The following is a 72,089-nucleotide window of genomic DNA, read 5'->3' as shown; positions in this document are numbered from 1 at the left end:
GGGTTTGGTTTGTGGTTTTTTGGGGTTATTGTGTTTGCTTGTTTGTGGTTTTGTGGGGAAGGGTGGTGTTTCTTTGTGGAAAATTTGTACAGCTTAATGGGAACAAATCCTTCCAGAGTGCTGATGTTCCAGTCAGCAAGAAGCAACTGTTTACAGGCAGATGAACATTTGCTGTGCCCTAAGTACCTCAGTGGGTGCATGGGAACCACCTCTGTGCACGTTCATACCCAAGCAAGGAGGCTCTGTGTTTTCCATGGGCTGCACAGGCACAAACACACAGCCAGAGCACTGCTGCAGGGGGTCTGACACACTGTGAGCCCACCGCCTGCCTTACCTCACTGCAATGTGCTCGTCTGCCCCTGCCTTGCCACGAGATTTTGCTCAAATAGCACAAAGTGTGGGAAGCAGCTTGCTCCAGCTCCGTCAGGGACACTGGGGAACCTGTTCTGTAGAGACACTGAGTTTCTTGATTGTGCTGTCAGCACACACCCAAGATTTCAGGAGAGAGAATTAGTGATTTGTGGATATATCTGATTGAAATCATGCTGATTTAGGTTTAGGTCAGCTTTCATGATGGGAAATAAGAGTGCTTTAAATAAAAAAGGACATTGTCTACTGGGGGGGACTGCAGAAGGGTAACTACCGCAGACCCAAATCACACATGGAGGCTTGTTTAACTGAGTGAAACTGAGCTGTAAAGCCAGTGCTGGGCTGTGATTCACACTTCTTCTATCAAAAAAAAAAAAAAAAAGCCTTTTTTTTGATACTTCAGTTTTCTTTTCTTCCTGTTTGTTTCTTCCATCTTCCTATTTTTCCTTCCTTTGCACCATTTTCCCCACAGTGGCTCACTGATGGGAGAAGTGCTGTGCCAATTATCTAATAAAAATCTGGCAGAAAGTCAATCACACTCAGAGTATGACATTTAGAAAAAAATCTGAATTGTGATTGAAAAGTCAGGAATCTGGTTATCCCAATAACAATAAAATAGCAGACTTCTTTTGTTAACACTCTCCTCTTCAGGAGAGAGTGGGAAAGGACATGAGGGTGATTTGAGTAACTGCAATTATCCAAATATATTTATAAAAGACAGATCTTTTTTTCCCTACCACCCACCTGTAAGACAGCATATCTTGAGCTCAGCTTGTCAGTACCCAAAGAATCACTGCTGACAGTGCAGATTACACCTGTGGAACCCAGAACTGTCTTAAAGAATTCAGCTCAAAGAACTAAAATCACTGGTGTAACCCACTTCTAGGTGCCTGGCATACACTGGTGAGTAGGAGACAGCCCCGTGTTTCCAGGTAGCTTCTGTGCCACGATGGGCACCAGGGGGAAGGTGGGGCTTGTTCCAGAAAACATTGCACACTCAGGTATTCCATCACAGGTTGTTATTTGTACTTGCACAATACTTCAAGCACAAACACAGCTCAAACAGGCCCAAAGGATGTGCTCAAATGAGCCACCACAGCTTCCTGGTGCTAAACAGGTCTTCTGTTCCCATTCAGCTCCAGGTGAACCTGAGAGCAGGGCTTCCCCAAAAGAACCCTGTTTGGATTCCAGCCAGGGAAGTGTGAACCCTCTGAAACACTTACCCCACCACACCTGGCAAAACATGGCCCCAGACAACAAGAAGGCAGTTTTGCAGTCAGTGGAAACACATGTGATGCTCATGGATGCTGATGGTCCACCCAGTGCAGTGGAGGGGCTCTCCCCTTTGCTTATGGCACAGCTCTAGCACTGGAACTGACAGAAAACTTCTCTTCAAAGTGTAGAGCTGTTAAGAAAATGTCAGAAAAAGACAGCTTAGTGACCACATTTTTCAATCTTAACTTGCAAGTGAAAAGAAACATTAATTGTCTGTTTATGTCATCTCCTCCCACAGCTGACTGATGCAGAATACAGCTTAAGGTGGCATTAAAATGTAAGGTGGGTGTTATAATTTGCCTGAAGTACTTTGGCAGTTTTTAGGTTTTGTTCCAGAAATTATCTGAAGATTGTCATTCTATCAATGTCCTTGTAAGTCACCCACACCCTCTGGCATTCAGTATGGGAGCGTACAGGCCCGTGATTTACAAGCATTTCCAGCAATGCCAATGCTTAGTACATGATGTTCATTGTTTTGCATCAAAAGCATACCAGAGGTGTGTAAGTATCAGTCTGGCACTCTGCAAACTTCAGAGCCAAATTCTGGCTCAGGTTCACCATTGCCTTCCACCCCCAACCCAGTTTCTTCTCTGTTGGGAGTTGTGCATAAGCAGGGATGCTCAGGATGCATAGGCTGGTGCCCTCCACGCCTTTCTGGAAGTAGATTTCCAAAGTCCTATTTAAAAACACAGAAACTTGCTTGATATTCCTTAAACACTCATGTTTCTGTTTTCATGGCTTAACCTGATTGGTGGCAACACAGCATCTCACTGTTCTTTTTGCCCAGCACTGATGTGTACTTTGCAGCCTCAGAAGAGCTATTTGAAAGCCCAGGCATGACCCTGCCTCTCCTGCAGCACTCAGATGCTCTGATGAGTGCCCCAAAGCTGCCCATGCCCATGCCCATGCCAGTGAGAGAGGAAGGTACAAAAGAGCAGCTTGCAGCAAACCAAATGCAAGAGTGATCTTTTCCCGCCCATGAATCACCAGTCCTGCCAGTGCTCTCACAAAGGAAACAGCTGCAGCCACAAATCAGGCAACTTAATAGGTCATTGCACTCTCCAAGCATTTCCCTTTGAGCTTTCTCTGAACAATGCAGAAAAAATGTCTGATCACATTCTCTTCATTAAGGAGCAAGTGGGTAAATCTGCCAAAATATGCCATCCACTCCCTGGTTGGTGAGGTGTAACATCCAGATCCTGTTAACATCTCTTACAGTAATATCCCCACCAAAAATGTTCAGTTTTGTGAACTGGCTGTTTTTCACAGGCTGACAACAAGTAATGAGGAGGCTGCAAAAATCCTACTTCATGCAAGCATAGAAACTATTCGATCTAATTATCTCAGTGGCAATAGATACACCACAGTGTACCCAGAAAGGGGGGGAGTGTTTTGCCCTGAGAATCACCTGGGTGGCCCAGAGCAGCACTGACTGGTGGTGCTGTGCCAGCTGAACTGGCACTGATGGGCTGCATCTATTGTACCTACCCTGAAGCTGTGTAAAATTTACTTTTGGCTCCCTGCTAGGCTGCCTTTCTCCATTTCACTGCTGGGCTGGGAGCCATACTGGCTTTGACAGTTCCCTGGCAAGCAAGCCGCAGGACTGTGGTCTATCTTCAAGCAATTCCCACTCCAGGAAATGTCACTGTCTCCTTGTTTAATAGGATCATTGAATGTTTTGGGTTGAAAGGGACTTTAAAGGTAATCTACTTCCAACTCCCCCTGCCATGGGCTGGGATACCTTCCATTGGATCAGGTAGCTCCAAGCCCCCATCCAGCCCAGCCTTGAATACTCCACAGCATCTCTGGGCAACCTGTTCCAGTGCCTCACCCCTCTCATGGTGAAGAATTTCTTCCTTATATCTAATCCAAATCCAAATTCAGTGTAAAGCCATTCCCCCTTGTTGTCCCATCTCTATGTGCCCTTGTAAAAAGTCCCTTTCCAGCTCTGACATAAGCCCCTGTTCAGTGGTGGAAGGTGCTCTGTGGTCTCCCCAAAGCCTTCTCTTCCCCTCTCAGCCTGTCTTCATAGCTCCAGCCCACTGCTCATCCTCATGGGCTCCTCTGGACTTGCTTCAGCAGATCCATGTCTTTCTTGTGCTGGGGCCCCCAGAGCAGTACACAACATTCCATGGGGTTTCATGAGAATGGAGCAGAGGGGCAGAATCACCTCCCAAGCCCAGCTGGTCACACTGCTTTTGATGCAGCCCAGGACACATCTGGCTCCCTGGGCTTCCAGTGCACATCACTGGCTCCTGTTGAGCTTCTTGTCCACCAAGAGACCCAAGTCATTTTCCTCAGAGCTGATCTTAATCCATTCTCTACCCAGACTGTACCTGTGCTTGGGATTTCCCCAGCATAGGTGCAGAACCTATTACTTGGTCTTGTTGGATTTTATGAGGTTTGTTTTGCATAGGCCCAACTCCCAAACCTGTCCAGGTCTCTCTGTATGCCATCTCTTCCCTTCAGAGAGCTGACTGCTCTACGCAGCTCAGTGTCATCGGCAAACTTGCTGCAGGTACCCTCAAACTCACTGTCCCTGTTGCTGACAAAGATCTTGAACAGTGACGGTCCCTGAGGACCCATCACCATGCTCCTCTGAAACCCCCTTCTCTGCAGCACCTGGGGGACCAGGCCAACCGGGGACTGAGGAGTGAAACAGAAATTTCCATCCCTACCCATACACACTCTCCTCTGCCTGCTTGTGCCCCTCATGCTCCCATTTGTGCTCAGGACTCCACAGGGCAGAGGAGCTCTTTCCTCCACTGAGCAAGGAGCAGTTTTGGGGCACTGAGCAGAGCAGGGCCAGCCTTTGGTCAAAGCAAAAGTGTGTTCAGGTGCCATAGTAAAAGTATAAAAGAAGAAAACATCAATGTGTAAGTAAAATTCAAGTCCATAATTTCTAAGACTGGGATTCCAAACAGGTCATTCCCAAGAAAACCTAAATCCACTACATGTCAGGGAGAACTTTTTAACACAAGTCTCAGGTATCCTGTTATTGAAACCTTTAGGTTGCAAAGGACATCTCCACAGCATGCAGTGCTGTTTCATACCCATCATGGTCCAGCAGAAGGCTGAATATTTGAGGGCATGTAAAGTCATTATAAAGTGGCTTTTATATGTTATTATGCCTGTCTTTCTTCATCATGAAAATATTCCCTGTGCCATTTATATTATAACCTGAACAGAGGTCAGTTTTATGCTTTATATTATTCTCCTCAGCTGTACTTGTAAAATCAGAAGTTATTATAGCAGATATGGAAAGAAAGCCAGACTTTTTATACACAGAATACACAGTATTAATGAAACTGCTCACCTAGACAGAGACAGAAATTGCCACAATGACACCTACAAATGGTCAGCTGGCTTTAGTTCTGTGTCTTTCATAGCAGTCTATGTTGGATGGATTAAGAAAACGGCATAAAAACCCTGAGATGTGCCAATGTATTTTCCTCTAGTCTATTTACTGAAAGATCCTACCAGAGGGTTTTTTGGTTTTTGGTTTTGTTTTTTTGGTTTTTTTGGTTTTTTTGGTTTTTTTTTTTTTTTTTTTTTTTTTTGGTTTTTTTTTTTTTTTTTTTTTTTTTTTTTTTTTTTGGGTTTTTTTTTTGGTTGTTTTTTTTTTTTTTTTTTTTTTTTTTTTTTTTTGGGTTTTTTTTTTGGTTTTTTTTTTTTTTTTTTTTGTTCAGAATTATTTTAGTAAGCAAACAGTAACATAACAACCAACAACAACAACAAAAAAAAAAAAAAAAGCACAAAAATCCCATTATTTTGCATGACATCTTAGCACACAGCCCAGCCCTATGGGACCCACAGAAGAAAGTAATGCTCTTTTCTGAGGACACCTCCTGATTATCTGGGGTGCTGTGGTGCTTTCCAGTACAGCTTTTCTGGTGATATTTACATCTGCCCTGTGGGTGAAGATAATCCAAAAAAATCCAGGGACCCAAGATGTGAGAACAGTTGAACAAGATGTGAGCAATTGGTATTACCATTACTGACAAACCACTGGGATTCAGCAGCAGTCCCAGTTTGGATGCTGAATGTCTGGGCTTGGCCAGCTGAGCCATTCTGGTGAGCTAAAAACTGTGTGCAGCTTTGTCTCATGTGCTCTCATGGATTTGAGAAAGAAAAAATTCTGGGGTCCTTTCCTTACACCTGAGCAAACCCATACACAGGGAAGGGAGAAAGGAGAATAGAAACATCTACCAACCCTGACTTCCAACTTCAACCATAAATCGCCTCCCTTTTCCCTCTTTCCCTATTCACTGTGTAGAATTAAAACCCAAGAGATTTCAGCAAGTAGCAGAACAGGTCTTTTTGCAAACCTATCCTGCCTGAGCATCTAGGCATGCTGCTGTTTCCTTCACACTGAGCTAGAAATATCCCTGCTGAGGAAGGAAAATGAAACAACCTGGTGATGTTCGTCCGTTCCCATGATTTTCATAAATCCAGATGAACATAGATGCAGGTGTTATGTGGGCACTGGTGCCCCAATCAAAGTTCAGGGAAGGACAAAGAAGAAGAGAGAAAAGGGCAGGGAAGGGGGCTGATACCTGTTGCTGTCCCTGCCAGTGACTTAGCACCACTTGAGGATGAAACCCAAGCTCACATTTAGTCTCACTTCATCTTTGATAATTGCTGGCTCTCTTTCAGTGAAATATTCCCCCTTCGAGTTTACACAGCCAAAAAGATGTGTGTTCCCCAAAAATCACAGGACCTAATAATTTCCTAGAATAATTTTTTATCTGCCTCTAATCTCCAGTAGGGTTCTGCTCACGAGGTTTCCACGGTCAGCACAGCTGCTGGCAGAGATGGGCCATGTGTTGTACTAAAGCTCAGAGCACCTTTGCTGGCCCGCAATGCAGTCTTCACCCTGAATTTCAAAGTTGCTAGCAATCTGCACTAATCAAAGTTTGCAGTGCCTGAAATGTGCAATTCCCACAGGGAGACTAAGCCAAAATCTTGCTAAAATAGTAAAGTACTCAACTTACATTGATCCAGTCTGACAGCGACTGGATTCTGTGCTAAGGCTGGCAACCACCACAACCCAGCATTCACCTTTTGAGTCACTTCTCACCATAGTGAAAAGAGGAAAACACAAATTCCTAACTGCTGTTTGATATACCACACAGATCACCATTCACCCAAGATTTATGTTGAAATCTTATAAAACTACTTAAAAAATATTTCAATTTGGTTTAATTCAATGTCCATTTATTAATTTCTGATATTTCCAAATGATAATTTTCTATCTGATTTTGCTTTTCCTCACATTATATAATTAGATTACCTAATGGGAATTGTCAAAACACTGCAATTTTGACAGAAATGTCTGACCAGAGCTCTCAAAGAAGAGGTACAGCTTGGAGAGGGGGTTATAATACCAGGAAAAAGCTCACCCTATTGCAGTGTATGTAGATTAAGGTACTTCGAGTTTGAGATAACATGGCTTTAGCACAGAAATCTATGTGGCTGGCAAAACCAACATCCTTTACTTCAAAGGAACTTTAAAAGAGGTAAAAAACCAAAAGAGAAATGCATGTTTTTCTGTATAAAAACTGCTTTCTTTGTTGGCATGTGCGTTGAACAGGGACAGCGGAGTGCTGGATAAATGCAGTCAATGCCTGTAAGCCATAGCTGCTTGGATAATAGCTATCCAGCTGGTGAAGAAATGAGAAACATCAATCTAAGGTACCTTAACTACATTTTAAACTAGAAGTATACCTGTAGACCCTCAGGTGGACTTGAACAGGAAGAGCTTGTAATTTTGCACATTTGGTTGTTGTGCCGTAGGGTAGCAGACATATCTCTGTACAGCTTGGCCTGGGGACAGCCAATGTCCCTTTGAAAGCTTTGAAGTTTGGCGTAGGTTCTCTATAAAATGCTATCAAGGACAAAAAGAGTGTTAGCAGTCTAAGGAGAGAAGAGGATGACATGGTGATATCAACTGAGTGCTTGGAGTAAGAGAAAGAAACATGCTTAAGAAAATTTAAATATGGCAGCAAATTGTCTCAGCCCATTTCCTTGACAGAACATTAGGCTGAACCTTTTTTTGTTGCAGGTGATTTTCAGGAGTGTTGGGCTTATTGGGTTTTTTTTAAGAAGATGGTAAATCAGACCTGATATATGAAAATAAAAATTATTTCTTCGCATTTAAATGGAGCTTATTATTAATTCCCCAGGTCTGACTCACAGAACAGGAAATATATTTTAATCCTCTCAGGCTATTGTGGCAGTCACGATGAGCACTGAAGCACAGACCTGTGACGTGTGCCGAGCTGCAGTGGGCCTGGGTACCACCGTCAGCGTGCCTGTGGAGAAATGTAAAATGTACTGCTGGCTAACACAGATAAGGCAGCCAGTTTAAGATGTGGTTTTAAGCAGCTCTAAATGCATTTCATCTTTTAAAGGCAGACTGAAGTTAAGGCCCTGGTGTAGCAACACAAAACTCCACGTCAGAAGTCAATAATTTTCTGATTGCTGATTTGAAACGGCTGCTGAAGCAAACAAATGATGTCAAAGTTTGAATGTTTCAAATGTGAATGGAAGTCAACATTTCTGATTGATCTGATTATTTAACTTGAACTCCACCTTCTTAGAAAAAAGCTGACCATAACAAAATGTGTGTGAACCTCTGAACTATTAATATTCAATTGATAAAATCTATTTCCTGGTTTAGGTGACTTAATTAGAATCTACTTTCAAGGCTTATAATGCAACTGAACAAGTACTGGAGCAATTGTTTAAAAATATAAATCTTTGCCACTACTGATGGAACAGGATATGGAAAAGGATATGGAAAAAGTGTCTGGAAAGACAGTATTTTCAGTGGGGGTGATAGCTGAACCAGAGTAATCATCAGAAACATGGCAGAGTGAATGAATGGGTATAGTCAAGAAAATCATCCCTGGCAGAACAGTCTGCATCATAACAGCAGAATAACTTCAAATTGCAATCCTTTTCTTCCATAAAAAAGAAAGTGAAACAAGTACAGAACATAAAAAGATGTTTTTCAAAGGAAAGGAAGCTTGAAAAAGGGAAGAAATTCTTTACTGTGAGGGTGGTGAGGCACTGGAACAGATTGCCCAGAGAAGCTGTGGAAGACCCATTCCTGTCAGCGTTCAAGCCCAGGCTGAACAGGGTTCTGAGCAACCTGGTCTGGTGGAAGGTGTTCCTGCCTATGGCAGGGGGGTTGGAACTAGGTGATTTTTAAGTTCCCTTCCAACCTAAACCATTCTATCATTCCATGAAAACAGAACATAGGAACTTGTGGAAAAACTAGTAAGAAAGATCTGTTAAAGAGCCTGTCACCTATTTAGCACACAGTTGTCTAGCTCTTATTTGATACAAACATATTTATTTGGCAAAGAGCATTTCACACTCTTGTACCCCTGGGAGATGTCACCGTCTCTCTGGGTGCCTCCCAGTGAACCCAGGCCAGCCCCGGGTCGGCAAACAGCGGGGGGGCAGCCCCGAAGTGACCGACAACCGGGGGACACTCTCTGGTGCCCCGAGGGTACTGAGGGCAGCTAGGCTAGTCGCCTTTGCATCAGAAGAGACGCTGGAGACATCGGTGGAGGGTAAAAGGCTGACTCTGAACAGGGGGCCAGTCCAAGGTTTGTTCGGAGCTCCCCAGGGAGCCCCACTCCTCAGGGGTGCGCCGTGCTCTGAGTGAGACAAAGGAATCTCAAGGTTACATTTAAAGGGGGGGAGGAAACCGAGGGTAGATACATTTGCTGACCAATAAAGACCCTCCAGGGATACAGCCTTAGGGGATGGACATTTGGGATAGCGTATAACATCATCCTTGGGGGGCTGACCCCTGGCTTCGGGCTAATCACTCGACGGCTTTGACCGAAAGATCTAGATAGAAGGGATGGGATGCTGAGTGACTGACAGAGAGCCAGGGCGGGGATTTGGGGGATGATCTCAACACAGGAGAATGGTTACACAGGTAGAGGAAGGGGGTACAAAAAGGGGTACATCATCTGGGGAGAATAAGGGGATACAAAATCAAAACTATTACAAAGTATTACAAAGTATAAAAGCACACTGCAACAGGGAGAGGCTGCCAATTTACAGCTTACCAGGAAAGTTGCCGTGGGAATGCTGTAATAGCTGTGTTCAGTATTAGTCACCATCAACTCGATCTGCAAGGGCACCCTGCTCCCATTTTACAGCTTACTGGGAAAGCTACTGTGGGAAGCCTGTTATAATTGTGTTGAGTTTTAGCCACCATCAGCTCAGTCAGCAAGGGCACCTCAGGGCTCTCCCGCTCCCATCAGTTCTGCTTCTTCAAAGGTGGAATGACTCCAGATATATTTCCATAGAACTTACACATCCTGAGACACTCACTTGGCAGCCCACAGCCCAGAACCTTCTATTGAATGCACAGAAAAATGAAATAAAGAAAGAAGTCTGAAATCTTCTGAGCTGGGTGTTCATTACAGGCAGGTGGGAGCTCCTTGTCGCTAAATATAGCTTGGAAGGTCTCTGGCCCTGGCAAAGACAGGGTCATTAGAGAAAAGCAAATAGCTTAGATAAGGGAGAGATTAGCAAACACACATATTAACTGGAAACAAGATAATGTTGCACTACTTGTTTTATTGCACATCCTTAATTGCTGTAGACCAAGAGTCTACAAGGGCAAGGCTGCAGGTGCAGTAGGACCACTATAACTTACTAACCATTTTATTTATGAGCCTGAATTGCCACTTTCTCTCTTTGCACGTGGATGGAATATCTCTGTAGTCTAGATTTTTTTTTTTTTTTTTGTGGTCTTACAGACTGGAGCACAATGAGCCCCATATCTGGAGTCTCCAGGTGCTGCTGTAATACAGATAAATAAATGATTGATAACAATGCAGCCAGATAAATAAAATACACTGACCTGATATGAATTACTGCATTAGTTAGGCAATTTCCACTCAGCAGCACTTTCTTACTCAGGTCTAACTAACCCACCAAAACAAATCGAGAGAGTTTTTTTTTTTCATTACTGTATGTTATATTATGTTTAGTTCGCATTTAGTTTTCTACATTCAGTGAAATCCATCTGGAAACTTTTTCAGTTTTCTTTACTGAACTCAATGCTTGTCACACCTGGAATACCGTCTTCAATTCTGGTCCCTGCTGTACCAGAAAAGATGTGGACTGGCTGGAGAGGTCCAGAGAAGGGCCACAAAGATGATCAGATGACTGGGCAGTCTGGCATATGAGGAAAGGCTGAGACAAAAGGGTTGGTTCACCCTTGAGAAAAGGCAGCTTTGGAGGACCTTATCACCATGCTCCAGTATTTAAAGTGTGGCTACTAAGAAGAGAGAGATTTCATTTTTTACAAGCAGTCTCAAGAAAGGGACAAGGGATAATGGGTACAAGTTACTCTTGGGGAGATTCTGACTGGACACAAGAGGAAATTTTCACAATAACAATCAGCCACTCATTTTTTACAAGGAGAAGAATCTCCACAGGGAAGCGGGGGATTCCCCAGTGTTGGACATTTATGAGATTCAGCTGGACAGGCTGCTGGACCATCTTGACTATACCATGCTTTTGCCAAAAAAGGTTAGATCAGGAGATGCTTGAAGTTCCCTTCCAACCTGGTACTCCATGATTTTGATTGATTCTGCTGATTTTTTTTTTAATGTTTGTTGACTTTTAGTGGCTAATGGTGATCAGGTGACACAACAAGGGTGGCAATACCAAAAAAGGTCCAGTGTTGGATTTATACAGCACCCCTGAAGGTCATGTGGCCAGGCAAGGCATGTAATTCTATGGGAAACACAAAGGAATGGTCAGTTCAGCTTAAAAATACCCTTCCCACATAAGCCAAGTGCTCGTGGGCACCACACCCTAAGCACCAAGGTGAGGGGCCAGCAGAGCACCAGAAGGTGGCACAAACCACTATGGAAAACACTTGATGCTGCACCTGAAATTTGAAACTTGGTATTTATTTGCCAGCTACCACATCACCCCAACACAATGCCATGTTTGGGCAGCACTGCCCACACTGGAGCACCATGATGGAGGGTCTTTTGGCACAGAGAATCTCAGGGCTGAAAGTAGAGCAGTGGGATAGGTTTGTAGGGATGGAGAGAGAATAAGATAGAGAGAATTTCCTGTCCAGGAAAACAAGATTGGTGGGATAATCTAGGTCTCCTCTTTCATTAAATCAAAGTTGGGCATAACTGTGACGTATGTCACAGAAATTGCCAAAGGTAAAGGTGGACAGTTTTTTAAGTGTTTGACATCTATTTACTTACATTTCTCATTATTTCAAACCCACAATAAATAAAGGAGAAAACATTATTACCTACTTTTGTGGTTATTACATCTTGTTTTTCCTGGCACTTCCTCAGATTCTAACATAATTTTCAGCCTTTGTTTTAAAACAAGGCACTGTTTCTCATGGTTAGAGAAAAAAAGATGAAAAACCTGAAGTAAAAATGCAGGAGTCATGCCAAAGAAACCTGTATTTATCTTCATTTCACAGCTCATTTTTTTAAGTCTATCCTCTGAATTGTAGAGCTGATACAACATTTTCAGTGTCCTAGCCTGTCAAGAGTGGTATATGAAGTACACAAGGAAGCTAAGAACTAAGCACACTGGAATTCTATGGCAATGTTGTGTCTGCCCCAGAGAACAGAGGAAGATTTTAGAACGAAAATAATATTGCAGAGTGGATAAATAAATATTGCATGAATGCTTTGCCTTGCTTCTGTCTTTAAGAGCTCATCAGGTAACAGCTTTTCTATACAGATGAGTGTTCTCGAAGTTCAGGAAAACTCAGGTAATTGAGTGGAACAACTCAGCACAAGTGTTTAGCATGAGCTAATTCTTTAACTCTCCTTTTCTCCCCTAAGGTACATTTTTAATGACCAGTACAAGCAACATAAAATTTGTTTATCATTTCTATCACTACTGATACTGCAATTTACATGGTCATTAGTATATATAGAAAAATACTAAAAATTAGCAGGAATTAAAGATATTGTGCATCATATACCTTAGTAACTTTCATTTTAATAATTACTCAAAGCAGAGCACTCTCTGTAATCTGCCACAGCAGGTCCTGGCCTGAGGCTGAAGAACACCTGCTCACTCCAGCACCTGGTGGCCATCCTGAAGTCCCTCTGAAGATCATTGCCTAGTTGCCTGGGTGGCCACGGTTTACCCTGTGTCTGGGGTTACAATGAAAAAATGTAACCAAAGTATGTATTCTGTGACCATCTTCATAAGCTGTTTAAACAGGTGAGGCAGTGTTCCTTATCTCTTCCATGGCTCATCCCTGGTAACTCCCTCTGGGAGGCTATCTCTGCTAATGGGCCATCAAGGTCCCCCAGCACATCTCATAGAATTACATCATCTCATTCTGAGATGCCCCGCCCAGGGGGCGGAACCAAGCATTCCTACCTGGATATAATCTGAGACTTGGAACACCACAGGAGCACTACCACTGGATTCCCAGAGGACAAGAGCTTGATACCCACCACTGGACCTCCAGAGAGAGATCAGATCTTTCTACAGGACCATCGCTTCAACAAAACCACATCCATCACTCCAACAGGACTATAGCTGCTATTTAATCAGATTGTTACCACCACAGGGTGTCAGGTCATATTCTGACCTGTTTCTGACAGTGTTTCTGTACTATTGCCTTTATCTTAATTTTTCTATTAAATTGTAGTTCTGACTTGGAATTTCCCACTGTTTTGGTTTTGAACTCGTACACCCCGGGGGCCCCAACCATTTTTGTGACCCTAGATTGCTCTTAATCATCACAATTCCATGTGTAGTGCTATAGAATCATCACCACGTCTGTAAGTGAATGTGTTGCTGCTGAAAGCTGTTTGCCAATTCCAGTGACACCAGAGTGTTTTATGAAAAGGAAAACTGTGTTGTGTTTTGCTGAAGATCACAAAAGTGGGACCACAAAAGCTGACCAGTCCTGGTAAGTTGGTAACTCTTTGCAAACACATGTATAGAATCCTGGAACTTGGTTGCAGTGATGCATCTCTCCTGGGGGCAACAGCCATGTGGAAGCACTTGAACAGTGGGAAGGAAATCTAAATAGATTAAACATTCACACTGATTCTTTTCCAGTTTGGAAATTCTTTATGTGTTTTATTATGCATTGTTTAGCCGCAGTGTTTAAAGAAAAGAAGTGGTGCATCAGGAACCAGAGACCAGCATTTAAGTAATGCACAGTCTGGGTCCTGACCGTACAGCAAGACATACATCTGTGAACTAGAACCACTTAAGAACAAGGGGAAGGTGCTGCCATTCTTATACTTTGAGTTCCACTCAGAGTAAAAGCTTCAAGTGTGTCTAAAACCCCCATTAGGCTAGTGAGTAAACACGTAAAATCCAAAAATAAGAAAATATAAACCTGGAGATAGTTTGCCTTGTCTCTGTTCTGTGGATCTCATGGTACAAACCATTAATAACCCCAAATGAGAGAGGCTCAGAAGGCAAGTAGCCCAAGGGTTGGGATTTATCACTGTTCCTTTACAAGGCCTTAGGCAATGTTAGATGTCTCTTTTCTGGCACAAATAATTGCAGTCTTGTCTTGGTTTATGAGTTACTTCAGATGTTATTTTCTGCTATTTCGCATATTGCCGAAACAAAGATGTTACATCTGTTTCATTTAAAATTACTAGTTCAGGCTTACAGCCAAGCAGCAAACCAGTTTTGAGGAGTTAGCAGAATTAAGCAGTGACTTATTCCTTTGCATTTCAAAAATGCCATTAATTTTATTACATTTGTAAATGTAAGCACTAAAGTTTTAAGAATGGCCATTCTGAAAAAAATCACCTTTCAAAATCAACATTCTTTTCCCAAGTTATGAAGTCTGTGATAAATTATTTTAAACAGCTCACTCAGTTGTGAGCTGAGTCTGAGGCCACAATAAATGATGTCTTTATCTCACTTTGCACAGTAATTACTGTAAGAACTGTGACACCACTGTTGTCCACACTACAGGGAGGTTATAATTCAGTTTTAATAGTTTAAAACAATGCTTTGTTATACCAATGACATGGTTGTTTGTTTTCATTTAGTATGTTATATTTTGGAATGCACAAATAATTTATTTAAATAAAGGTATATACAAATATGACGAAGGAGAGAAACTCTACAGAATTTGGTACAATGGCTGCATGCACTGGGGATGACGCTATGATTTGCTTCAGAGGTGTGGAACTGAAAACTAGGAAAAATTCTGAAGGTGTGCTGAAAATCCCATCACCACATCGAAGGGTCTTCAAACCTGCAACACATATTATGAATAAAAAAAAAAAAAAACATCAAACACATATTAAAGCCCCCATTGAAAAAAATTCAGTGTTAAAACTGCCTAAAACATTCATTAATAGCAGCAATGAGAAATATATATGTATATTTGCAGTTGAAAATTGTATATGTGACTCCAACAAAAACAGATGCATTATGAATTGCCAAAAATCTGTACTTGATTGTAAAAATTGGTACCAGAACTTGCCTGAACATCCTGCTACCCTGGTCCACATTTTACATAGTTGAGACTAGCTACAAAGCTGCCTTACACCATTAAATAGCACTTAGTGAAATTAAGACAGAAAACTATGATATGTTGAGACACAAATTTCTTAAAGATATATTTTCCAAACTAACTCAAAGTTAGTGAGAGTAAACAACTTCCAAAGAGAGCTCAATGAGACAAACAAAATCACATCATGCTGTAAGCACCTTTAAACAAAACCCAAGTTCAAAGCCACCATCCTAAAACAATATTGTGGTATTCCACTGCTCAATATCAAGCACTTGAAATGTATTGAAAGGGATGCTGAAAGCAGGATTCTATCCAGAGATCCTCTGCTTGCAAACAGTGATTTTGTCTACACAGGAGGAAAGGTAACAAGTAGGAGAACATGGGAAAAGACCAGGAGAAATGCATTTGCCATAATTTTTCCCATCTAAAAGTAGCACACCAAGTCTTGATAAAATATCTAATCTGCCTCCACAGTCACTGGAGAGACAGGGGCACCTTAGAAGGCAACTGAGACCGTGCCCATTTTAGGCACAAAATGAGAGAAAGTTCATTCTTTCTCTCATTTCGTGAGTGAAATTACCCATCCCTCTGAATGACTGCAGAGGCAACCTAGATGAGTACTTCATACTAGATACCTAATTTTTAAAGAGGCAGCATCGGGAGATATCCAGCCTATTACTGAGTATTAAACATTTTCTCATCACTCCACAAGACAGACAAAATCAGAAACATGTCATATCACACATTTCTGTCATAAGAACTTACTGGCACTCAGGTCAAGGCACCTCCTTTTTTTTTAATCTTTAACTTCCTATTTTGCAATTAGTTTCTCTCTAAACTTTCTTCATATGGTCAGACATTCACCCAGACTACAACATCCTTTGGGGCCTATTTTAGTCAGCAAAAGTGAAATGTCAAACCAGGCCTGTCAGACTGAATACAATTAAGTTATCTATCATTATCTCAGTGCTTAGTTACAAAGTTCAGTTCCCACAAACTCATGAGGTATCTCTCTCTGTCACTGATTCACTGAGTGCAAATTACATTTGCTCCATAGCTAGCTTTTTTGTGAAACTACTTCTAAAACATTTACTTAATTTGAGTTTGGAATAATAGCAGCCTGCCTTTCATTCATTCAGCCTGGCTTCCTCCAGGAAGAAGGCTTAGGCAGCCGTGCTGTGTGTGCAGCTGTCCAGCCCTGTGTGCCTCTCCTCACTTCCTCCCCAGTTTTCACACCCTTGGGACAATTTCAACCAAGTCCAGAAGAGGTACACCAATTTTAGAGATATTTAGCTCCTGATGTGCCATGAAACACAGGACTGGAGAGAAAGAAAATTTGTGTTCTCACAAGGAAGAAAAAGTTGGAGTGGGCTCCAGAATCCATACAGAGTTTTATCCTAGAAAACATATCCATAGGAAACTAGGCATCATTGTTCCCAGTACTCCCATAACTGTCAGTAGTGAATGAAAAATACCATACTCAGTTTGAAGTGCTGTTACAGGGGGTAAGAAATAAAAGTCTGCTTCTCATCAATTCTTGATCTTAACTGCAGAGTAGTTGGTTGTTTTGCTCATGAATTTTTGCTCCCTGGTGTGTTATAAATAGCATTATTGAAACAATAATAATAATAATAAAGTTTTGTGATGAAGGGGTGAAAATTACTGAGAGTATTAGACTATTAGGGAGATATATTAGAGAGTATGAGTACTAACTACCCTGTGTGTTGCCTCAAATTCAAGACAGTGGAAATTTCCCATTATGTGAGGGCTCTCCCTTGTCATTACCAAACACAAAATAGTCTAATACATTTCACTGCACTCCATGCAGTTTTTCAGATAAGCATCTGCAGAGAAAATTGCATCCCCACAGCTGTGGTTAGTCATCAAACCATCAGACAAGGCTCTCCCTGCACAAAGAACTGCAGGTCTCATGAGCAACCTCCCTGGACGGCAGTAGGAATTTTGGGTCACCTTTCACTGTCATGATCATGCCCTAAATTCAATGCTGCAGGCTATCATGTTTAAGTACTCAACTAGTCTAGTTGAGCCTTTGCAGAGCACTTGTTTGGAGACTCTTGAGAAGACAACTGCATAAAACATTTATTTCTGCAGTAGAAGTACTGTCAGCAAACTTCAGACAATCAGTAAAGGCTTAAACTCAGTTCAGTCATGCTGGATTGTCAGTAAAACCAGTATTTTCCTTCATGAGCCAAAACTCCCCCTGCATCTTACCTTTTCAACATAATTTTCAGCTGTGTAAATTGCAGTCACTACTACAGTATCTTACATTATGGCTAAATTGTCATTACCTAACCAGAATACATTATGTACATTTGAAACCCCAGTGTTGTTTGAAACACCACTGTTACTTTAGCCTAGTGCAAATGGAATTAAAAAGGCCTTTTTTCCCCTTTGTAAAACATTAGATACAAAACCAGTGTGAAATACTGTATTTTAAAGAAAAGTCACTGCTGTGCATTTGTGTATGAGTTAGTATAGGTGCATATTTACCACTTATACATCTTTAGAGGTAAAAATTAAACTCATGTGAGCAGCAAATGAGCAGCAATATGTCATCTTTGGAGCTCTAATATGCAAGGCATCATCATCAGGCATCAGCATACAATTGTATGTAAAAATGCCCAGAATGAGGCAAGCATTGTGGGAGTGCTTCCCTCTCTGTGAATAACAGATATAGCCTGCTCCCATAATCAGCAAATGAGGAGTTTGGACTACATCACATCTGGTAAGGCACTTCATGCATTCATAAATGGTGCTAATTCTTGGGGAAAAAAGGAATTAAAGGTTTGGGGTTTTTTAGGACATGATTAATCAGCTTTTGGTGCCATGTTTTCTCCCTATGAATCATGTTTATTGATGACACATGAAACTGTTAAATCCAAATGAGCTCTCCATACATACCTGGATCTAGGAATGTTTTCTGTGCTTTCCCTCAACAAGAGGTCTGAGATCAGTGTATCTGGGCTTGATCTCTTTCCATATCTGAGGAAAAATTTTTAAAAGTTATATTTTTGTATATGTCACTTTTTACAAATGAAGACTGAGCACAAAACCATTAGTGATTTTTTTTTTCAGAAAAAAAATGATCAGACAAATACCACTTTCCAGTAATTTTAATTTGGCTTAGCCATATGAGCAAATGTTAATTCTTGTTCTATTTCCATATTTTTTCTACATTTTTTCCATAATTATTTTACATTATTATATTGAAGAACTCTGAATATATCTCAATTTGATGGCGGCTCCTGGATATTCTAGGACCCTGCACCTCACTGATGAGAGCATGGAGGAAGAGGGAAGAAGCTGTGCATGATGTGACTTCCAAACATGTTGTTCTTGCCTACAAACAGGAAAGAACATGTTGTTCTTGCCAGTTCCATCATCTCATTGGTTTAGACTATACTTACCCTTCATCAGAAATTTTGCAAGATTTTTTAAGACAGCCAGCACATTTGGGGCTGCCCAAGCAGCACATTAGTTTGCAAACACTGAGCTATCTTGAACTAATGTGGCTATGAGAATGAAAACTTGCTCTTTCAGAGCTCTTTTTCAACTAGACCAAGTATCAGGGGCTACGTTTGTCCTTTATTTACACAGCAGCTGGCTTTCTATTTGCCTTTTTTTTTTTTTTTTTTTTTTTTTTTTTTAATCCTGAATATGGTACATCACTTAACAGTTAAAAGTACTGCAATTTCCATTACTTGGGAAGGAATTTGATCTCTTTTCCTGGGAAAACAAAGGTAGCAATGAGCAGCCTGCTAACATCACAACAAGAATTCATTAGCCTAGGAGTGATACCTATGAGCAAACACTCCCTTGGTTGGAAAGAATTAAGATCACAGTTTTAACTTGTGTGTGCAATTTCATTCTGTATCACAAAGTACATTATCAGCTTTTGTGAATGCTGCTTGTGTGACATTCTGATTTCAGAAAAATCAAAGGTGTAGTTAAGGACTTGCATTTTATCCATTATTATATCCATTATTATATCCATTATTATCATGATGCTTCTCCAGTGACCCCAGTCATCCCAGTGGTTTAGATTAGCAAAAAACTACATTTAAAAAAATGAATGGTTTTAACTGTTGAGTGCATGGATTGCACTTAAAAGGAGAAACATCTCATTTTTGCAATCCTTTTCTTCCACCCTTTGTGTTTTTACATTGCTTGAATCATTTTAGTGCATCACCTGTGCTCCAGAAAGACAAAGCATTAGTTTCAGAAAGTTAAATTTCTTAATCTGAGCTGACTGAAAGCAGGTATTTGAAAAGAACCAGCCAGACACAGTAAAATGCTATTACAATAGTGCAATCAGGCATGATGCTGAATCAAACACCTTGCACTCCATCACCACCAAGGGATTTCTTTCTTTCTAGTTCCCTGCTCCAATTAATATGGATGTGACCTGGACTTCAACTGAGGAGGAAGCTAATTTTCTATTATGTTAAAGAAATTGATTTAACAAATCAAAACTTGCTCTAGCACTTCACACTTGGACAAAACTCCCACTAATCTCTCAGGATGTTTTGCATGAATAAGAAATAGGCAGCAACCACCCAGAGTGCAGAGATTCACTCAAATAATGAGGACAACAATGTTGGGGAGATACATATTGTACATAAGTTCCTTCAGCATCTTGGCCACTCCATGCCACTACCTGTGATGGACAGACCCACCGTGTCCTCACACAGCAAAGCTGCACAAAAGGTGTTCACTGACTGCAACCAAACGGGCAGCCCAAAGAACATCCATTCCTGCTTTGTCAGTCTCCTGTCTACGCTGTCATTTTGCCCCTGGGAAGCATCCATCCTACTGACTTACTAAATAGAGGTCACAGACAGAGTCAATCTCTTTTTCCTGATGCAAATGCCTGGAGACATCTTTGCTCCAGATGCTTCATGCCTTTCTCCTTGCTCCTTGCTCTGAGATACACGTTTATCAAAAATCATGGCTGTTTTAAAAGACTTAAAATATCAGGATTCCAAGCCAGGTGAAAACACCTGGTCAGTTTTTATACTCCATTTGAGACATCAAGGCCTAGCTTGGGGCATGCTGATAAGCCACAGTTCCAGCTGAAGTCAAAGAGATTTAAGGAGCAAACATACTTAGCCTGAATAAGGATACAGTATGTCAGGCTCAGCAAAATCTCAAAGCTTCCTATGGAAACTTTGGTGTTAGGATTGAAATCCCATCAATGTCCAATTCAGAAAATTGGATGTGTCTGATTCAGAAAATTGTCAAGAAATGAAAGCAAAGGGAGATCTGCTCCTGCACCCATTAAAGGGTGTTGACATGAAGCAGGAGCAGCAGTGCTGCCCAAGTCATACACACTTTAATATACTCTCTGCCCTGCCTACAGTTCAAGCCATTTCCACCAGGAATGGCCTGACTGCTTTGCTAGAGCACAGAAGAGCCACAGATTCATTGAGAAACTGCAAGTGACACAAGAAAGAAAATAGTTTGTTAGCAAGAGGGAGCACAGGTAGCAGCAAATAGCAGGAGGAGGAATAAAGATGGACTCTGAAAAAAGCCTCCTGAACAGTGTGGTAGAGAGGTATGAGGCAAGGACCACACAACAGCTCAGGAAATGAAGGCAGAACTAATCCAAAGACACACAGACATCCATAGAGCAGCAGTCTGCATCTGTGCTGGGCTCTCTTTAGGTTATAAAGACCTGGCACATAAGGAACAGGGATCTCATCAGAAACAAGAGGCCTGAAACAGGTCTGTCTCATGACCTGCACCATACAAACACCTGTTTACCTCAGGTAACCTCAAAGAGGTATTAAAGCTGACAGGCACCGGTGTCTAAAGCTGAGATGGATCTGAGAAAGAATTTCAAAGGAGGGATGGAGCAAACAGCCAGAAGGACAAGGTCTAAATACAAGAAGAGAAGGATGGTCTAGAAGGAAGAAGCTCGCTGAGCTCAGGTAAAAACTCTGTGGGTCACAGTAGCACTGAGGGGAATGGCACTCAAATGCTTGACTCAGGCCAGAAGAAGAAGGCAGAAAGATGAGCCAGGAGGGGGCAGGGAGGGGGGTGGTGGTATTCATAATCACAAAAACATCAAACAAGGCAGGGCAGATGAACCTGACTAAAAAAACCCCATCAATCTCCTCATGTCCTCCTTTGCCAACATGTTCTTACTGCTCCACCTCACCAGCTACAGGCACCAGGTTGGGTGAGATGCTGAGCACAGCTTGCTCACCCACCCGCAGAAGGAGCAGGGTGAGCCCCTGGACCTCATCTTCCCCCTGTCACAGGGCTCCCAAGCAGTACCATGCACAAAAAAGCAGAGATAAAAATCTGTAAGAAGAGACAAAACTTTGAGCACATCTGCTGAAACAGACCAATCATCCTTAGACCGGTCCAAAATGCTTCAAAAGTTATTAATTCATTTTGCCAGTGACTGCGTCACTGCCAAAACAAGAAACCTCCAGCAGCTCAGTTAAGCTTTCCAAATGGAGGTGGCAATGGCTTTATTTCTGGACTGTTAATTCACCACAGTGGAAAAACAGCACATCTTTTTGGTTTTTTAGTCAACTTTTAAATGTGTATCATAAAGTTGTCTTTGTAGTGCTTTTTTCTGCCAACTTTCTTGTACTTCCAGGTCAACTCTGCTCCTTTAAATACAGGAAATGTGAGGAAAATCTAAAGAACAAAATATAAATTTTATCCATCAGAAACAATAACTATTTGAGTTCATTTCCAAATCCACACAAAAGAATGAAACTGCTTTCCGTCTTGGAGTTGTGTACTTACAATCAATAAAATCGGAATAAAAGCTACAGAGTCAATATTAAAGCAAGCACACAGGGCACACACCAGAAGTGAAGGCTGAACAGAGACAGGGTGGGGGGGGGTGACCATTTGGATTTGGGATTTTTTGTTTTTAAATATGACTTGGCTTTGGACAGGGGCCACCTTTGAAAAGGGAGAGGAAAGGAAGAAAACAAGGGATGAGACACCAGCCTGGAGATCCCACCGCATGCAAGAGAAAACAGCAGCAGAGGCAGAATTTGAGGATTGGATTATTTTAACAGTAATCTAGACAAAAAGTTATTTGAGTGCAGACTGCCACATGGAAGCATGCCTCCATGTGAAACAGTTGCAAATATTGCTGTAAAAGTTCAGAACCAAAGAACTATCAGCCCCTTCATCCATCTTATGCTCTTAGGGCAGTGGCGGAAAACATTAGGGGCTTGCTGGGAAAGCTCTCAATTGCATGATAGCCACCCTTTTAATTTAATTCTTCAGATTTCTAGAGGGACAAATGAAAGCCTAATTTTAGACCTCTCATAATGGTCTTGATATTAAACAATAGATAAATATGTCAAAGCTCTTCTGTGTCACACACTATTGCGTGACCTCAGGGCAAACATCTATCAATCACACAGCCTAAATAGACAGACCATTTTTTATCAAAGATGATTCTTTTATAATAACTTGCCCTTTTTTTTTTCAGACTGAGCCTTTACCCATACTTTAAAAAGCATAGTCAACCCAGAAAGCCAGTTTAGAGCCAGGGAGGCTTGGGTTCACACTCTTTTTCTCTTAGATTGGGCTTGAGCTCTTGATCTTGGAAGGTTTTTGTTAGGACTAGGGGTTTTTTGACATTCACAGGTGCATGAAGTAGCCTACAAACCACAAAACATCTGGACTACTACATCTCCACAATGGGCACCTTTTCTCACCAAAATCATCACTGGACTCAGCGGCACCAACAGAAGCGGGAAACTGCTCCTAGTGCCCTGTCCAGCTATCTCCAGCTCCCAGGTCAGTTATCTTTCCTTTCTGGGGTCCCTCCCTGTGCACACTGTTCATGCTCCTGCCTGCCAGCCTGTCTGTACTGAGAGAGCAGGGGCACCATGGAGACCCCTGCCCATTCTGCCAACTTGGGTGGTGGAAATTCAGCTCAGGACCTGTTGGCAGCTCAGGGTTTCACGGGCACTGCTCTCTAAAAGGAATCTCTGCACCATGTCTTTCTCCGTGTCCTTGGGGAAGGCAACGAGAGACACCCAGTGTGAGGGGCACCCCACCTTCCTCCCCTGAGCCTCTCCAAGGCAAAAATCAGCCCGGGGACAGGGAAAGGGAGATGCTTGCCGTCGGGCTCTGCCTACCTCTGCCTGGTGATGAGGTTGATGTAGTGCCTCAGCGCCGAGTAGTATCTGGCCATGTCCTCTGCGGGGGCGTCCTCGCCGGGGCTGTCCGGTTTGGAGGGGTACGCCTCTGCCAGCGTCCCCAGGCAGACCAGCAGCGACAGGGCGAAAGTCAGCACCGACACCCACAGCCTCACGGTGCCCTGCATCTGCACGGCGGGGCGGGATGGACGAGAGCTGCCGTCAGCACCTGCCCCGACGGCGGCAGCAGCGCGGCCGCCCCAGCGCAGCCCCCGACCGGCCCGGACAGCCCCGCGTCCCCGTCCCCATCGCTATCCCCATCCCCATTCCCGCCCCGTCGCGGCACTCACGGCGGCGGCTGCAGCGGAGCGGCTCTCGGCTCGGCGGGGCGCGTCTGCCCGTGCGTCGGGGCTCCCGAGTGCGGGCTCCGCGCCTCGCCGGGCTGCTTTAAGGCTTCCCCGGCAGGCAGGAGGGGCCTCGGGCGATCACGCCTCGCCGGCTCCGGTCCCCCCCGCCCCGCTCCGCCTGCCCCTGCCCCGGGAGGGGCACGGCGGCCGCGGTCGGGCGGGGCCGGGCGGCACAGAGGGGGCGGGCGGTGCCGAGCCCCGCGCAGCCCCCGCACCGCCCCCGCTGCCCCGGGAGCCCCAGCCATGGGCTGGCCCCGAAATGTGCTCCCGGGATCAGCATCCTTCCCCGAGTGTCGCGGAGCGGCCGCGGGAGCCCGGGTGTGTGTAGCTGTGGAGCCGCCGTGCTGCCCGGTGCCCGAGATCCCCGCGGAAAGGGAGCGCTGCGGAGAGAGCTGGCCCCGCACCTACGGCACGAGAGCGGCCCAAGCTTGGGCTTTGCAGCGCTGGTGCTGCCGGACATAAAGCCAAGAAAGCAGGACGGTTTGGGACAGCCAAAAGTACCAAATCAGTGCCGCAGGCTCAGACATCATACCCAGTAAATGGGTAAATTAAAGATTCACACAATGGTTTGTGTTGGAAGAGGCCTTAAAGACCAGATAGTTCCGAACCCTTGGGCCATGGACTGCGACACCTTCCACTAAACCACATTGCTCGGAGACCAATCCAACGTGGTTTTGGGCACTTTCAAGGCATCCACAACAAATCTGAAAGCTTAACTTCCTAGAAGACTGGCAGCAGAGCTGCAAATCTACCTCCCTCCTGCCTGCTCTGCCCCCCTGTTCTGGGCTACCTTCTGAGTATCTGTTCTAAAGTGGCTTTATTCTGTTTCATTTCTGTGCCTGAGACACATGTCAGAGAAAACAGCTCACCAATGCCATGGGATCACAATAGCCTTTCCTGTCCTGAGCCATGGGAACCACCTGGGACATGGAGCTTATCCTAGGAACATGGGACTACTGATTCAGCTAAGGTGTCAGACTCACCTGTCTCCTTGTACAGATCTGAGTCGGTGGGAGCAGATGTGCACCCTGAGAGTGATTTGAGCCCTGATACAAAAGGGGTCTGAGATAAGCGGAGTGGGGAATCTTCTGGTAGCACACCTTTCTCCACTGATGACAGGAACAGCCTGGTGACTGGACTGGGCTAGACACCTGACTGTCAGAGTGCCTGAAGTTGGATAAGCTAAATCCCCTTCAAACAAAGCTTCAGAATTTGTCAAAGCATTTGGTAGACTTGGAAAGTAGCCTTACATATTAGTAAAATAAAGTTAATTCTTTAGAAACAGATAATTTGATTAGTGTCTTGAACAATGACTAATTCCAGTTGGAATGACAAATCATGACTCTCATCATATCTTACTTTTACTTTAATTCAAAGGCAAAATAGCAAACACCCGAGTAAGAACATCTGATATACTGGCAAAAGCTTTCAGGATATATTCTAAAACTATATCATTTATATACTACTGTTACTAATTTCTGTAGTTATTATCATGTGTTGTTACTGGTTTAGTAATAATCCACCAGATTCTGAAAAACTATATTCAGTTTGTGAAAGCAAAGCCAGGAATTGTTTTCATCACTCCAGAAACAGCATCTCAACATTATTTGAGGGAAAAAAAACTAGCAAATAAATGGCTCTTGTGCTGTGCAGCTAAGCTCATGAGACTGTGTCTGTTTCCATCCATGAAAGCAAAGAAAATTCCAGAAAGCTTGATGTCAAGAGGTATTTTGAATCCAGAGTGCACTGGCCACAGACCTAACAGCAAGACGACAGGCTGCCTTACATCACACACTGAGTGGAGAATTTTAATGTGTGTGAATAATCTTCCATGCCACAGCCAGCAGCTCTAGCTCCTAATTTCTGCAGATGTGTGCACAGGGTGACATCACATCTTACAAAGTGGCCTCTCTGCTTCTGTCCTCCCACCAGCACACTCCTGCACATTCAGTGCTCACGTTGTCCTCACGTCAGCTCAACAGATGCAGCTGATGTGACAGCCAGATGCCTGTGATACTGCAAATGCTCTGAAGAGCAGCTGTGCTCTGGCTCCATCACTTTTCCTTTGCTATGCTGAATCCAATAAGATGCCTAAACCAAAGCTTCCATTGATCCAGTTTATCAGCTTTTATGGGGTGTGGGGAACAAGTGGTGACAGCACTGGAGATTGAAGCATCTGGGAAGGTATGCCACAGTCACAGCTCTCACCAGCTTCTGCATGATTCTGCCACAACCATCTCCCACCAGCTCACAGAACTGGAGGAGACTCTCTCACCATTAAACTCTTTCACCACTTATAACTGAGGTTGCTTCTCTCCCACTAGCACCACTCTTTCCACACAATCTTCACGGCAGTCCAAAGAGGAAAAAGCCAACAGATTAGCAGCACAGCAAGATAAGCATGAAGTCACTTGGGCTATAAGGAGCAATGACATTCCCCCGTCACCACATTCCTTGCTATGTGTGTATGTGTTCCCTGGTGCAGCACTATGTCACATTGCCACGTCTTGGCAGAGACCGCCACCCAGGCAGTCAGCATCTCCAGAAACCCTGGACACATCTCTCCTCTTTTCCTAACGATGAGGTACAAGGACTAAGCTTCTCCCTCACAGGAAATTATTAAGGAATCACACTTGCTAAGTCCTACAAAATTCTGGGTCTGGATCAGCAGCTACACAAAAAACCAAGGTGCAGGCCACACTAACAGTCAGTTTGCTTCACAACACGAGTGAGGAAAACTCTCTGTCTCTAATGCAAGAGAAGGAATCAGTTTTGCCTCCTATACGAGCCAGCAGCTCCTGCAACTGCAGGTTGTTGGGCAGGATCTGGGAAGAAATTTTTTTCCCTGGAGCAGTGTGACCGCATCAATTCATTTTTTATTGTGTTTTCCCATTGGATGAAGTAGCTTGTGCTGGATTCGGATGTCAAGTGTCCTAAAGGTTTATGAAATGTTAAACTTTGCCAGCCCCACTGCACCTCCAGGAGAACACTTCTTTCTATACAGTTTCAGCATTTAATATGGGAAGTCCAGAACACTGAACCCACAATTTTGAATACTCTGCTTTCCACAGTGCCTATTTCTGTAAAGGTATTGATACACATCTCAGCTCCAGATATGTGCCTATGCCCCATTTCATCATTTAGGAAAAGCTCACACCTCATATCTTTCTTGAATTTGGAAACGTTTATGTTTGGAGTCATCCTACAACATCCTGTTTCAAAAAATTCCTTTCTTCCACTGCAAATCCATACAGAGTCATCCAGTTTCTACCTTAATACATATATTAACCTTAAATAATGGATAAAACATACTTTAGATAACACAATCATCAGTGTAATCTTAATGCAAAAAATACTGGTGTTTTTATATTAACGAAAAAAGCCCTATACCTAAAGTTACAGACATATATAGTCTCTGGTGTACCAGGGGGACCAAGAGTCCCTGGGTCTCAGTGATCTTAATGAATGTTTTGCAACTGGTTTCCTGATTCATAGTCTCCTGCTCTTTTGATTTTACCTGCTGATGATTCCTCAGCCTGGATACTTGCCCAGTGTTGCTGTCCTTGCACGTAGCAGGCAGGCATTTGTGCTCTGGCAAGTGGCACAGCTGCACTTTCCACAAGCAGCTTTAAGATGGGCCATAAAGGTGAACAAGAAGGTGGCTAGGGTATTTGGAAAGAAATGAGTAAGACTCAGAAAAGCTGGTGGAGGAAGATAGCAAGAACCAAATTGAATTAAAGAATGTAGCCTGAGAGAGATAGCAGCAGGACTTGGGCATAGCTCGTGTGTAGCAGCACTTACATATCCTCATTTTCTCTTTGCCACATATTATGGGCTTGCAGATGTGCATCTCCTTGTTAACACCCTAGCTAATGAATAAATAGCTATTTAACTACATGTGAAATGGGTGCTTCAAAGCTCTGAGCAGGTATCAATGTCAGGTACAGAACTCATGGGGGAAAAAAAAGTGAAAAGGAAAATGACAGTCAAATTTTGCCTACATTTTAATGTCATGACACTTAAAGATTCAATAGACAGCAATTTATTGTACAAATTTCAGACTATACTAAGAACAGAAAGGCTTCTAAGATAGCAACATATAAAAAGATAATATTGTTCTGCAAGCAGCATAAATGTGAAAGAAAATTCAAGTCATTTATTAATGGTAATATGTTTGATTGCACTAAACAGGAGCATGATATTTGCTTCAATTAGTACAAAATTTAGTGTGCTTTAACTTTGGACAGAGCATTATTTATCACATGTTTTCTGTAGCAGGCATGGAACTAAAGCTGTTCTTCATTATTACAAATATGCATAATGTCATTTTTTCACTGTAACAAAGTAAGGCAGTGTGCATCAGTGATCCTAAACTACCATTGCATAATACCTCATTAATAGTCCCTGCTTCATATATGGGAACAAGATCAATCTCCTGCTAGGGAGAAAGTGTTAAAAACTGGAGCCCCAGGAAGAAAATATTTATGTGGTACTAGAGACGTGGTAATGTCAGATTTTATCAGCTGATGTTGCCTGTGCTCTTGCAGTTAAAATGTCTCACTAAAGGTTTCCATAGCTGAGCAAACCTTCCAGAAATGCTGAATCTTTAGGACTGGAAGTTCAGTCAGATAAGCAGTGCATAATTATTCAGCAGTCACATGAATTTATCGGAACCTATTTGGATAGGAATTGGGGTTGTTAATCTCACAAAATTAGGCTCTCACAGACCTTACAGTGTTGCTGATTTCAATCTTCTTAGCAATACTTTCAGAAAAGCTTCTCATTGTGCTTTTTATACATCACACCAGTAACCACATTTTCAAATTCTGTGCCCTTTTCAGGAGTTTTATTCACCTCTGCCTGTACCTACCAGTCAGAGTTGAACAGAACACCCTCTAATCCTAAAGCAACCCCCCTTCCTGTCTGCTCAGCAGTAGTACTTCTTTCAAGAGGCATCCTTGCAAGTCCAGCAGGCATTAAGCAGATTTGTAATACTCCACCAGAAAGTACGGCCTGGCTAAGCAAAACAGCATGAAAATATAAGAAAAATGAAGTTATTGGATCCAACCAACGGGGCATCTATCCTTCCCTCAATGAGATATAAAAGCTGATTTCTGGAACTGTCAGAACAGGAGGAGTATGTCATGTTATTTCCCCAGGAAACTTTTACCAACTTCTTTAAAACTGGTTTAGGAACATCCTAACCAGCAGTTGCGGTTTTGTATCTTAGAGCAAACTGTGAGGATCAGGAGTGTCCTGCAGCAGTCCCACGGCATTCCTGCTGTGCATTCCAGGCCAGGAATGAAATCATCACCTGGCACCATCTGCCACTCTGGGGTGACTCCCTGTGCCCCTCTGTCACCTTTAGTGCAGCACCAGGAGAGCCCAACACTGATCCCAGGGAGGTGGGTGACAGGATGAGAACCTTAATGGTTTTAGAGTGTAAGAGGGTAGGTTTATATGAGATATTGTGAAGAAATTCTTCACTCTAAGGGTGGTGAGGCACTGGCATAGATTATCCGGAGAAGTTGCAGGTCCCCCATGCCTGGAAGTGCTCAAGGCCCACTTGGATCAGGCTCTGAGCAGCCTGGACTAGTGCAAGGTGCTCCTACCTGTGACAGAGAGGTGGAGCTAGATGACCTTTAAGACCCCTTCCAGCCCAAACCACTCTGTGATTCACACACTGAGGCAGGGAGTGCCTTCACATGCTGTGGTGATGTGACACCACAGGCACCAAGCTGCCACACTGAGCCGTTGACCTGTCTGCAGGACACCTCCTGCCCTCCAGCAGGGAAGGGAAGGGAAAAGCAGCTCTCCTTGGTCTGAACTTCTTCTGGTGATGCACAAGGGCTCCTGGACAACTATCAGACTGTAAGCTGCAGACCCAAGTGTTAAAACAAATAAATTCTTTTTTATTTAAAGCAATGTTTTTCTTAGCTTCACAGCAAAAGCCCTGCAAGTGTTTGACTCACAATCACAGCAACATATGACTGGAAATCAGAAAAATAAAGCCTGGTGGAATCTCATAATGAAAGTTGTTGCTTTTCTTTTCCAGAAAACACAGCCAAAGAGATTTATGAAATGCTGCAACAAGGTCAGAGGGGCACGAGCAATTGTCCTGAGGACATATGGTGCAGTGCACAGTTTTGACAGTAACACAATGATACTCAAATAAGCAACAAAACCCAATATTTGCAACTGTAATGACATTTGTTTTCCTATACCTTCTTGCCTTTTCTGTTCCCTCAGGACTACAAAAACCCCTGACAGATAAGTAGGATGGAGATCCGAATGCTACCTCTGGCAACACGTCTACTGCTGAGACCAAAGTCAGTATGGAACAGCTTACAAGAAGGTAGTTATTTAAAGCAAATGAATTGAGCATCTAAAGTGAAATAAACAAATTTTCCATGTTGAGGAAAAGTGATTGTTCATGTGCACAAGATGAGGAACTTGGCAAAGTTGTCGTGACTTAAATATAAACAGAATTACTAGAATTAATTATTCTCTGCTTCAGTATACGTCTTGACTTCAATCATGTTAAAGATGGAAAAGTGAGAGAAATCCAGACAGGTTGTACTGTAAGATTGTGCTGAGTGACTCTGCCTGAAATTGAAGCAACAAAGACTTGCCTGAAACATAAGAGATATCAGAGGTTGATGAGATTGTGCCAAGGACTGAAGAATCCAATCACACACACACAGAGAACTGTCACACTTCTCACCTGCAGGGAGTAAATCAGAGAGGCAGATATAAGAAAGACATCTTTCAGAAGCAAAGGCTTCTGAAAAAGTCTTCTTTGTACGTTCATTTGCAGAATATTACCACATACTGATATGTGTACAGAAGTGAATTCATCTACATCCAAGGCAGTGGAGCTGAAAAACATCCCTCTGCTTAAAATGTAGACATTATACTCAAAATGCACCATCTTCTCTCCTAGTAAATTCACATAATTACTTTTGCTTCCTGTCCTGCAACATTGACACAGCTGAGAGTTGACTTTCTCTGGTATGGTTTCATAATTTTGTGTGTTGAATGCTTTATTGCTTGTCATGGCATGCAGCATTATTTGAAAGGAGATCTAAGCCTGGAGGAGGGATGATAGATTGTTTAATTTCAGGGTAATACAGAGTGAGATTTGGTTATCCAAAGGCAAAGTAGGCTCTTGGTTTAAGGACTGGTTCAGACACTCCTTATCATCAAATCAAAAAGATAGGAGGCTGCAGAGCAATTCACCTAAGATAGAGATCCATTGTAACTGGGAATCCTCCAGGAGATCCTACTCTCTCAATGTCATCTTAAAGTACAGAGATCATAGTTTTATTAAAATTAGCTGCAATATTATTTGTGCAAATAGAAGACATTGAGGTGTAATATGGTGCTGCTGGGCTATCTGTGGTCTCACCTGTTAATTGTTGCCTGCTGAGAGATTGTGTAAGAAAATATGGAGTTATCCACTCTGTAATCATCATGATTATATTTGAGTTTAAGATCTTGTGGAAATGTCTTTCTTTCTACATTCTCCCATGAGAAAAAGAATGGACTATAATACTTTTGGCTGCCTTTAAGCAGTATGCTAACCTCCACCCAAAGCAGGAAAAGAAAAAGGCGAGCTGTAGTGCTCGAATGAGAACCAAATTTTGGGAAGCATCAGCGTGGGTCAGATGAAAGGACCAGCTGTAGGCTGGAAGCTGAAGGTGGCACGATGCCAGCCCTGCTACATGCACAGCACCAGCTCTGCAGATAGCTGGGGGATGGTCTACAGACAGGAGAGCAAATAGGTGTTCACCCTGCTCCGCTTTTCCAAAGTTTCAAGCAAAGCTTCACAGGGGGATATTTTAGTACAGCTTTTAGCCTTTGCTCTGGCAAAGCACAGACTTGCTACGCAGGGTGCCCATCCTTTGAATCCTGAAAGGTTTGGCTGTGAGACAGCACTGTTGTTGTTTATACAGGTTTGATCCTTTCCTTCCCTTTTGTTGTCCATGTATGTTTGAAGCAGTTGAGGTAATTAAGCTGTCATCAACCAGCACTCTCCACAAGCCTCCCCAACAATTTTGTGGCCTCCTGGTAATGGAAGACTGTCACCTTAATGCTAAAGAGTCAGCAATCATTCACAACCGACACACTGGCACAAAACTCATCATTTGTACCCACGGATCAAAGTATCAAATAAATATAATCAGAAATCAGTGCAGAAAAATGTACTTCATTGAGGAGGGGGAAAGACATCCACGATACCCACAAATCTGATTTTCCTAAGGTATCCATACCTTAGGAATACCACAGTATTTTTCTGCAACCTTATATTTTAAATCAGTCATACATCTGTTTTTGGGTTTATAAGAACTTGCCAAACCTGTGATCATTTGAAAACTTCATTGTGTTTAAATGGAACTAACAAAGCATTGTTCTGAAGAAACAAAATCTCAACTGCATAGTCCAATTAACTATTTATTTCATAGAAGGCTTGCTGGAGATTTGTAGTCAGTTGAAATTTCTCCAATTATATTTGTGACACGATCGCAAAATTAATTGCAAAGATTTCTGGCATTAGCTTGGATACCTGTTCAGTATTTTTTATGATCTTAATTGTTCAGAGAAGTTCCACATTTCTCAGAAGTTTCCAGACATTTATTTTTTTTATCAAGCAGAAGCAAAATCACATTAAAAAATTATCCACTTTTAAAAGTCAAACCAATGATCAAACCAGTCCCTATTGGGGGCTTTCTTACACTCAGTGGTGCTGTTCAACTGTGGTAGCTTCACCATTGTAATGAAATAACACATTTGCTTTTAATGTACTGACCTGGCAGTATAAAATTTATATGACACTGCTTTTGCATTGCCATGATGATATTATCATTAAGTTTATATTCCCAGGTTTTAGATTATTAAGTACATATAGCAGCAATACGTCAAACAAAGTCTTCTTAAACCCAACCAGAGAGTTGGAAGCACACAGGAAATCCGCATTTGCAACTACAATGACCCAGGGCAGTTCTCTGGCCATAAAGGCCAGGTACCAACACAGCTTTTGTCAATACAGCTAAACTGCTTTCTCATGCCTAAGACAAGGTACTCTTGTCTGAACAGTCACTGAGGAACAGCCTCTCACAGGTGACACCTCTTATAAGCTTATACTCTTTACAAAACTCTTGCTTTTATTTCACTTCCTTCACTTTTATTTCACTTTATTTCACATATTTCATTTCTTCATTGGGATCACTTTTAAAGGAAGTTGCCAGCCCTCACAGGCCCAAATGACTGGGGATAAAAGTGTGAATGAGTGACTGACCACTGACGTTCAAGCCAACACCAGCTACAAAACAATCCTTGCTTGCTATAAAAGTAAAGGTCACATTTGGAAAAAAAACGAATACAAAAGAAAAAAAAGTTGCTGATTATTCACACTTGGATAGAGATTACAAGCTAGGACTTTTAAAACAAGAAAGCAAATAAGTGGAGTAAAGAATGCAAATCTGTGGTAAATAGGGTTGTCAGTAGTCAGAAAGACATTTTGAACATAAAGGGAGCAAAAGGAATACTAACAGTAGGACTGAAAATTATAAAATTGCCAAGAATAATCCAGAAAATGCAGAAGTGTTGAATGAGTAACTGGTGTATCTTCGGCCAGGGATCAGATGATGTGTTCATTTCATAAGAAAATCATGAAGCAATTTTCACTCCAACAGTGCATCAGAAGACGTCAGATAAGAGCTACTGATTTTAGACATATTTATAGCACTAAGTCTCAAAATTAAGATATAAGAGTCTAAAAGGAGTCTATACGTAAGCCTCTCCAGACCATTGGTATTGATCTTTTCAATAAACTTGTAGTACCACAAAAGTTGGAGAAGATGAGAAAAAGTAAGGTAACAACAGTATTAAAAACAAAAATTAAGAGAGAATAAGTGATGCAACTCAGGTAATTCCAGATTTTCAGACTGACTACCATCAATCTCAGGTGAAAAAAAAAGAAAGGCTGATACAGGAACCAATTAGTAAGGCATAAGAAGGAGGCAGTATAATTATCTCCACTCAGTGGGGTTTTTGGCAAATAAATCCATCAAACTAACTTGATATCTTTCTCTGATGAGATTAAAAATTGCCTGATAGAGCTAGTGGTGTCACTATATTTGGGCTTCTACAAGACATCTTACACAGTCAGTACCATATACTGCAAAAAACGTTGATTGGGGATGCCATGAATCAACAGCACACACGTTAAAGGGATTAAAACTGGCAAGTGCTCACATACCAGAATGTCACTGCAGGGATGTGTGCTTTCAGTGGAGTTCACTGGGGATCCAGTCCTACACCAGTTACATTTTTTGCTTGGGACATGGAAGGAAGCATAAAGCTGTCGTTGATGAGAACTGTAGATAACACAAAGACTGGGTGAGGAATATATAATTAAGATGATGGATGGCTGATGCAGAGGGATTTAGAGCACTTTGTGATGCGTCAGAAGTGATGTATGATATTACTGCACATCAAAAATTGCCCACTTTCTCCCACATATACACAGGCCAACAGAAAGACACGTAAAAGAGGAAATATAAAGGCAAACATTCAATGCTTAGCCAAATTTTACCACCTGGCAAGGTGGATATAAATAAAAAACACTTTAATCAGACCAGCTGGTGGTCATATGTCTTTGAAACAAAGGAAGTGAGGCATCTCTGGGGATTCAATTTGGAGAAACAATGTTCTTTATGAATGTGACATCTCATCTAAGCAGGAACATAATTCCTAGGAAAGAACATGTGTTCCCAGTTCAGTTCTGTGGCCAAAAAAGGAGCCCAAGATCTCTTAAAAAGATGTGGAGCTGGTCCTGGTTTTGCACTGAACATTGATGTAATCACAACTGGAATATTGTGTTCTGGAAAGGACATTGGTAACGGAGTGGGAACAAAGCAGCACAGAGAAAGATTAAAGAACAAGAGAAAGCATCTGTTAGCAACACTGCAGGAACTTAATCTATTTAGTTAATGAAAGAAGAGGTTAAAAAGAAATTTGAAGAGTTTGTAAGTACTTACAAGGGAATACAACCTTGTTAATGGGTTATTCAATTCAGCAGACAAAGCAAGAAAATGAAAATTAAGGCTGGAGATACAATGGAGATGAGATGCAAAAACTGGTTGTGGTGAAAACGCATCTTATGACAAGATCAGTTTTTAAACACAGACTCAATATAATTCAAAAGCCAGTATTCTACATGAAACACAAATCAGCTCAGGAGAGTCCTACTACCTGCAATACACAGGTTGACTGTAGGAACTACTGCCCTTACTATGTATTTATGGGGTGAAACTGAGTATAACTGGAAGGGGAAATACTATTAGGTTTGTGAGAATAACATGCAGCAGATAAACAAAGAAAAAACAAATTTGCTCTGAGAAGTATAGAATGATGTTTGTAAAAAGGGTGTGAGCACAGAAATCTTGTGAATATAGAGGAAAAAAAGCAGTAGAAGGAATAATTCCTCATAGAAGCAGTTTGTAATGAAAGGAGAAGCCATGTCTAAGACAGTGTTGCATGGTATATAATTCAAGATTTAATCTAAATGCACCAATTTCCTTCACAAAATAGTAGGTGATATTCTAAACTGTCAAATTAAACAGAGTGAAAATACTGTCTGCCACCCACTGCTTCCTGCATTTTGATAGTTAAAAACCTTCACTTTACTTGCAGAGTGCTTTAATTTGAGCCTTATGTTTTCAATTTCTCTCAGATCAAGCTCCTCATCTCCCCAAAGTCTCCATAGATTTGAGACTGGCGTGTGAATAACAGGGGAACTCACTCACTGTTAACAATGGCAAATACAAAATAAGCAGGAAAGAGATATATGCCTTGCCAGGCCTTGTAATTACAAATTTGGCTTGGTTCATGCAAGTTCAAGTCAATCCAGATTCTTCTGTATATGTTGAGCACTGAAATCCAGCAGGGAAATGTTGCTGGAATTACACAAAGGATGAATTTAACTCAGACAGTTTAATGCCTGTGTGTTTCTCGTGTGCATGTCTCTGTTTGGTTTCATCATGCAGGAAGCAAATGCACAGATTGTAAACCATTGACAAAAGCATTTTATGAGGAGCAGCTGAAATGTTTGCCAGTTCTAAATACCTTGCAGGTATGGGTCTCTTCAGTCAACTCACAGATCTTTTTTTTTTTTTTTCGTTTTTTGTGCTAAATTATTCCATGCCTGGGCACAATCCAATTATGGATTTTCCTTCTTTCCCTTGGTTCTCCTTGGTGGATTATTTTTTTGCAGCCCTACCCTGGTGAGTCTCCCTTACCCTTGACCCAGCAATACTCAGTGGACCAGCTGATGTGAGAAAATAGAGCAGTGAACTGCTGTTCAGTGGGAAGAATTTGATTCAAAAGCAGATGGTAGATACCCCCAAAAAAGGACATTTCCAGAGCAGCACCAGACTCCAGAGACATACAAAGGATGAGGTGAGCCAGAGGTGTCCTCCACCCCAGAAGTGTGTGTCACCCAGGCACATGACATTTCTCACCTGCAATCCAGGATGTTTGGTGTTGCAAATGAAGGGTGGAAGCAGAAGTACAGCCATGATCCAAAGTGCATAAGGGTAAAATCAATGAGTCTTTATCAGTCACATAAAGGCAAAGCCTGCTTTAGTCATGTTGTGTACGCTTGCACCTCTCCTGGAGTTGCACATTGCACGAGTGTGGGCTTATGCATGCACTTTTTAGTACAAACAGTGTAAAATTTCTGCTGCATGCATTAAAATACCATGATTCCTTCCTGTGCACAAGCTATTTCTTTGGAAGTTTTCTGCTCCTTTTTGACATCTTCACTATTTTTCTTTGACCAAGAAATATAAACAACCTTTCCTCCCTTTCCTTTGCAGCACTAATGCATTTGTTAGAAAGAAACTACTTTTTTTTTTTCCTAGCCCAATCCAGCATATAAATTACCTACCAGATGAGAATTTTACAAAATCAATGAACAAATAATTATTTTTTTACTAAGAGTAGTGTGTTTTAATTGCTTAAGGCAGGACTTAAAAGGCTATGATATTTAAGGAAGCAGCCAATTTCCTCAGTATTAAGTGGTAATTCAAAGGTGTGGTTCAGCTTCTTTGTATTCTGGAGAGGTTCATTAATGCTCTGAGAGTCGTCAGCTCTCCATACTAAAGACTTTTCTTAGAATCTACATGGTCCTCCATCACAATTTTATTACATTTAAAATGTGGGGAATTTCTTTATCAGTTCTTTTTTTTATGTTAAATATGTCTATACTCATCTCTGTGGTCTGTTAAATTTTAGAAGTTATGAATCTGAAACAGGGAGGGAAATTCCTTTGTTCATCTGCTTTTACAGCATACAAATCTCCTTATTCTAGCTCAGTGTGAGCTGTTTAGACTGTCTCCCAAAACTTTTAGGATGAGATTAATTTTCAGTGAGTCACAATCTTCTGGTGTCTTGCTCAGCTTAAGGCTGGGGAACTGCAGATCTCCCTAGAGAGCTATAGGAGAAGTATCTCTCTAGAAGTAACCCCTCTAGAAGTTCTACAGAGCTTCCCTGTAGTGGTGCCACCCTGGAATCCCATTATCCACCTTTGGCTGAAAGTGGCCCTGTACAGAGGCAGATGATAAGTTAATATTGCAAATTTCAGAGGGCACAGTCTCAAAAAAACAGAGTAGTGAGTGCACAGACAGCTCCATCAATAGTCATTACAAAGAGGGTACCTAACTGATTCTGGGAAATCATATTCAAATATTTAAACAAGACTCTTACCATCCATAATGATCATAAAAACCCCTACAATGAAGCACTACCCACTTGTAATTGCTGATTATATGCTAGGGTTTTCAACTGAGGCTTTTTCCTTATTTGCCTTATTATCACAAAATTGGGCAGAGATAGTTAATATAATGCACACAAAAAAATTAGACCTTGCACAGAGCAATCTGTACTTTCGTTCCTCATTTTCAGTTTTATTAGAGACAACACTAAGCAATTTTATGTCAAGGTAGAGTGAGGCAAAATTGAATACATTTTTCTCTCATTGTTTTGTATAGCAAAAATACGAAGACGAAAAACATGTTTTCCTTGAACAAAAACAAGGATCACTTAATTAACATCTTAAAGCTATTACCAAGAACAGAGGCAGATATTAACCTGCCCATATTCTCTGATTGGTTTGGGTTTTTTTGTTTGTTTTTGTTTGTTTGTTTGTTTGTTTTTGGTTTTGTTTTTTTGTGGTGGTGGTTATTTTGGTTTGGTTTGGTTTTGGTTTGTTGTGTGGGGGGGGGAGGGTTAATTTTTTTTCTCCTCATAGCTTGTACATCCACTTCAGAAAAATCTTGAAGACAGCTATGCTTGCAAAACTTCTCTTGCAGGACAGAGAGCTGTTTATATTATAGCAATGTTTACCCAAGCAAAGTACTGTGACACTTCATTAGGACACCCAGCAGGAGCAGTGGTATCCTGGCATCCACCTGCAAGATGCATCAGGAGCAGGCTGGTCCTGGTGCTGCAAGAGCCCCCTTTCACTCTTACCTTTATTTGGGTGTTCCCCTCACCGTGTCCTCAGTGGCTGAGCTTCAAAGGCAGCCTGCAAGAACAGGGCAGAGGTTTAAATTTGTTATAGCTGCTTGCTCCCAGTCCTGGCCTAAAGGGTCTCCATGCTCTTCCTGAGAGACCTGTTGGGTGGGAGGCCATGGTAGAAACTACAGTCTGCCCGTGTTCTTTCATTCCTGTGCTGAATGCTATCATTTTAATCAACTTCTTAGTGACAGCTCTTGGGTTCCAGGGTTGCAACTGGCAGCCTGCTAACTCTGTTGTGCAAGAGTGTCTGCTGGACAGATGTGTTTGGATACAACACTACCAGAATATATTTTTAGTGAGTGTTCATGAGCTGTTTTCTGGATGGTAGCCCAGCATGCCTTCAGGTTCAGCTCAAATAAAAGAGAGAAATAGGGTGCTTCAACAATGTCAACAGAAACTCCATGAATGGCCAAATCCTCAGCATGAGAAAAGAGAAGAAGACAAAGGCATTTGGTTTCAATCAGCATGTTTCCATTGGGAGCTCTCTGCATCATTGTCTGCTGTCCCTTGTCCACTTTGACCTTCAAACAAATGATTGGAGAGCAAAAAGCTTCAACACGAACAAGCTCACTGTGAAGCTTGGTCCAAGCCTGACAGCAAGGAGAGCCTCTGATCTCTGGGTGGCCCTTTCTGAACGCCAGTGAAGAGGAGTAGGCAGGGAACAGGGTGCAGGTGCTCCTTCCCTCCAGTCACTAGTCATGAACTCATTGAGTAGAAGAGAAAAGTGAAGTTCACTCTCTCAAGGGCTGCAGTAACTTGTTTTTCCTTCCTGCCAACTTGAGAAAGGAAGACCTGTGCCTGAGAGGAAAGACTCAGACAAAATGGGTAGTGTTTGTGTGTGGGTGAATGGCAGATAGATATCTTCCCTCTTTAGGATGTTCAGTTGTTTTGCTGGCTTGTGTTGAGTGTCCTCACTGAAGAAAATTACTATTTAAAAGGTGTGCACTATGTATTCATCTTCCTGAACTATCTCAGCTGCTTTTCAACCTCTTTTCTACCTATTCTTCTTGATCTCTGTCGCCTTTAGCTGCATAAACAAACATATTTGCCAAACACTGAATGTGATTTCCCATCAGGGAAATATTTCTCCCTTGCTTTCTATTGATTCTGTGGAGGAAAATAAGAGACTATTATTTAGTATCCATGCACTGAAAGAGCACCTGAATTCTTTTTGCAAGTATAATTTTTGTCAAACAAGTCATCTGAAGGCTGGGTAAGCCTCTGTTGTTTAAATTATTTAAGAACTAGTACATTACCATACTAGTATATCTGCATTAAAAACATACAGGAGGAAAATAGAACATTCAGCACTAAAATGTTCTAGCAAGCTGCTAATAAAAAATAAATTAGCATGATGTAGCAATTGTAATTTAATAACCCTCAGCTCGGTATGATATGCAGCAGAGTAAGCAAGGCTCATTTGTTTCTTACACATACACATTTTATGTGTATAAATATACTTGGCATCAGCTTATATGCACAGCTATGTTCTTTCCTAAGAATTCGTATATCAAATAATATTCAAATTATATCTGGCTCCAAAAAAAAACCCTGCTGGGATATCCAACAACTAAATTAGTTCATTCAGAAGTATTAGTGATCATTTTCAAACAGGAGTTACAGAAATAAGGGACTACTCATATTTTGTGTGATTAATCAGAGCATTTTATCTGCCAGTACTTCTTAGAATAGCTAATTGGTTTTCCAGTATCTGTGCATGGTAGTTCTTGGTTAGCTGTGCATTAACAAAGGCCAAGTCACTGCCCCTGCACTGTCAGACATCATTATTTTCAATCAGACCAGTCAGTTTCTAGAGTAAATTACAAACCCATTGAATATTTGTTTGTTGTGCCAGACACAGAGCTCATACATTCGACCCAAATGGAACCTTCCTTGCTTTGTGGAGTTAAGAGATAACAACTGAATTGAATTTCTTGTTTGCTTGATGGTGTCTTTTTAAAAAAATTGCAATCTGCCTTTTTGTTTGGAAAAAGTATATATTTTTCCTCTTTTTCATTTTTTCCCCTTTTTTCAGCTTAAAATGCGAAGAAGATACACCTCTGATAACAAGACTGAGTATCTCCCTACCTTTTAAAAATATACCACTAGAAAGGGCAAACTTAGCCTTGACTAGCTGACATATTTGAAATGAAGTATTTCTCTAATTAGCTGTTGAAAACTTTGTATTGAGTGAAGTAGGTCAGGAATAGATTCTGGCTTGGAGCAGACATGTGTGCCTGCAAAAGTGTACGAAGTCACCACTTCTGCCATCAGGTACAAATATCCTGGTATTTTGGCTCAAGTGAATAAAAATATGTGGATTGCTTATGTCTGAACTCTTCCTGGGATAAATAAGCAGAGGAAATGAAAACATCAGTTAAAACAGTTCAAATCAAGGAATCATAAGACGGTCTGTTTTGGAAGGGACTTTTAAAGGCCGTCTTATCAAGCTGTCTTGCAATAAGCAAGGTCATCTTCAGCTAGAGCAGGTTGCTCAGAGCTCCATTCAACCTGACCTTGACTGTTTCCAGAGATGGGGCATTTATCATTTCTCTGAGCAGTCTCTGAGCAGTGTTTTTACCCTCATTGTGAAAAATTTCTTCCTTGTATTTCATCTAAATCAACCCTCCTTCAGCTTAAAACCATTATTCCTTGTCCTGTTGCAACAGGCCCTGATAAAATGTTTATCAAGTCAACTGCAAGCCTACTCTTTCCCTCCCACTTCTCACTTTTCCTTCATTTCTTATTTCAAATAACTAGGAAAGAAATCATGATGAAGGCAGCTGTTTGTTAGGCAAGAAATGACCAAAAAATTCTGTTTGGATTGTTAACCTTGAAATAAAAAAGTGGTGATCATGTGTTAAGAGTCAGCCATATTTCCTCAAGCACCTGGTATGATTTTCTTCACTACTTGTTTTCAAGTATTTACAGATTTTCTTTAAGCATATTAAGTAACCCTTGGAAATAAAATATGTGGCTGTGGTATGTGGAAAGTCATGTTGGTTGGCAGTCAGAAGCTTGAGAACACCCAAGTGAGGGTTTTGCTCTCTCAGCTCAGGTACACACATGATGCTCCCCTCACCTTCTCCCATGTCACTATCAGCATCGTGCAGGCATTTGTGGTAGGGTGCAATGTGTATTTCCAGGAGTCAGGACACCAACTTACTTGGAGACAGGAGAATCAGAAAACGGAATTTTGAATTCTCGGTCAAAAAGAGACACCAAAGTACTTTGACTGTGGATGCATCAGCCATGAAGTTACAGCATAGGCTGCTGTCATCTCTCCTGCTTGCATCCCAGAGAGAGCTACATTACACACCAGGGGAAGGAAAGACATGACACCAATGTCATAAGTTATTCAGAAAGAAAACTAACTCTGCCACTGAGATGTCTGTGCTGCAGGGGTCTGGGATCAGCCATGCAGTGATCAAGAAGGGCCCCTCAGAAAAAGGCGGACACACTTCTGCAGGTAGTCAGGGCCATCCAAGTTAGCGGTTCACCTCTCTCCTATGACTTTATAGAGAATTTAGACTTGATGTTGCCACCTTCCAGCATCAGGCAGAACTTAAGAGAACTGGAACATCCAATTTATTGTTCTATTAAACCACTACTGCTCCCTCTTCACTCAGTTACGTTGAGGATTAGCTACCTATGAGCTGGACACAAGGCTTCATCTGCCAGGGCAACCTCTTCCAGGGCTTTTAAAATGTTTCAGTTTCTTCAGAGCCTGTCTTCTTAGTGTAGATAAGGAGAAGCTGCTGTGTTACAGCATATTGGCTGCAATATGAATGAATTAGAGCTAGAGACCAGATCCAGTAGTTTCCCAGGGAGACAATACAGTCCTGTGTGAGTTTGGGGATTATAACAGCCTGTCTTCCCTCTCCATTTCACCACAAATCTCCTCTGTGACCATAAACAATCTGCTTGATCCAAATCAAAGGACTTCAGCTTCTCTGCTTTCATATTCCCATTAGTAAAATGAGAGTCACGGCTCTTCTCCGCTTCAGAAGGATGTTGCAAAGATATTACACTAAAAATTGTGAAGCACTACAAACATGAGTACTTAGGAGAACATCAGAAGGTAATTCCCTCCATGCTTCCAGACTAGCCTGTTCCTTCATCTTTTGTGTGCTGAGGAGCTGAAGTAGAAACTGTAGCTGGCAGATCTATTTCCCTCAACAAGGTGTTAAACCATTTCTCTTAGAATGATGATTCCTTCACAAAACCCGTTTCCAGGCTCCCAGCTCAAGATCCATGAAAGTCCTATTTTTGTGATTCAATTTCTTTTGGGCTTACAACTTTCCAAGGGCTGCAGCTTTGCAAAACCACTTTTACTGGAAAGGGTTCATATTCCTACCAGGAAAGGAAAACTTGTTTCAATGTTTAAAGTACTGGCAGTTAAAATATTGTGAGATTAACACAATACCACAAAACTTACAATGTGACATTGTTTTTCAAGCAAAAAGTTAGACTGATTTGGTTTTTAAAATTACTCGAATCAGAACCTAAGTCACTGTTAATAAAGCATTAATCCATTTCATAAATATAGGATTTTTAACATTTTTCCTCTCATTTTATCAATATTTAAAGTTATTTTTACAGCTCAATCAATTTTTTTTTTTAGTCTAAACACATTTCCCCCCCAAAACAACTGTAGGACATAGCTCTTCTGTATGCTCTTCAGTCATCTTTGCCAGCACTGTGCTTCCCTCCAGTGATGGAGAACATGGCCCACTCTTTCCTACTGTTGTATATATGCATTAAATGAAATTATAGTGCTTTTATGACCTATTTTTAAAACATTCAAAATTATTTACTGTTGTGTTTATAAAATTGTGAGTAACAGGGCACATATTTTGAAAGGAGATGGAGAGTAAACAGGCTTGTTAGTGCATAATTATTGTACATGGGTTTCTGGTTAGTTGTTTCTATTTCACAAGCAAATAAGATGTACTTAAAAGCTTCAGCATCTATTCATCTCCAGTTCTGGCACAGGAGATGGATACCTTCAAGGAGGGGTAGAAATGTCAAGTCCAGTAACAAATTTACACTGCAATATGGTGAAAGGGGAAAAACAGTGTTTATGATTGCTTTCTCCAACATGGTACTGTTTATCCTGCAGAATAACACTTTAAAAGCATATTGACAAAATGTTTCTCTTCTCACTGAAGAGCCTGTATTTTTATATTGGATGCTTATTATATTTGTGTATTTAGGTTAATTTAGCAAAACCACACAGAAAATTACAGTGAGAAAGGGACAGAAGTGAGGGTACACTGCAGAAAAGAGAGTCTCATCCTCTAAAAATGGTTTGTCTAAACCAAGGTTACCAGCTTGAGTCGTCTTTTAGTTGTCTTGTCACTCAGCTCCATGCAGTTTTCCACACTGGCTGCCACTCTCTGGAGCAAGGGCTGTCATCTCTGACCTGGCAGGACGTGAAGCAGGTGCAGACCAAGACTTGGGTAGCTGCTGTGTCCTGATGCTGCATGCTGCTTGGAGCAGTGCTGCACCCTCAGAGTTCGGCTCCTGCAGCCCCTAGCCCAGGTGCAGCGTGGGCAGTGCTCAAAGAGCCTGGAGCCTGAGCCCAGGGAAGCTCCCTGCCATCCTCTGACTGCAGGGATCATGCTCTTGATCCATGTTCCTACAGCAGTGCTAAGCCACTGAAGCAGCAGCAAGTACAAAAACCAGAGGGTGGCTGTAGAAGAGATGAGCATAAGTCAGCCCCTTGTCAGGAATGACAGAAAGTATCAGACAGGTCTCTCCATGCTCTACAAGGTAAAACTCCTGCATCTACCAGCTCAGCAAATGGGCCATCATCTCTGAGAGCACCAGCAGAGAGACACGAGATTCAAGCCCCACAAAGACATTCTGAATCCAGAATGAGTTTGTCCTTGTAGGGAGCAAGAACTCATTGCTCTTGCAATGCACATCCTATATTATCCTGCCTAAATTTGAGATTTGGATAAACATTCGACAAACCACCCATCTAGGTTTTGATCATGAAAGTGTGCTGAAGAAACAGAGCAAAGAAATTTAATCTTTTTAAGTCCTCATCACATTGGATTAATTTAACAGGCCATGCTTCTGTTCTGTTTGCATTATCACAAAGTGTTTGATTGACTTTGACGTTAGAGTGAAATAGATGGATATTAATGAAAGGATACAGATAGGGAGCTAGAGAGACAGACACTGGGATCAGATTGTTAATGCTTTTGCACTCACACTTGTCTATATATAAAAAATTGCTTTTGCAAACATCAGAATGTTCATTACACTATTCAGAAACAGAGTTTTACTGTGACAATCTGCTGAAAACTGCCTCTGTGATGGAAATCAGTCACTTATTTTGCTGGATTGTTCATAAAACTGACAGGCAGGCTCTGACTGAATCCGAGAAGCCTGCACCTGGTCAGAAGATTGTGAGATCTGACAACAGTCTCTCTGTTGCTAATAATTATGCACCAGTTTAATCACCAACCTCATGCTTAGCAAATTGAAAGCATACAACTGAGTAAATGATGAAGCTATAGGTATTTAAATCATACAGCAGTTTTTGTTCCATTGGCATGGTGATGAGTCGCTCTTTTTTCCTCAATTCTAGATGATGCTGACAGTGTTTAAAACTGAGGTTAGAAATTACAGCAGAAGAATCTGACTTGTGACACATCTTGTAAAATACGTCATTGTGCCCTGAACCAAATATAGATTGTTGATCACTTAAATCCGTAGCTCAAAACACTTGAAATGCATATAAAATTAAATTTCTATTTGTTCTTTCCTGTGCACAATGGTCACTACTTTGATTCCTATTTTGCATTCAAATTAGTTCAGCTGAGAAACACAGAGTACGGATGCAAGTGTGATTCAATCATTAGTAAGTTGCCCTGGATCAATTTTAATCTATTACTCTTCAGAAATAATTAAGACAGATCTCTTAAGAGAGAGATAAAAGGTATTTTCAGGCACAAATCTCATCTATGGTCAGATGTGTGTGTGTGTGTGTGTGTATGCTCTGGTTTGGGTTTATTTTTGCTTTCACCTACAGAGGCAATGCACTATTATTTCTTTTAAAATTTCATGCTCTTTTAACCATGTTACTCCATCACAGCAAACTGTCTTCACTATTGCCACGTCTTTCATTTGACTGGCCTTTGGTACTAGCAAATAGTCACATGGAAAACTTAGACAAGCACACTGAAAGTTTAAGGGATCTAACTTCAATCTTAGTGTTGAACTAACACTAGCAAGTTCCAAGCTCCACTTCCCAGTGGCTTACAGAGATACCAGAGTGCTCTAGTATTTCCTAATGCATTGGGAAGTGCTGGGCCAATTCCCATTACTGTAAAATGCTGCTTAGAGAGGCTGCCCTGCACTTGACTGCCCCTTCCTTTGAATGTCATGTACCTGGTACTTGCTGAGTTCTGGTGGCTTAAGGGGAATTTAGCAGCTTCCAGGAAGGAAGGGGGAGAGGAAGGGGAGACATGAGACCTCCCATGGTATTCATTGCTCCTGGAAATGATGGGGATATAGCTGAGCCAGGCTCTTCCTGCACCAGACAAGGGACAAACAAGGAATATTATGCAACGTCTGCTGTCAGACCAGGCTAAATCCAGTCATGGTTTCAATTCTCTCACCCCACCAAACACGCACAACTTCAAGTAGCAGCAGCAAGACAGACTCTGCTCCAGGCTGTGACAAGCTGGACAACTGTCAGCTGTCCTAGCAGCATTTTAAAATAATCTATCCAGTTGCTTCGTTTTACTGCCTCTAAGACAGCCACATGTACGGAACTGGGGCTATATAACACATCCACAGAACTGGGGCTGTTTGACACTTGACAAACAGACAGTCTGAAGTTTAGATAACCTAAAATATACATGCCAGAGGAGACTTGCTTTATTCATTTTAGGCCCTCACAATGCACAAAATAAAAACCTAAAAAAAATGAAATTAAAATTAAAATTAAAATTAAAATACATCTGTATCATATGATAAATGTCTAAGTTTGCCTGAAGGCATCCTACTGAATTGCCTTCCAGCTGACCACCCAACTCTGAAGGGCACAGAGAGCAGCAGAAATCCATAACTTAAGTGGAATTATTCTCATTCTTCTGGAGTAATGTGTTTCCCTGGTAAAAGGAGGTAGAAAACGGCTGGAGATTTCCAGAGCATCATGTCAGAGAGCCAGAGACCTGCTTACATGTACAAGCCCAAACTGAGCTAGAAGGACACACCACTGCCACATGTCAGAAGGACACAGGGATGCAGTGCTGCCCAGGCACTCAGGAAATGAGGAGTAACTCTAGAATACCTCTCATCTCTCATTATTTTCAAATATGCTTAATTATCAATACTTTAAGCATAATGCCTTTGTGGCACAGAGATACATTTAATAACATCCTTTCTGTTTTTATGTCTTTACCAGGGAAGTTAAACCACCAGCACAGAGGCTACCCAGACTAGAAAACTCCCTGGGTATGTGCCTGAAGTGATGGCTGTGAATGTTGTAGGGTTCTGGGGCAGGATGCACTGAGAAATCTCTTCTGGGGAACACCCAGTGTTCCAGAAGAGAATCACGCAGTGGTGAGTGACTCTCTCTTGGTCTTAGGGTGCCTGAGGAGCAGTCAGAGGTTGAGAGCAAATCCTGCCGTTTTAGTGCTAGAAATAGAAATTAAAGTAGGCCTCTCTGTCTTGGAAACACATGAAACCTAGAAACCAGTCTCACCAGGAGATGACTCTTCAGAAGGGCAATGGACATTTTTTAACCTCACATCTGCAGTGAAGAGAAAGGTTATGATGTTGCACTAAACTGCTAATGGCTATTTTCCATCTAGTTCATTCTTGTTAACCACAATCTGCCAGAATGTTAAATATACCAGAACTGAAGAGGACTAAGAGTTGTTTAACCCCAGTTTAGTAAATACACCTTTTTAGAACATGGACAAGACCCAGTGGATTTTTCAGTATTCATCATATTTCATGTTAAAATCTTCATTGTTTAGGGGAAAGTCCTGCAGGTTTAGGAAAATCAAAAGAGCTCACACAGTGCATTCTTTTAAAAAAACTTCACAGCATGGTCAGCAGGAGGCTTTTATAGATGTATAATGATGTATCAAAGTTAATTATTGTTATCGATATTATAACTATTTAGGATAAGTTTCTTTAAAGAGATGCTTTTCTTTAAAAATAGGACTGATTTCAGCCCTCTACACTTCCATTTGAAAGTTACTATTAAATGGCCAAATCCAGTAGAGCAGTAAGTTTTAAAGACTTGCTGTTCTATTTATTATATTGCAGTATGTAACATTTCTGCACAGGGACCTTCCTCTAATACCTCCTAAGCCACTACCTCATGAATTTTAAATACATGTGGCAAAGAAAAGCCCACATCATTAAGACCATAAAAGATGTATTGCATTAGCCCCCCTTGCAATTGCCACCACAAAACAGGACCTTGGAAAGGCAAAAATCTCCCCTCCCACTCCAATTAATTAAGCTATCAGTATCTCCAGAATTATTCTGTTATCATCTGGTGACAGATGATAGCAATAAAAGACAGCAGAACAGCTGGGTGTGTATGTGAGAGGTGTCACAGGCAGCACTGCCCTTCATCATACTCTTTTCAAATGATTTACGGGCATTTACAAAAAAAGAAATGAGGAGGGATTTACTGAAATCTTAAATAAGAGCAAATCTGGGATATGCATAAAAGCAGGTTAACAACACATTGAAATTATTTTTTCAGTTTTGCAAAACCCTTTCAAAAAGGCTGTACTAGCATCAAATAAAAATAATGCATTTTTTCCTGTAGGGCATTTACAGGAACTACAGCATATGATAGAAAAACTTAGCAAGAATGAAGAGTCCTTTCACTTTTCATCTGCAACAGTATTTCTTTGTGAATTTTAATGTAAATTATTTTATAAATTTGATAACCTTGCCCTCTTATACATTGATGTATATGTGTATTAACAATTTCTAACAATTTCTGTGAATGAACCAAGAACAAACAAACAGCCAAGGAGAACATGTGGGGTTCTTTTAAAACAGCAGTATCTCCTACAAAAAAAAAAAAACCAAAAAAAAACCAGCCTTACTTTAAAACAAAAGCATCCCTTTAAATAAACTTATCCTAAATAGTTATAATATCGATAACAATAATTAACTTTGATACATCATTATACATCTATAAAAACCTCATGCTGACCATGCTGTAATTTTTTTTTTTTAAAGAATGCACTGTGTGAGCTCTTTTGATTTTCCTAAACCTGCAGGACTTTCCCCTAAACAATGAAGATTTTAACATGAAATATGATGAATACTGAAAAATCCACTGGGTCTTGTCCATGTTCTAAAAAGATGTATTCACTAAACTGGGGTTAAACACCTCGTAGTCCTCTTCAGTTCTGGTATATTTAGCATTCTGGCAGATGAATCCCGACTTCTAGGCTCTGTTTTCCCCAGTTTTATTCAGCCATGTTAAGGACAACTCTGTGTCCAGCACCAAGAGGACAAGAGCTTAAGCATGACCAACGTTGTCACAAGAAACTGCAGCATGCTGCAGCACCAGCATCTCATAGATGGAAAATTAAACTGATCTCCTCAAATTAGCCCAGACTTATTTGTATAAATACACTTTTGGATTATTTTTTTTTTTTGGTCCTAGTATATCTGCTGCCAGGTGTACTAGCACAGTAATGACATGTCTTTTCACCTCTTACCCCTTGCCTTGTGCTTATGGAAGAAACGCCTCCAGAAATGGCAACCAGCAGAGAGCTCAGTTCTGCCTTGCAGCCTTCACTCATCTGTCATCAGTTCAGCAGTACATTGCTGGATATGATGCCAATCAGACTTCTGCCTCTTGTAGTGGGAAAGGAAGCAGAGTGTGTGAAAAGCCTGAGAAGAGACTAGCTCCTGTGTGGATATGCTGACAGACAGAGAGGCCACCCAGCAGGTGTAAATCACTGTTGGCAGAACAGTTGAGACGAGCTTGCCCTTACAAGGCAAACATTTCACAGAAGGTGCTGTGTAGGCAAACTACACCTGAGATTGCTAAAAGGGTTTTAGACCTTAAAATCTGTTGCATATCTGCTCATAATGGAAGTATAATGTTTTCAACTAATAGTTCCATTTTGCAGTTCACATAAATTAAGTGTATTCAAGTTCCAGATAATTAATTGTATGGCATATTATAACCTCTTCAAAAGAGGTACATAGTAGATTTACAGCCTGGATGTTTAATGGATTAATGCTTAATGCCACATTACTAACCTTGGCTTGCTTAAAGCTCATTGATTTAATGTTTAATGAAACAAATGAGAAAAGGGCAACATGGAGCTCACATGGGTACGTTTATAGAGAGATAATATAGAAAATTGCAAAAAAAAAAAGAAATTTTACCCTGTAATTATGACAATTACTAAAAAAGGTAGAGAGAAAGTGAGTTATACTTGCAGTGAAACAATTGCTGGAAACTGGCACTTTGAAGTGTAGACATAATGAATGTTCATTATATGAATCCATTTTTTAAAAGGTCTAAAGCATTGCCATTTTGATAATGAGAGTGTGTAAAATCCCTACTTTTACGTATCTGGAAGTACAAGTCTTTGAATAAAATCTTATCTGAAGCATCAGTACTGTTTGCTGTGCAATTACAAGGTGCTGCACAGAGCTGGTGAGCAGAAGTCCCCCCCAAGACATTTTTACACCAAAGCTGGGTAATAGGAGTCCTAATCAAAGTCAGCCCAGGGGTTAAACATCTGCCCCATAAGTGATAGCTGTTATTTACAGCGTGCCATAAGTTCTGAAAGTAAGGTCTTAATGCTTTTATATAGCTAAGAAATAAATGCCATCCCAAAAGTTCAGAATCAAAAAGACAAAATATTTATTATCACCATTTAAAAAATAAATAATTTTTTTTTTTTTAAAAATAAAGACATTATTGAGACTGTAGCATATCAGACTGGACTTTGAATCTCCCCAGCTCAAGCTCAATGTCATAGCACTACATCCATCTTTTCACAGGAAGGAAAAAGGTGCCCAGCTGGAGAAATACAGAGATGTGCAGATATTTAGCTCCAATCTGGCAGCTTTTTTCAAGCATGATTAACTTTAAGAGGTTTGCTTGATGGGGAACACAGTGCTCAGCACATTGTAAGTTGCAGTATGGAACTACTACTTTGAAAAAACAAAAAATAAGGACCAAAAAAGATCAACAAGTTGTCGGACTTATCCACTTGCAAGATGAGTTAATGGATGAAACTTTCTGTTTGAAAATTTAAGTGTGTTTGAAGGAAAATTTTGATAATGTCCTGAGAAAATCACCTTCTTGTCTTATTGATGGGCTAAAACCTTCCTGTTTGAACAACTCCATGAAGCGTTGATTAAAAATACAATAGAACATTTGGAAAAATGTTTCCTATTTATATTTATATTTATATTTATATTTATATTTATATTTATACTCAGAGAATCAATTAGGTTGGAAAAGACCTCTGAGGTCATGAAGTTCAGCCTATGACCAAACACCACTGTGCCAACTAGACAACATGGCACTGAGTGCCACATCCAGTTATTCCTTAAACACCTCTGAGCATGGTGGCTCCACCATCATCCTGGGCAGTCCATTCCAGTGCCCAATCACTCTTTCAATGAAGAAATTCTTCCTGATGTCCAACCAAAACCTCTTCTGGTGAAGTTTAAGACTGCGTCCTCTCCTCCTATCACCCGTTGCTTGGGAGAAAAGGCCAACCCCTACGTGGCTCCAGCCTCCTTTCAGGGAGTTGTAAAGAGTGATAAGGTCCCCCCTTGAGTCTTCTGTTCTCCAGACAGAGCAACCCCAGCTCCCTCAGCCACTCCTCACAGGGTTTGTGTTCCAAGACCTTTCCCAGCTTTGTTGCCCCTCTCTGGACACATTCCAGCAGCTCAACATCCTCCCTAAAGTGAGGGGCCCAGAACTGGGCACAGCACTCAAGGCGCTGCCTCACCAGTGCCAGGAACAGGGGAAGAGTCACTTCCCTGCTCCTGCTGGCCACGCTATTCCTGATACAGACCAGGATGCCACTGGCCAAGGCTTTGTATTCACAGCTTCTCTCTTTAAATGCAAAATCAGATGTGAGAATGGTGTATACTGTCAGCGCAGAAGGAGCCAGTAGTTCTTAGATCAGATGTTCAGATTAAGTATTTTCTTTGGCACACATGAATTTTCTAGTAGGCTATAAACTCAGTAAAGTACATCTGCACTCACGTGTTACAGGATCAGAGCATCAGCATCATTAATTTTGCAGTGTATGTGTCTCGCAGGCAGAGCCATGTCAGGTGACAAATAGGAAATCTTTTCCATGTTTCCCTTCCTACAGACTATGCTTCAGGTCCATTCTGTCAGCCCTTACTCATGACAAATTCCCTAAGAATTCAACAATTTACCTGCAGAGTGCACAACTGGAGTTACTAACAGCATCAGTAAAAAATAAGAATTATACAAGCCTCACAATTTTAATTTTAAATTGTCTTCCCAAACACCAGTTAATGTCCACCAAAAAAACCTGTGCTTTCTCCCCATTGTTAAGCTCCAGAAAGACTCACCCTGGCAAAACTAACCCTAGGCAGGGCAATGCTGTTTCCCTTACAGACTTCTGTCATGGTCAGTCGAAAATCCTGCAAGGTTTGTAACATTGGCCCAGAAAAAATTTGCTTCTCATATGCTTTATAGCAGGCAACTGCCACGTGATGGTAACCCAAAATAGCAGTGTAGGATCATGGAGCACACTTTGCCCCATGTGCAAAACACTAAATATGCAAGTAGGTATTGTTAGGCATAAAACAATGTTGGCTTCAGTAGACAGCATTGCAAAAAAACAAATATTCTTAAATATGCAGTAAATTGGGTTGCCAAGCAATTATCACTTAATGTTCATTCTGCCACTATTAGTGAAACAAGAAGAGACTTGCATTTTTTACAAACATACATAGCAGTAAAACCAGAAAATTAATTTTAAGATATTTTCCAGACTCTGTAAGCCTTTTCTTTGAAGTGAAATAATCTGGCTTCTTTAACTGTTTGAGTGTTAAATTTGATCAATTAAAATCTCACCAGATATAAACCAAAAAACTCCTGCAAACTGTGCTACTGTTTTATTTTGGCATGTTGCTGTATTCTGATGTAACTACAGCCATTAATAAAAAATACAGACCATTCTCTTTGTATATTTATTTTGTAAAAAATTGTTGTTTTTCCAGATGAAAGCAAAGAGGCAGCTATGGTTGTTCAAAATAAATAAAGTTTGAGTGAATTTTCAAGTTTATTGGGTTAGAAGGGTTTCACATATGCACAGGGAATTTCACCTGATTTTGAAGTGAAATGTAATTTTTTTGGAAGTACTTCACTTAACAGATAAAGGACTCTGAACCTGCCTTGAAATATGCATCCTGTTTGGATAGAAGAGAGACATCATCTTATAAGAATGCAGTTGGGATACTTTTTCATTATATCAGTATTTGCAACTCTCTCAATAAATTCTCTCCTGTATTACATGAAGGAAAAAACTGTCTCTCACTGCACTGGTGACATTGGTTCACACAAGCAGCCCCAGCTCCTGCAAAGGCAACATCTGATTTTTCCCAGAAAATACTCAATCCTGCCTTGACATGAAAAAGCATGTCTGAAGGTGAAGAAGTAACCTGCAAGTTCTCCCTGGGGTAAAATAAGGCAGAACATTTCATTTCTGTCAGACTGCAGCTCGTGAGTCCTACTACACACACAGATCTCACTTAAGGTTTATGAAGCAAGAACAGGATGTCAAGAGGGACAGAAACCTCCCACTAACACAATCATTCACTTCCACATGAACTGTTAAAGAATCACAGAATCACAGAGCTGCTTAGGTTGGAAGGGACCTTTGAAAAACATTTATTCCAACCCCAAAGGAAGAGTCATTCAAAGCAAGTGTCTGCAGAAATGAGACAGCGCAGAAATTCTTTCCAGATCTCCATTACCAATGCAATAGTGCTCTCAACTTAATTTCTCATCCAAGTAAACTGAATACAGAAAATTGGACACACTCCCTGTCTTGTGATCTTTAGCATCATGCTGACCATTTACCTGTCAGAGGCTTCTAAAACAAAGATCCTGTGCTGCTCTTTAATTAAGTGATGAATTCAGGTTTAATTTAAAATTATGAGGTTTTATTAAAATACCAGGATTGTTGTTGCAGCCTGTAGAAGCTGAGCAAAAGCAAAGTTTTGTCACTTGTGTCACCCCAGCGTGCAGAGACCTTGCCCTCAACAGAGTCCCGTTGTGCTGGGTGCCCCCCTTCTCTGCGTGCACAGCCTGAGCCCCCCTCCACAAAGCTATTCTGAAGGAACCTGCCTCAGTGCCAGAGGGATTTTGAAGCAGGTAGGAGCAGTGCCCAGTATTCCCAGTTTTTGTGAAAACCCCTTTCTACAGAATGTCAAAAGAGTGTGAGAAAGCAGCACCTTTTCACAGCTGTCCTCACCTGCAGAACGGTTTGAGTGTCACCACCATGTGCCAGGGGGTGTTGGAGCCCACCACCACACACTGGCAGTGGCAGCAGCACCTGCAGCACCTCAGCTGAGCAGTGTCCACTACAGGCAGAGAGAATGCTTCACCCAGGGCTTGCCAGTAGCCGGGAAGAAAACTGGAACCATGGCAGCAGAGAACAGTAGTCCAGCTGAGCTGCTTCTTGCTCTCTTGATAGAAGATGCCACAATGGTCCCAAGGCTCAATCTCACTTGCAGGAAGTACATTCCTGATTTGCTTCAGGAAATTCAGAGGATTCCTGTGAATTCAGTGCAGCCTTCAGCCCTGAGCAGATGGGGCTTGAGCTGGTAAATATGGCTGCCAGTAACGCTCATTTTTAAGAGGCAAATTTTCATTGTTTAGATCTTTGTTCATCACTTTAGTTCCTAATTTTAAAATATTATTTTCCAGCCATTTTCTAATTCAGATATAAGATTGGCTGTTATTTCATGACTGTTGTTTCTTTTGAATTACTGTCCACACTTTTATGTTTTGATTTTTCTCTTGTGTGGTTACCATTTAGATCCTGTCATTCACATGGGTAATTCAGATCATAGATCTGTTCTATCTTTATCCAAAATTAATCTTCATCTACCATATACTTTAAATGTCACTGTGATACCCATATCACTCAGTCCAGGTTAGGTCACTATCCCTAGGATCCCTCATATCCTTTTGTAAATTCTCCCTAAATAACAATATACTCTCCTCAAAATTTCTTGAATTACAGGAATACCAGGCATCAGCTTTAGTACAGACTGCTGAAGCTTTGCTCATTCTCACTGCTTGGAAAGCTGAACTGGTTTTGTATTTAGTCCAATTATTTTACTTTTTCTGAGGATCTCCATTTGAGATCCAATGACCACCCCAGCATGACCTTGTTGGGGACTCCTGACAGGGCAGGACACCTTGGAGCTGTGCAGAGAGCCTCCTGCACACTGTAAATACCACTGCTGTCACTTGGGGTGGTTGTCAGGCCAGCAGAGCAGCTCAGCACTGGTCATCTGGCTGTGAGGAGCAGCACCAAACTACGTGAAAAATCCAGATGTGCTGCTTGGTCCAAAGAAAACCAACCTGTCCTTTAGTGGTCAGCTCAGAAGTAAACTCGGACTAGTCTACTCCATCTCAAGTTCTGCAAAGTGTTTCACTTCTTTCAAAGGAAGCACTGGGATTTATACTGGCACTAGGAACAAAAACCATAGGTATTTTTTTCCTGGTTTTACATTCATTAGTGCTCATATGACCATCAGATTCCTCTCAGAACTGTTCTATAAGGTACTCAAGACTCTGTTTCATTTTATTGTAGACCTGCTTTCATTTCAAGAGAGAACTCTCCCGGTGAGCTAGCTGTAAATCATGAACCTATACCCCAAAAAGCTGCTTTGCAAACCCCTGGCATTGTCCATCTCTTTGGAGTAACTTCTTCCCTCTCTGTTTGAAACAGTACTATTTCCTGTAGAAGCAGAGGAGAAATGGACACTGATAAAGAGCTAAGGTGAAGAATTCTTCATAGAACATTGTTTTAATGTTGAAAACAATTTGCAGTAAGTTGTATATACTCAAGCATGCTGTCAGGTGTGAGTCCAAAGATAACAGCTTTCCTTCTCTAGCTAACAGTAACAAAGCCATTGATAGTCCTCATCCCATAAAATCATTTTTGTTTCTTTCAGGTTTGATTATCCTTGTACAAAGAGAAAAATTTCTTCTCACTTTTGCCCCATTTTTTTCACTGAAAGCTGAATTTAAAAGAAAGCTAACTGTATGTTTCTGAGAACACTTGGTTTTGAATGCTGGACGTTCCTTTGTTTTTAGCAAATAAAGGTCAGCCACTCCATTCTGTCATTGACAGGCTCTAGTTCCATTTGTCTAATACATTCCACTTAGCATCACATACAACAATCAGACATATTCTTAATACTAGGAAGTTGCAGAAGAACAAAAGGCATGTGTGTGCTATCCAAGATTTCCTTGGAATGAATTACACTGGATGAATTATTCGGAATTATTCAGGAAAAGAAATTGTTTACTATTCTGTCATAACAGATGCTCCACACAAAGAAAAGAGGAAGCTGTTGCAGCCTCTGACTGAGCCATAGCTTATCACAGCTGAACATGGTTGTGCAAATTAGCTGGTAAAGTTTATGGAAGAACCCAGAAAGAAGCAATTAGAATTACAGTGCTGGTTTGAGAATATGTAGTTCGCAATCAACCAAAATTGTGCAGTTTTCCATATTCTTTGCTGATAATGCAAATGTAACCTTTGAAGGAAACTGCTCTGTAGCACATCCCAAAAGCAAGAAAAAACACTTAAGTCCAAGCAAAAACCTTTGGGGACAGTAGGTTGCATAGGTCTTAGTCAAGTCATTTAATGGTCATTGCCAGATTATTAACAGACTCTACAAAAGGTGTTTTGGTCATTGGCACAAATTATGGGGCAGAACAAGATCTTGACAGCAAAACAAGTACTGTGAGAGAACCTGGAATGGCTTTGGACAGGGAACTAAAGAAAAAGACTGCAGTCTGCAGTGCTGAGTTTAGAGGAGACTCAAGGGAGACATGACAACGGCTTTCAAAAATATGGGAGAGGAACACTACAAATACCTCAGAACTGCTTAGACAAGAGAAAAAATGAACTTAAAATGCAAGCAGAGGCAGTTGGGAAAAACCTTCTAATAGGAAGAATGGATAAGTATCAGAAGAGAATGTCTAGGAAGATTGTAAAATTTCAGGCAGTGTGGTCATACAGTAGATCGTATTTGCCGGTTATGTAGAGGACGTACTCTATGCCAGCCAAGTGCCATGGAGTAAGGGAATGTGTGAGTACCTTCCAGATCTCTGGCAGACTGCCCTGTTCTGTTTTCTTGTGTTGCCCCAGATAAGGGGAAGAGAAATCATTACTGAGCTTGTCTGATTTCAGCCCTACTGAAAAACTGAAGTTTTATCTGAATTTTGGCTTTGTGCAACACCTTTGTTCAAATGCAAGAAGGAAAGTACTGACATCTTCCTAGGCCATGTCTTGAAAGACAAAGATGATACTGAAAGGTAATTATCAGTACTTTCTAATAATTAGGCTGTAGTTCCTTTTATTCACACTGAAGATTCAGTTCTTGAACTGATGTTACACTGACACAAAGCAAGCAAGTGGCTTCCCATCAGAGGAAGCATTCCCACTCTTCAACCTCTTATCCTTGGCCACATTCTTGTGCCACAAGAATGTGGCCAAGGATCAGCTGATTACAAGGTCCAGTCCAAGGCAAAAAGAATAAATGGATGGATGGATGGATGGATGGATGGATGGATGGATGGATGGTGACATGGTTAGTGGAACCAACCCTCTGGTATCATCTCAAGATGACAGGCAACTATGCACAACATGACACTGAATCTCAATATCAGCTGGTAATCCTGCAGGGTTACTCATTTGAAAAGATGTCCAGGACTAATGAAATTCACAATCTGCCCGTGAAAATATCCTGCAAAACTTGGAGACTGGAAGTTTCTACAAGTACAATGTAAGTTATGCAGAAAACTGGCTAGGATTTCCAAGTCACTCCAGTGGGAAAAAAAGCATATGGAGGTCCTGAGCTGAGTCAGAGCAATCTCCACTGCTCCACTTTAGATACATGTGACCTCTGCCACCTCCAGGGCTCATTCTGAAACAACCTACATTTCACTGCTAATAGTTAAGTCACAGGGATGAGGCCAGGTTGAAATTGTGTTGCCACCTGCTCTGAAACCAGCACAGTCCATTAGTAATCACTATGCAAAAGTATTTTGTTTTTCCATACTAAATAGCTTTCCACGTCATCAAATTAATCATTTGAGTTTTTCAAGACTCACCTTACAGCATGCAGAGTTTCCCTTTGCTTTATCATTAATTAGCATAATTCAAATTCCTGTCTTACTTATAGCAGGGACTGACCATACCATAATACTGATCTGTCTTCCCAAGATTTAGGGATATTTTCTTTTGGTTTCTTGTGTTTGGGATTGTTTATTTGTTTGTTTTATATGACTGTTCTAAACTCCACTGTCTGGGTTTTGTTTCTGTCCTATTTACTGATTTTCAGAAGGTTTGCTCAGTTGCCCAGATTACCCGTTGGAAACTTATAAAGGGAAGTGAACATTCAGCTACATTATATAGCACTGAAATACAAGGTCCCTGAAGCAAATTAAATACAAATAATTGCTGTCCTTTTCACAGTCACTGTTGCAAGCTGATTCTTCTCTGTGTCTTGATATATGGTATGGGATGCAACAGAATTTCTTTGGATGAAGAAGGATAAATGTCAAACATGTAATGATGAAAATACATTAAGATGTTGCACACCATCAGTATGTGTCATTGCTTTGGCAAAGAAAGAATATTTGCTATTGAAGTATATTGCCAATGCTCTGAAAAACTGGCTGCTCAGTAAAATTATTCCTTCATTAAATGTGTATAAAGACAAGATGCACTAGGCAGCATATAACCACAGCTGTATGACCTGGATCAGAGAAATATTGATAAACTAAATTTTTCTGTAGTCTGGGTCTCCAACGATTAGAAACACATCAGCATAAACAGCAAAGATGAAGCTGGCAAGTGGTAAGCCCTTTACATTCATATCTAATTTTGCTTACTATACCCTATAGTATAGACACTCCCTGAGAAACACAGGAATTGTGTTTATTGGAACAGATTTAAGACAATTCCTGGGATATTCTCTCTCATTCTTGCACTGGCTATGAACGAAAGTGAAAATTATAGAATATGCCCAACAACTAAAATACTTCAGTAGTTCAAGCACTTTCAGAGGCAGGCTGCTGCTGCTTGCTACACCTTACCCTGGGACAGGTGTGTTCTCTGGAGCAGTATTTTGGTAATATCTCTCTTATGCATTCAATTAAAACAACCCTCAAATTAAACCTGCCTGCAGCATGCTACAGGAACCTAATAATGCTGAGTACCTCTGCTGCAAATGTCACCCATTTCCCTGTTCACCCACATTTCAGACAAGCCTGCTCCTGTTTATGGTGACTGGACATTAAGGTATGTCAGTGAGGGGAACAATCACGTTCCTTCCCCATGGTCCTTAAGCTCTCTTAATTTACATGCCTATTGAGCTCATTCTACATACCTCTTATTCTCTGCTTGGCTTCTTCCATTGCAACCTGCAGAAAACAGCATTAAAAATTTCATAAATCATGCATCTTGGGAAACAATAATTTTGTAATCACCTTACTGCGTTTGTAACATTAATTTTCCTGAGAGTTTAATTTAAAAGCTAAACATGACACAACAGATGGCAAAATTGGATTTAGATGCTTAAATTGAATAGACACAACATAATACCCCCCACCATATTTTGTTCATAAACATTAGTTGGTTTAGGGCGACCCCATCACACTGACAACACAGAGAGAGATTTGTTTAAACTGTCTCCTGCATCACTTGATATGCAGCGTGAAGGAATAGAAATGGAAATTAAAATTTTAGATACTTTAGAGCTGAATTAAGGAAACTAATACTGGTGCATATTTATTTATGAATAAATACTGTAAAAAGTTATGTAAAGGTCAAATTATTTTTAGAATTCTTGGACCACAGTGTTCATTACAGGGTTATCTCCAGGTTGGAGAGTGGAAAAAGTTAAAAACATACAGTTTAACAATACAAGCAGACCTTTGAGCTCGATTACAAAATATCCAAAGGAAATATCCTAACAGATGCTAGGGGTCTGCTGAAGGAGTGGATTAAGCTAAACTGGGATACAGGAAACTTGGACACAAGTTTTGACCAGAATGAGGGTTAACTTTGTCCTCTTTTGTTTGAGACCTGCAGTTCCCAAGCAAGGAGGTGAATCCACATCATGGGAGGTACACAGGGAGGAATCAGTGGTGCCAGTGACTCGGGAGGAAGGTTCAAGAGATGGATTGTGTCACACAGCTTCTCCAACTCCATCCTCCCTCTGCTGGGGCAGGACCAGCACTGCCATTCCAGGAGCTCCTTAGGATCTCCATTCCTGGATGATCTAAGTGGTGTCAACACCAGGAACATGCTGGGATACTCAGTGACTGCAGGGAAATTTAGGGCTAGGATTAGGATTTTTCCATTAAATTATGTGCATAACACCACAAGGGAAGCTCATTAGGAAACATGGCTATGGTGACCTGTGAGGCAAACTGTGCATTGGCATAGCTGTCCAGTGGTGCCTATGTGCATTCTCCTCTTGACAATCTTCCTGTTTGGTCTCACATGGCCCCCAGTGAATAAAGGAATAAGAAAAGAGAACCTCTCAGTGCCCCCTGAGGCAGATTCACTGCTCACATCAATTGTCTCCATGTCATGGCAAGAGGAGCAACCACCACCTCCTGCACTCCACAGATCACCACTTATGGTGTCCCAAGCAGAGAGCAGGAAACCTAAGAAGTAAAAAAAGAGTGCTGATGTCCAGGTAGTCAGACTGTCAGCACCAAGCACCCTTGGCCCAAGTACTGCACTGATTACAGCATTCAGAAAGCTTTTGCACTGGTTCCTCACTCTCACATAAGGGGAAGAAGAGCAGCAATGGGCATACTAACAGAAAATATGAGGATGTAGGTAACATGGCTTTATGTCTCCCCATCGTATAACCACAGCCTCACTGAGAAATGGGCACTGAATAGGTAGGGTACATGCAATTCAACCCTGTAATTGTACAGGGCTATTTCCACAAGAGGTGCCAGCTCCCATGGAGCTTGAGGAAATTCATTAGCAAAGCAGTGGGAACTTCACCTTAAGGAAACCTTCACTTTGGAAGTGAGCAGAGAAAGCAGGAAGGACCAGGCCTTCAACACCTGAAACTGTTCTGCTGAGACAGAAACTGTGACAGAAACTAAAAGCTGTTTTATAATATAGGATCCACCAAAAAAATATATGCACTTCAGAATCTGTTGGTCTAAGCAGAAGTTTTTTACCTGTGGCTTTCTCTATGCCTCCCTTTCCCCACCTTCACTGCTGTGCAAATTGCTGTGACCTGTGAAACAGATCCATGAAGAGGAAATTTAGGGGCCAGCATAAAGGATAAAAGGGGACACAAAATTATTATGATGTCCTACTAAACCATCCAGAGAGGTCAAAGTGAGAAGAACAACTTAATCCTTTGAGCCTGCTTGTAACTGCAGGAAGCTCCATTAACTCCTGATGGCTCATCATAAAACTTTTGCTCTTGTGCTGTGGGATGGATGCAGAGCTGGCTCCTGCCAGGAGAGAAAACAGCCACTCTTTGACAATCACCACTGTGCAGCAACCACAGCACTGCCACTGGGTCACAAAGATGCTCAAATTTATCGGCAGAATTTACAGTCACCTGGGAGTGCAGCAGTTGCAGAGTCGGCCACAAAAGCCAGAGTTAATATAGAAGATCTGTCACGAGCTGCAAAACACCCTGTCCCTTGCAAACATTAATCTCAGACTATTCACACATGCTGGGTATGGAAACATTACTTATCCTGGGTTTGGAGCTCAGAACTGCTGGGACTGCCTGCTGAGGTCTTCATAACTAACTCACCAAGGCCCCTCATTACAAACCTTTTGGTTTAAATCTGAGGCATAAAAAGGACTTTAACAGTAGCTTTTAGGAAAGGGATCACACAGGCTTCAACCTGTAGCTGGCACAGTTCACAGTATATTAATAAATTCTCATTCTGGGACAACTAACTGCCATAAACTAAACTATGGCCAAAAATTCTTTGGAATAATCACATTCTCAGGTCCCCCTAGGTTTCCATAAGTCTTCTTCAGGGATTTTTTTAGACCTAAGGTGTTCTGATATTTCTGTTTAAAAACTGAGCACATAAAAATATTTCAGAACAAACTGCACAAACAGGATACATCTAAATTATATCAATTTGTTTTGATGTTGAGTAACACCAGTTTCAGAGAACTCTGTGTTACTGAATGTTTGTCATGCTCTATAGGAGATGCAGGTACACTCAGATACATTTTTTTTGTAACAAGTTCCTTCAAACACATAATCTGCTGCATCCAGGAGAACGTTGGGACAGCTCTGGTAGATAAAAACCCCTTAAGTACACTATATCACAAATGCCTGAACATTGATATCATGATCACATTTTCATCATCCCTCTGGTATTTTTCACTCATAACGATGCTCTAAAATCATGCAAACTGTCTTGTTAGTAGGCCACAAAAAAAGGACTAAATGATTTTCTATTGGTGATGTTTAATTGCAAATCCCATGTAGACCAGCCCTGTCTGTCTTCACAGTGGGTTATTTGTCATGTGTCCCCTTTCAAACATTTCCTATTGACAATGTTTTTTCCCATATACGGGCAGAAGAACTGAAACCGCACTTCAGAAATTAAAAATTTATTTTAGACCCAAAAATCTGACTGTGCATGAAAAGGAAAAGAGCAAAGGAAGACATCTTGATCTCTAAAGTCTGGTTTAAACATGAAAAATGTTTGGAGCTTTTTTTGCTGGGTTGTTTTCCCATTGCTTACGTCTCTTCATATTTCTCAGGATGACGACAGTCCCTTTCAGAGATACAATTTGTCTCTCACTGACTGCTGGGGCTGGCTGCTAAGGTCTGCATAACTAACTCCTGAAACCTCTCATTACAAAACCTTTGGTTTAAATCTAAGACATCAAAGGAAATTAGTTAGGCAGATGCAAGATAGATGTTAGCTGTAGCTTATGAGAAAATATATATTTAGTAGTCTTAATAGGAATAAAGTTCATTATCGTCTAACCCACAGATGGCTTTGGCACAGAGCATAAAGGGTTGTAACAGGGTTATAACAGGCTTAGCTTCATGTTTTTAACTGGATTCAGTAAAGAGAGGGTGGCAGAGAAAAATTCAAGGTAGTTTTAACTTATATATTTATACTGCCTGTATGTTCCCATTATGATAATAAGCAAAATGGATTAGTTGGGCTATAAAGGTTGTTTAAATTACATTTTACAATACAGCATTAATGAAAAATACACATCAGGAATAGGTCAGGTTTGGTTTAGAATTCAAACAACATTAGAAGCAGGGTTTAATTAGATATTTATCTTTTTCCTTATTTTAATATAAAAGTAAGCTGGGAGTGATCTGTGCACTTAACTAATCAGGGGCTGTGGTTATTAACCACTCTGGCTTTACACAGCTCCTGCCCAGGAATTCCCAGACCCCAACTCGTGTGAGTCCCCAGTGTCCTGCAGAGAGAACTCCCCACACAGTCAGGCTACATGCAACCAGGGCTTCCACGCTCTCCTTGACAGACAGTCACTGACTCCACCACTTTTTCACAACAGGGATGGCAAAAATTTTCAAATGTCCAATAATTTTGAGGGCCTTCATTTTCTGGGTGCCAGGAAAGCGTTTCAGACTGAACAATTAGGAACTGGAGGAGCCCAGAATTCCTGGATGATGTTCTAAATGACAGTCTTACATGTCTGGATCAAAATAGTGTGTTTATTTTGAGTCCTCTGTCCTCCCTTCAATTCCCAAGTCCTATCCCCTTGCTTCACAGGGCTTTACAAACCCTGGTGATTTTAGGTGTTTTGGCAGTCACTGGGCAGGAGCCCACGGGAAGAGGTGCTGGGTGCTCCTGGGTGCTCCCTTAGCTCAGGAGGGCACTGAGATGCAAACACACAGGCACTGCCTCCTGCCAGTAGTCAAAGAGCTGTCTCCTCCTTGCAAAACCTCACCTTCATGTGCCACAAAGCTTTACTCACAAATATTAATCTCCTCTAATGGCTTATTTCAAGTTACCTATTACTTTGCCTTAGGACATTTGTTTTCTTTCCAGAGAAAAAGCCTTAGGAGTTATGCCTGTTGAAGATTTATGGGTTGTATACACTCTGGCCTATGACACTGGGACAATTATTTTTAGCTTACAGGCATTTCTTGGAAGGTACCTCACTCCTGAGGACGATATGAAATTTTGTTAAAACAAAGAAGATGCCCTAATGACAAAAGGCAATCAACAATGCTCTGTTACAAGATTAAAGGCACCTTTCTTGCTTTTCACTCAGCCTCTTTCAAGTCCTATTGTTCAAAAAAGCCTACAAGAAATTCATATATCTCTCCCACGAGAATTAGTCAACAATTATTCTGCTTCCAAGAGAAATTTATTTTGAGTCAATGTTTTTAAAGTCTATCTGTTCATCAGGCTTACTCATGCATTAAGGATGATTTCCAGTGTTCAATAGCAACTCCTGAAACAAGGAGCAATTAGAAACATCTGATTTCATGATGCATATTCCCTCCAGAAAACCGAGCCACTGTTTCCACAAGGAAAATGCAAAGACTCTCTGTCTTCCATGCAGTTTATTAAGAGTACAGCAAAACCAGCTCGATTTCAAAAGCTCAAATGCAACAATGGCTTGGCTCATGATGAAAGTTTTCAAATGAGTGAATTTAGTTTACGACAGTAGAATAAACATAAACATTAACTCATCCCAACACAATCAGGGAAAAAATGGCCAACAATACAAGCCAGAGCACCCAGCCAAGAGCACAAGTCAGAAAGTCTTCATTTTGCCCTGGGCTTCCTGCCTAAATCCAGGCCAGCTCTGCAATTACTTTGCTCCTGTCCTGCAAACCCACGGCAGGGTCCATCCCACGGACACAGCTTGCAAACTCACCAGATAACTTCTGGGTGATGAGAAATTATGTAAATAGCTGCTGAATATTATTTAAGAGTGAATATTAAGAAGTTAATGGCACCTTTTAGAGGCACTAAAATGTAAGTCTTTAATATTAAAATAGTGAAGCGTTGCACTGCTGCCGTGAGCCCATCTTCTGCCTCTGACCCCTCCCACAACCTCTGGTCTGAGCACAGCAGAAAAGGCAGAAACATCCAGGTGTGTGGGAATCCAAACTGCACCCTCTGACATGGATCTAAAGGTAAGACATGCGCAGTCTTAATGATTGAAAAGCAATTTATTTGGCCTTTTTCATTTGCAGACAGAATGGGCTCATCAGGTTTAGTTTAACAGAGATCAGAGATTAAAGGCAATTTATAAACAGGTGCTGTTTCTAGCAAGAAAATAAGTGTTAAATAGCACTTTTACCAGTGTTCTAGATGGAACTAGCTAAAAAATAAGCAAAACAGGTCTAAAAAATATCCATTCTTTATTGGCTAATGGCTTCTAACACTATATTTTCTTAGACATGGTCTGTAACTAATAGTTATAAAAGCACAGCTTTCCTCAGTCAAATTACACAGCAGAGATGAAAGAGAGCTGATCCACAAGGCCACAAGAATATTACACTGCACTTTACATTGAAACCATGAAGGGTGGCATGACCAGGAAAAATGAAACATTAAACAGCATGGCTTGCTTATCCATTTTTTTTCTACGTGCCACAACCAGGAAAAAGATGGGGCAAAGGAAACAATTTCTAGCAGGGGTCTTGGAAAAGCATTTCTTAGAACTTCAACTTTTGGGCTCTGCCACACAAGAAGATGCAGAAATGTTATGGCACAAAATACATCTACTTCTCCTATTTTCTCCTGGCTTTCTTTTGTGATTTCATTTAATTTCATTTCTGTCTTCTCCAGATGCAGAGAATTGGCCCTGTGGACACACCAAGGCAGGTAATGCTCATAAGTGAACAATCTGTCTTGCAGTAGCATGAACAAGTTTTCTCGAGGGGGAAATGTCAGCATAATTCATCAGCAAGTAAACAAACAGGACTAATGGGCAAGGCCTAAATACAATATGTGCTTTCTTCCCATCATCACTGAGAAAAGGAGCCAAAGCAAAGTGAAATGAAAGCAGGCAGCAGCCTAGAGTGCTGAAATAAATATAATACTTTAAAATAGAGAGAAAGACATGAAAAAGATAAAGAGAAAATAACTTCAAAAATTAATTTGGAAAGAGTATTATTTTTACGGAGTGTCCTGAACTGAGATGTGCTCCATCTGAACACAAGAGTGGAGTATTAAGCTTCCTACATTTGGTGTCTAAAAGCTAAACAGCTCCATCAAGAGGGTGTGATTCTGCAGTAGTCTCTGCAGTGGGAGTCACAGGGGCAAACGTCCTCACTGACTGCAAAGTGAGACACTTCTCAAAGCCTCCTGTGGCATGGCTACTGAGAGCATTCATGGACTGCACCCAAGAATCCCAGAAAGCTTTTCCAATCTCGCATCCTGGGAGAGTCCGGTGCTCAACTGATCTGCGCAGGTAGCACCACAGTTATGCATGTTTAATGTAACAGGACCCAAAATAATGCAAGGCTTTCCTTACAAGACAATAAGGGAGAGAGAGCTCTCCTGCTGAGTTCACAACCTCGACCTGTAAGCAGCGCTGTGGCTTCCCAACATCAGCAGGGCCAGAGTCATCCAAGACGTCCAGCTCTCACAGTGAGCACCATCTGCATTTTCAACTGGGATTTGCTGCTTTGTCACCACAGTCTTCATGTGTTTTGCCCCTTGCTTATTGAAAGAGGCAGAAGGGGCTGTTTTGCCATACAAATGAAATCTCACGTTCTATGACTAAAACACATTAACACCACCCAGAATTATTCCCACTCGCTTGTGCTGCTTCCATCTCCCCATATCATGTACTACCTGAGCATCTCACAGCAGTTCAGCAAATTCACCCCTGAGTTAGGAGCCAGAAATAGCCCCAGATGGCTGGGACAGAGGTATTAACTGCCTGCTTTAAAGATGCATGATAGAAGCCCAAATCTCCTGAGTCACAGCCCCATGAGGTCACAGCACTGCCATCATGTGACGGCAACTGAATAATGGCATCAGCAGTGGGATCAGGATTCCTACTGATTTTTTTTCTATCCCCTGTACATGAAGGCTGTCCTCTCCCTCTGCTATTCAGCCATCGTACTTGTGCCCAACAACAACTCACTCTTCTGAGGAGTCTGACAGAAAGGGAGTGAACAGCACTGTTCATCACTGAAAACAATAAATATAAATAATTTTTTTTCTCACAATATCACTCTTCTCTTGTCTCACTTAGACTACAGACTCTTCAGAGCTGAACCAGACAACATTTTCTATCTTATTCAGCATGCTGTGGGCACCAGTAAGGTTGTTTAAAGGCTGTTGCAGTGTTCAACGAGATAGCAGCCAGAGAAATTAAAGGGACTTTTGCAGCTGAATCCTTTAGTCATCCATTTATGCTTCCCCTTCCTCATAAATCAAAGGACAGGAAAGCAATTTAATCAGAAATAAACACAGAATTAGCAGTACAATTCAGCGCCTTGTGGTCTTTCCTCATTGCTCTTGATAAATAGAGTCAGCAAACAACCATACAGCAACAGAAAAAAAGAAAAAAAAAATTAAAACCCCCACTAGTGTCACCATGCTGCAGATTTAGTGAAGGCCTGTTCTAGTCTTAAATTTAATTTTCTTCTGTCTCCTTTTAGTCCAGCACATTCTGGTTAAATAACTGAATTGTCAACTTATGAAGGATCTGACACCAGTTGTGTTATTGCAAAGCTCAGAAATCGCAGAGTGTACTTAAATATTTTTACGCAGACATGGAATCCAGTCGTATGTGGCTGGGTCTCCTTTACCCAGCATTCTGTTCTGATGTGATATGTAGATATACTTGCTAAAAGACATGGCCAGGAGGTGACTGACAAAGCTTAGTAAAAATGTGATGGAAACAGACTATGGCAACAAACAGAAAAAAAGCTAGCCAACTATTAAGAATGAAGCAATTAACACGTAAAGCCTTGCTGAAGACTCTGTTGCCTTAGAAAACTGTGTTTCTCTATGCCCCTCTCACCTCACAAAAAATGCTGTCAGAAGAGAATCCACCCCATAAGTACAACTAAACATTTAGGAGCACAGAAAACCTATAAAAAATGGTTGAAGACATTAAAAATATTAAATAATAATTAAAGAGAGTATAGAAAGAGATGTGTGAAAAGAGCAAATGCCGTGAAATTAGCCCTTTACCCTCACTAAAAACATAAACGTCAGGATATAGAAATAAACTAATGAAAAGAAATATATTCTAAGTGACAAAATGGGATTATCTTGGGAAAGATGCTGCCCAAAGTTATCATAAAGACTAAGTATCCTTAAAGAATTTACCAAAAACACCATTTTCACAGAAAAACAGAAGCCACTAAGTAATATTTGGCATGTTAAAATATGAATGAGAGATTGAAAAAAAAAATTGGTTTAGTATTTTAGAGAGTAAACCAAAGAGTAATTGTGCTGAATTAGAAGGCAACTTCCTCTCTAGGAAAATTATTCCACAGCATCTAGCAGTGGGACAAATTCAGCAGTCTCAGCCACAGAAAGAGCTGGTCTGCACCCCTTTATTTTACAGCAAGCCTTACTAACTGCCTCTGGCATCTGCTCTCCTGGGAATGAAAAATGCTGTACCTGAGCCAAGCTTTAGGCCAAGGGGATGTAAGGAGGCAAAGGAGCACGCACTTAGCAAGAGGCTGGTGAGGAAGAGCACGTGTGCTGCGCTCTCAGCTGCCAGCACCAGCCTGCCCAGGCACGAGGGCTGCCTCCAGTGCACATGACGTCCCCAGCAAAAATCACTAAGAGCACTGATCACTCCTAAAGCAGCTTTTGTGGTCCTCTCTCTCCCAAATGCTGCTCCACACTCCCTGACAGTGCATATCCATCACGCCCGACCCCGCAGAGCCCTCTCCTGCAATTATCCTATTACACCTAACGCACTTAAAAATTAATTAATGCTCCTCTGCACTAAAATGCCATAATTAAACTCTTTCTCTTTTCATTTAAGGCTGAATTTAATTGAGGGTTTGGTGGCACTGCGGTGCAGTAATGCTCACAAAGACAAGGCTGGCCTGAGACCTTTGCAATGGATTTTGGCCAAATAATTGCCAAGGGCATCCTAAAACATCAAGATTTTGTCCTTCAGCAATTTACATTTATAATCACCCCAGCTTTCAGCAATATTGGCTGAAACATACACATGGGTGATGGTAGAGATCTCCTCAAAGAGAAAAGCAAAGTCTTCAGGATTTTTTTCCCCCAGAATGAGCCTCTGTCTCTTTCTCTCGCTCATGCAGAGCAGCGACCCAGCCTTTGCGATTGACAGTGGAGAAGAATAAGATGACATTTCCTGAACTTTAAGAGGCATTTGCTGATCAGCACTAAACGCACCATTTCACTCATGTTGTTACTTAGTATTTTGGCATAAAGTTAAAGAAAGAAAGCTGTATTTTGCTCTTCATGGAATATCTCAAACACTGTCCTGTTCTCAGCGCCATCACCACACGTCTTGAAAAGAAGGGGGAGGCCCTGGTTTGTTGTTTGCATTCAGCTCCTGCTGCAGACAGGAGGGCTTGAAATACCTGACATCAGATTAATGTACATACATAAGAGAAGTAGATTTATAAAGCTCTGCTTAAAGAAAAAAAGATCAGTTTTTGGTCAAAATGGATAAATGGATAGCACGTATTTTTCTTTTCTTTTTTTTTTTAATTAGAGCCTGCATAAAACAGTAGTTAAAAACAGATAATCCAAATCAAAAAGGGTTTAGTTTGACTCCTTATAAACAGTCTAAATATATCCATAGTCAGCCACACTAAGAAAGTGCATCTTCACTGCAGTCAGGACATGGGACTGCTGTTTACCTGCAGGCATAAAGACAGTTCAAACCACCCAGACAGGTCCTGATCACACTGTGGTCAGAGCAAGGTGCATATCAGTACTGACTGGCAGTACATGAGGACCCTACATAAGCTTTGCAACTTGCATAATCACAGCTGAAGGTCTCTGTGCCCAATCCACAGCTCTGGGCCACTTGGTGGTTGCACGGATTCACCTGGACACAAAAGACATTTCAGCATCCGAGAGGGCACTAACACACTGGAGGCACTGCTATGCCTTCAGCTTACTGCAAGAGAGATTTCTGGCAGTTCAAGCAAAGCCTCAGGGAACATAAATTACTAATTCCTTTTTCAGAAAGGCTAACTTCAGCTGGAGATGATGCTGACTGGAGATTGTTCCCACTTGCTCCCAGGGAACGTCTGTTCTCACAACATTGCCCATGGGAAAACGAAGCCTTGTGAAAGGCTTTTTAATGTCCCTGTGGCACTCACCATGCTCTACACACCCTGTCAGCACCTCTTGACATAAACAAATAACAGGAAGCTTGAACAAAGCACCGAGCTTCACCCCAAAACCTGTCTGCACACCGCTGCCTGCCAGTGTTATATGGGGATTCAGAGCCCTGGGAATGGACTCACCCCAAAGAGAGCAATGCTCTCAGCCTGCAGGCCTGAGGAGGAGTTAGGGAGGAGAAGAAGCAGAGCTGGGCAGGATGGAAGAGTATGACCTCATTTTTTGATGGGAGATTCTCAGGAGTGGGAAAAGGAAGCAGTCTTCTTGTCTGGACAGCCGTGGGATCAGTGCATAAAGGAACACATTTTGTCTTCCACTCCCAGGTCTTTTTCACATGTACATCTGGATTCTAAATAGAGTCATTAGGAATTTGTAAAAGTTTGCTTTGACCAGAATATTCAGCTTCTTTCCCCCTCTGGTGATCACTACCACCAGTAATTTATAAGGGTACACAGGCAAGATAATTCTATTACTAGTTATGGTATCAGGACCATTAATTTCCTTATTTCCACACTTTGATTCCTCCATACTCTATAGCTCCTTCAGTACAGACAAATTCCTGTCTTTTACCTATATCATAAATTTTACATGTTTGTGCACCCATACAGACACACACCCTTTTTTTTTTTTACATATGCCACACATTGATATCTTTTATGTATCTACTGTTGCATTTTAATCAAATAGCATACTAGCAAAACCAACTTTTTGGAAGTTTAGAAGTATGTAGTAGAAAGTTGAGAAATAAGATTCAACTCCCAAGCGGTACGTTGGAATAGTTGGGAGTAGCATTTACAAATACTAGATTTGGAACAAGAAACCCAAACCAATAACAAAATCTGGGGATTCAGAGTTACTTTTCAGTAGTTCTGTTCTCTTTTAAATTATTTGCAGTTCATTCTTATAGGTCTCTATTTCTGTTCCTAAGAACATACCCTGTATTCACACTTTTAATGAAAACTATTTGTTATGGGTTTTATTGAGCAAGGGTGGAAAGTCACACTGCCCTCGAGGAGCTAAAACCTGCTCTGGCTGCAGCCCTGTCAGAACAGGCTCATCTGCTCTGGCTGCTTCCCTTTGCAGACACCCAGAGAGAAGAGTGTGTGCGACTATGCCAGGCTGCAAAACCCCCGGCCTCCTCCTGGAGCTATCAACTCCATGCCATCATTTGGGAAGGCCATTCCAGTGGCTCTTCACTGGCTCATTAGCTAGCAAACTAATCTAGTGAGGATTTCTCTCCTGTACCCGTAGGAAAATCAGATCCATGGATTCATCCTCTTGTCTCAGTATATTTCCTTCCTGTTTTCCTCCTTCCTCCAAATATTGTATTAAATATTTTTCTCCATCTTCACCCCTTCATCCCATTAAATTCAGGTCATCTGAGATTATTCCTGCACTTCTCAGATGCACTTAACAATGCTGCTTTTAAAATATTTCCATTTGCTTTTCTCTTAACAAAATGGTTCACATTGTCAACACAGATTTTTATCTAATGAACAAAGAAAGAAATCAGGTCTTTCCACCACCTGTTCAGTGGATGACCACCTGCATTTATTTAAGCCAAAACTTAGAATTAAGTGCAGGATTTGATCTGAGACCTTGGAAAAGTCTTCCAGACTTGGGTGCTAGAAGCAAGAATGTGGATTTATAGTTTAAAGCAGAGACATGTTAAGTTAAGAAGAAGAAGAAGATTTAAGACTGTTTTTGACTGATTTATATTCACCTGTGCTGTGCAGGTTTGTTGCCTCTTATGTATACTATTACTGATGAATTAGGTGTGCAAGATTTTGCTACTTTTTACACAAATCAGTAGAAACTTGGAGCCTGCATTGATATGGAACTAAGAAAGAAATTAAATTGCTGCTTCACAGTCACATGGACTGGAAGGTAAACAAAAAATGAGATTAACAAGCTTAAAAACAAGAAGCTGGAAGCACAGTAAATAGCACAGGTCCATCACCTCTGACTTGTGACACCTCTTATAATGATGGGAAGGAACCAGAAGAGTGACCTTGAAATATAACGAGGTGAAATCATCAGAGAAGGCAGGAAGTAACACAGATATATACCTGTGGAAAGGAAGATGAATCAGAAGTTTATTTTCACCACGGTGTCTGTTACAAACCACGAGCAAGGAACAAACCAAGACAAGACATCTTTGTAGCCTGCAAGGAGCACGAAAGCCC

The 72,089-nt window shown here is 41.3% G+C and overlaps 1 protein-coding gene across 1 annotated transcript; it reads right to left on the bottom strand.

Annotated features, from left to right (window-relative positions):
• Positions 1–14,629: 14,629 nt before the first annotated feature.
• On the bottom strand, positions 14,630–23,827 carry NPY (neuropeptide Y). The gene is made up of 4 exons (XM_041411531.1): positions 23,667–23,827; positions 23,317–23,504; positions 18,098–18,178; positions 14,630–14,914 (listed from the first exon to the last, which is right to left on the bottom strand). Exons 2-4 carry the CDS (start codon positions 23,502–23,504, stop codon positions 14,890–14,892), a joined length of 294 nt encoding a protein of 97 aa, XP_041267465.1. The 5' UTR covers positions 23,667–23,827; the 3' UTR covers positions 14,630–14,889.
• Between the last annotated feature and the right edge of the window lie 48,262 nt (positions 23,828–72,089).

This window comes from Onychostruthus taczanowskii, unplaced genomic scaffold (genome assembly GCF_017590055.1).
Source record: "Onychostruthus taczanowskii isolate IOZ18803 unplaced genomic scaffold, ASM1759005v1 scaffold36, whole genome shotgun sequence".
Taxonomy (NCBI): domain Eukaryota; kingdom Metazoa; phylum Chordata; class Aves; order Passeriformes; family Passeridae; genus Onychostruthus; species Onychostruthus taczanowskii.
Note: the sequence above shows the minus strand (reverse complement) of the source record. Positions and strands in the feature narration are given on the sequence as shown.

Bases quoted from the DNA above. Each gene is read 5' to 3' on its own strand.
- NPY (XM_041411531.1), bottom strand. From the start codon at position 23,504: ATGCAGGGCACCGTGAGGCTGTGGGTGTCGGTGCTGACTTTCGCCCTG. The intron at 18,179-23,316 runs GTAGGCAGAGCC...ATTTTTCCTCAG, and splicing joins AACCTCATCACCAGGCAGAG to ATATGGAAAGAGATCAAGCC. The intron at 14,915-18,097 runs GTATGTATGGAG...TATGTGTTGCAG, and splicing joins GAAAACATTCCTAGATCCAG to GTTTGAAGACCCTTCGATGT.